Source organism: Microtus oregoni, unplaced genomic scaffold (genome assembly GCF_018167655.1).
Source record: "Microtus oregoni isolate MIOR12 unplaced genomic scaffold, Mior012 000020F_ref0000438, whole genome shotgun sequence".
Taxonomy (NCBI): Eukaryota; Metazoa; Chordata; class Mammalia; order Rodentia; family Cricetidae; genus Microtus; species Microtus oregoni.
In genome coordinates, this window is record NW_024543079.1 from 16,927,416 (window position 1) to 16,998,429 (window position 71,014).

At 47.4% G+C, this 71,014-nt stretch overlaps 2 protein-coding genes across 3 annotated transcripts; both read right to left on the bottom strand.

Moving 5' to 3' along the window:
• Positions 1-3,873: 3,873 nt before the first annotated feature.
• Hm13 (histocompatibility minor 13) lies at positions 3,874-39,283 on the bottom strand. Of its 2 annotated transcripts, XM_041670257.1 has the most exons (13): positions 38,972-39,283; positions 30,872-30,970; positions 27,745-27,827; positions 22,080-22,168; positions 19,460-19,545; positions 19,245-19,370; positions 18,503-18,560; positions 16,380-16,463; positions 13,882-13,918; positions 13,028-13,130; positions 7,927-8,012; positions 4,982-5,182; positions 3,874-4,270 (listed from the first exon to the last, which is right to left on the bottom strand). In XM_041670257.1, exons 1-12 carry the CDS (start codon positions 39,152-39,154, stop codon positions 5,032-5,034), a joined length of 1,185 nt encoding a protein of 394 aa, XP_041526191.1. In that variant the 5' UTR covers positions 39,155-39,283; the 3' UTR covers positions 3,874-4,270; positions 4,982-5,031. The 2 variants fall into 2 exon arrangements, with proteins under 2 accessions (XP_041526191.1, XP_041526193.1); XM_041670259.1 differs by lacking the exon at positions 4,982-5,182 and having other exon boundaries at positions 38,972-39,281.
• LOC121460105 (malignant T-cell-amplified sequence 2) lies at positions 20,291-21,240 on the bottom strand. The gene has a single exon (XM_041670260.1). The coding sequence runs from the start codon at positions 20,946-20,948 to the stop codon at positions 20,403-20,405; it is 546 nt and encodes a 181-aa protein (XP_041526194.1). The 5' UTR covers positions 20,949-21,240; the 3' UTR covers positions 20,291-20,402.
• Positions 39,284-71,014: the final 31,731 nt, after the last annotated feature.

A 71,014-nucleotide genomic window follows, 5' to 3' on the forward strand; every position in this document is an offset into this window, starting at 1 on the left:
ATAAATATCAATTAAAAAATATATTAAAAAAAAGAGCTAGTTCCAGGACTGGCTCCAAAGAAACACAGAGAAACCCTGTCTTGAAAAACAACAATAACAAAAAACAAAACAAAAAAAAAAAAAGAAAAAAGTGGCAATTTTTTATTTGCCGGCTGGCTTTAATCCCAGCACTGCGGAGGCAGAGGCAGGCAGATCTCTGTGAGTTTAAGGTCAGCCTGGTCTACATAGAGCTAGCTCCAGGACAGGCTCCAAAGCTACAGAGAAACCCTGTCTCTAAAAACCAAATACAAATAAGAAATTGCATATGTATATTGAGCCTGATACGCACGTGTGCGCGCGCACACACACGCACACACACACACACACACACACACACACACACACACACACAGAGCTAGCCTGGGTTATATAGCAAGACCCTAACTCTAAACTCAACAATCCACTCACTTTAAAGACCACTAGCCTCCAAAAAGTAAAAGGAAATCTTCCAAGTGGAATTTTATGTATTTTTCATCTCACCTCCCAATTTATCTAGTATTTGTTTTTAGACAACAGGGCCTTATGTAGCCCAAACCCACCTCAAACTCTCTCAGCAGCAAGGCTAGCTCCAACCCCTCCCCCTCCTTCCTCGGTGTCCGCTCCCCAGCCCCCTAGCATTACCGGGCTGTGTCACCACGCTTAGTTTTCACTTACTATTGTTTTTTCACCTCTTAAGTATCTTTTATTGAGGACATACTAGGTGGCTAGGCTTCCAAGGACTGTTTAATCCTCAGCCACTCTTGAAGTAGAGGAAAATGCAGCTCAGAGATTAAGCAAAAGGATGCTTCATCTGAGGGAAGTACTGCCCAAGACTGTTCTAGACCTTTGCATCCATCCACTTAACAGTGACTGCAGGAGTCCGCACTAGATCAGGTGTTGGGTGTACAATTGTTCCCTCATTTTCTGGTTAAGAACACCAAAGTACAGGGTTGGAGATACAGCCTAATGATAAAGCCCTAGCCTAGCGCGTGCAAGGTTACAGACTCAGTCCCCTGGGACTGGGATGAAAGAAAACAAAAGCAGAGACGGCAAAGCCAGGCGAAATTCCAAGGCTTGTCCTTGGCTCAGTGACCCCGCCCTCCTGGGTGGGACCAACCCCAACCACGCCCCCAAGGCGAATGGCTTCCGGCCTCAAGGCTGCCAGCCCAGCTGGCGGCAGCCGCAGTGCGTAGGGAGGCGGCCCAGACTTGCTGGAGCCGGGCGCTGGCCCGGCCCTACCGCCTGTGGAGCCCAGGTGTGGCCTTGGCGGGGGCGGAGAGGTGGCGCTTTCCTTCCCGCTTGCACGGCCCTTCCTGGTGCAGCCTGCAGGATGCTGTTCCTCCCGTGGCCGGCAGTCACGCGGGGAGTCCATGTGGGAGAGCAGGAAGGAGGCGCGTTATGTCACTGAGAACCCAGCCAACCTGTCCGTCGTCGTCGTGGTGTCCCCCCCGCCCCCCCGGCGTGGTGGCAGTGGCACTTAGTTTTGCAAGGACAGCTGGATAGCACAGTAGCACAGGCCGTTGCTTTGCCCACCAGGCCCCTCTCCTGTGGCGTCATCCTGACATATCCACTCAGTCATCTGTTTAAGGCAGTCTCCCCAGAGGAATGCCATCTTGCAGGATGTCAGCTCTTGAGAGCCACATTTGTGATCCTTGCTAAATCCTCAGTGCCTTGGCTAGTGTCTGACACACTGCATGGAAACAGCAGGGCTCCGGACTTCCCATAAGTGGGACTGGCCCTGGGAGGAAGCTCTCACCCTTTAGCTGAGGATAGGGGCCAGATATCAGGACACTGCCAGCCCATCTTGGAAACCAGATTTGGGAAGCCTGTGACGTCGTCCTCTCCCTGTCCCCATGGAAAAGAATCAGGAATCTAAGGCTGTGGTTGAACACGAGCTTAGAAGCCAGACACCAAGGTTCAGATGTCCCCCAGGCACCTACTCATGGCCTCACTGCCTCTGTAAAGATGATGGTAGGTGCCAATAGGATTGCTAGTAATCATCCCCTCAGCTCCATGAGACAGGGTCTCACGCAGAGGCCTTGAACTCTCTGTAGCCATGGGGACTTTGAACTGACCACCCTGCCTTAGGATCAGCATGATCGCATGCTTTTTTCGTTTTTTGCATCATGTAGACCAGGCTGATCTCAGCTTGCTGCCTCTACAATGCTGACAGGCATGCCCTACATAGTGATATAAGCAAGTATTTCTACAACACTAGCACCATGCTGGCCACATGCTTCCCTCTTAAGTATGGGGTACTGGGGTCTCTTGCAGGGATGGTCTTAAGAAGCCCTTACAGACTCCTCCTGCTGCAACCAGGAGAAGCCAAGGCACAGAGAGGATGCCACAAGTCAGGGGAGATCTGTTTAAAAGCAGCCTCCCAAGAATCCACCCCCACCCCAGGGTGAGCCTGGCACCAGGCCCACTGGAGGCCCTGCCCAGCCACCCACCCCGCCTCCTAGTGTGCAGGACCAATGCGTGCCCGGCCTGGTGCCATTTTTTCCATGGGGCTCAGGCGGTGGCGGTTCACATCTGGAGTCTAGACTCAGAGGCTCTGCCGGCCGGGCCTACCGCCCAGGCTGGGCCCCGCTGCCCGCTGTTTGCTCAGCTGAAGCTGGTTAATTGGAACTGGAGTGGCCTCTGTGGCTGGCTGGCCAGGCAGGCCCTGGTCAGTGCTACAAGGTCTGTGGAACATCTGGCCCGGCCAGGATGGTCATTAGGTGGCAGGCGCCCGGCGCCACTGCCACCTCAGCCTCTGCTGGGGGTCGGCAGTGACTCAATGAGGCCTTTGTGGGTTGTGGGCTGTAGAAGCCAACCATGCTGTGTGCCTGGGCTGCCTGCCCCATCTGCCACCCTCAGAGGGGCTTTGTTCCAGGACCACACGGCCTCCCCCTGAAGGCAATACGAGCCTGCAGAGATCCGAGAAGCCCCTAAAGAGACCCCCTGGCTGGAGGAGCCTTTTGAGGTTTTTCTCTCCATAGAATTTTAGACCCAGAGAAGTTGGGTGGCTGACTCAGAGGGGCCCAGCATACCAGCCACAGTGACTGGGTCCTAGAAGGTCTGCAGAACAGCATAGTGCTTTTAGTATGCAGAGCTGCAATCAGCTGCTTGAGGTCACATCCATGTCTGAGGGCGAGCTGCCCTGTTTCCTCATCTGTACAGTGACACTAGCAATAACACACATATCTTAGGACCATAAGTACAAGGTAGAATCTTGTACCAACACATATTGGTCCACATCTGAACCCATGGAAGACAACCCCCGTATTCTCAATCCCAGGCTCTGTTAATGGTAGCCACTAAACCCAAACCCTGGACAGAGCAGGTCATGGCCATTCTCGGGTCTCAGTTTCCCTACCTGGGAAGGTGGTCAGGGCTGAGCTGCCCTCCCCTTGTCCTCTGGACTCTCCTGAAGGTCAGAGGTAAAGGAAAGCTCTGACTTTGGGATCCCTAGCTCCTGACCCTGGATGGCTTCCTCCGGTCACTTGGGCTATTCCCTTCCCAACCCATGCTCTCTGAAGATCTGGGTCTTATGTTGGGAAGCCCAGGAGTGGGCAGAATGGGAAAGATGGAGCTCTGCTCTCCAGGCATCTGGACAGCAAGCCCAGGGAGAGCTGTCTGAGTCAGGCTGCCCTCTGCGACTCTCTTCATCTTCTCATTCCAGGGCCAGGGACACAGAGAGCACCTGCCTACCACCTTCACCCTCCCCAAGTCTGGAAGAGCGTGGTAAGGAACACCCTCTTCTGGCGTGACAACAGGGTGGGCACCCAAGAGGGGCTTGCAGAGACCTAGTGAGCTAGCACAAGCCACTAGGTGAAGTTGCCGACAACCCTCCAGGAGCATAGTATCCCGACAGCCATGGGATGAGTTTTTAATGTGAGGCAAAGTCAGTCCACAATACAAAAATCTAAAAACCACACGGGGTTCCCACCTGGCTCCTGGGGAAAGAAGCAGCAGAGGGTTTCCTTTGCCTGCAGGGGATGAGGAGCAGCAGAGGAAGCCAGAGAAAGGGGAGAGGGAAACAGGCAGCAGAGGCCCGCTCCCCAACCTGGAGCCACCTTCACCTCCTGCACGTGTCCTCTGTCTGTGTCGCCTACAGGTCGTCCCCCACCTGTCTGATCTGGCCCTCAAGGGTCAGGCAGAGCGGCCTCATTTCTCCTTCTTCTCTAGCTTCTTGGATGCTGATGCCTCTGTTGTCTCCTCTTTGGATTCAGTTCCAGTTGCTGCATCTTTAGGGTTTGACTCCTCATAACTGACCAGAAAACAAAGGAACACATTTAGAGGATGCTGAGGGCAGAGTCTTCATTGTCCCCTCTCTTTGCAATCTCACATCGCCTCTGCCAGTACCTGGCCCCATCCCTGTGTGTCCTCATGGGCACCCTGCTTGGCTTTCTCTGTGCCCTGTGCTGCCAAAGAGTAGCAAATGGGAAAGGCTGGGCCTGGACTTGTGTGGATCAACATTAAACTTCTTGAACCTTCTGCTGGAGAGCAGCAGAGGGTAGTGGGGATGAGACTCTGGGAGACCAGCTGCCTCCTGGGGCACATGGTGGAGTTAAGAGCTCAGCCCTGTTCTGCAAATAGCACAGCGCTACTCATCAGGATGGACATACTAACTCTTGTGGGGGCTCTGCTTACCGAGCAACTGTGCCCGTTCAAGCACAATGCACATTTCCTGGCTGGTTTAGGTGGGCAGCAGGTGCTTAATTGATAAAGAGCATAGAGGAGAAAGTGGTGTGTTCAGGGTCAAACACACAAGCAAGCAGTCACAGTGTCTACTTCAGTCTCACAGGGCCGCTCATGCCCATCTCATGGGATTTCCCACTGTGGGTGAGCACCCCAAGGCTCTGGGCTACCTGCCTGCCTTGGGGCTGGGCGGCAAATGCTGGTGGCTATAAGGGCTGCCTCCTGCCACCAGCTCCAGTGACACTCTGACTTCACACCAGGGCCGGAACATCTGCCCTACCTTAGGCCCAGGACAGTGGGGGGAGCGGGCAGGTGGGCACCCGCTGGACATTACATGGCGCTGGGATTCTGCGGGCGCCGGCGACGAGGGCCAGCTAGCTTCTGCTGCATGGAGTCGGCCAGGCTGGCAGGGGAGCCCGAGACAGTGGGGAAGTGAGTGAGCCTCGGCGTATGAGGCAGGATTACGGCCGAGGACTCGTAGCTGTGTAAGAGACAGACAGAGAAGACAGAACAAGTAGATGGAGAGGGAAGAGGAGCACAGAGCACTGCTGTCTCGGATACCTGGCTTGCACTTCTTTTTTGCTGTGTGTCGAACACCTGTACTGTATTGGGGGAAGATGCACCCCTGCAAAGTGCACTATGCGGACAAGAGTGAAGGAGGGCTTAGTGTTGTGTTGGTTGTGAGCCGCCATGTGGGTGCTGGGAACCAAAACCACGTTCTTTCTAAGGGCAAGAAGTGCTCTTAAAACTTCTAAGCGATCTCCCCAGCTCCCTTGTATAAATTTTTATAACTTTTATTAAATTTTTATTTGTTAATTTAGAGATAGGATCTAACTATGTAGCCCTGGCTGGACTAGAACTCACAGAGATGTGCCGGCCTGTATTCCAAATTCTAGGATCAAGGGTGTGCACCACCATGCCAGGCTTTTGTTTTGTTTTGTTTTTCGAGACCAGGTTTCTCTGTGTAACAGCTCTGGATGTCTTGGAATTCTCTTTGTAGACCAGGCTGGCCTTGAACTCACAGAGATCCACCTGCCTCTGCCTCCCAAGTGTTGGGATTAAAGGTGTGCGCCACCACCACCTGGCTTTGCTTTGTTTTGAAACAAGATTTTGACTTGCTTCATTTCCAGTCTTGGCTGGTTCACCCATCCTTAGGCAGCCTGGTGGTCTCTGCTCCAAGGAGGACACAATATTGATGCTGAACTCAGTGCAGACACTAGACTGGCACAGTGCACCACAGTCCAGAACTCCTGGACTCAGGTGATCCTCCTGTCTCAGCCTCCTCAATAGCTGGGACCACAGGCATGTGTGCTCAACTGAAATAAGGTTTCACTCTGCCACCCGGGTGGCTGACCTGGAGCTTGAAATCACAGGGATTAAGCCATGCAGCACCATAAGGCACAGGCTCAGTTGTGACTACTTAAAAAAAAGAAAACAACAACCCATCATTTTTACACCCAGATGGGCACTGAGTATCCAAACCTAGTCTTAATTCATACACAGCAGTCACTTCTGACTGAGCTCTCCCTAGTCTGTTTTAAAAAAAGACTGTGGTGGTTTGAATAAGAATGGTCCCCATAAGCTCATGTATCTGAACGTGTAGTCATCAGGGAGTGGCGCTATCTGAGAAGAATTGGGAGGTGTGTCACTGAGGGTGGGCTTTGAGGTTTCCAAAGTCCATGCTAGTCCAGTGTCACTCTCTTAGCCTACAGACCAGGATGTAGGTAGCTCTTAGTTCCGGCTCTAGCATCATACACGCCATTGTGCTCCCTGCCATGATGACAGTCTCTGGAACTGTAGGCAAGCCCCAGCTAAATGCTTTCTTCTCTAAGAGTTGTCTCGGTTATGGTGTCTCTTCACAGCAACAGAACAGTGATTGAGACAAATACATTAACTGTGTGTGTGTCACGGTACTTGTGAAGTCAGAGGACAACTTATGGGAACTGGCATATGCGTGTGTGTGTGAACACTTGTGCACATGAGTATAAAGCACTGAGCACAGGTTCTCACGGAGGCTTCAAGTCCCCCTGGAGGGATGGTTGTCCGCTGCCCAATGTGGGTGCTGGGTCCTTTGGGAGAACCGCAGGTACTCCCAACTGCTGAGTCATCCCTCTAGCACCAGCAAGGGAACTCAGAACCAGGTAAACGCAGTCATTCAAGAATGAATCAGTGAGCCAGTCTTTCAATAGGGGAGTGGCAGTGAAAGACAAAAAGGCAAAGAACAGGTTGAGAATGGGGTAGAGGACAGGCGAGAGAAAGACCACCTGCTGCCTTGCTTTTCCCTATGGGCCTTCCGGGTAGGGTGGGGCTCACACAGAAGCATACTTAGGTAAACTGGGCCTCAGTGTGAGGAAGGAGATACCTTCTGCCCTGGCTGGGTGCTGAGAGTTCAGGCTGCCGAGGACACAGGGGACTGGTTCAGAAGTCTCTCCAAGCACAGATGCGCAGGGGGGAGGGATGCTAAGTGCTGACCTCAAGGATCAGCTGCCACACCAGGAGATGGGGGTGGGCCGCTTCCAGCGGGCTGGGGATTCCTGGCAGGGCAGGCATGGGGCAGGCGTGAGTCATCTGCTGCCCCAAGGCATCCAGGTGCACAGGAGGCCCTGGTAGGCACTTGGAGGACAACTTAAGGCCAAGCAGGTGGGGCTGGGTGAAGGCCCCCAAGTGGGCAGTTTTTATAGTAGCTGGCAGCTATTTCTAGGTCTTTGGCAGGCAGGGTTGGTGGTGCCTGGGAGCAGACACCTGCTGGGAGTCATGCGGGCCTTGGGGTAGGGGCGGGGCCGTGCACAAGGTGTGGCAGATATGGCAGGGGTCACAAGGAAAGGGGCCTGTATATCAGAAAACAAGCTGTGGGTTATGGCTCCAGAGGCACCTGGACAGGGACGGACACATGGCTTCTTGGAGATGGTACAACCTTGTCCTATTACATGCAAACCGACGCTGGGGCAAAGACATGCCTCAAGTCACCTTGGCAGAGCTAGCTTGTGATCCAAGGCCCCAGACAGTAGGCAGCCATTCCTCTAAGACACTGTAGGTGTGTGGTATGGCCTGCCCTAGACTACACTTCCCCTGGCTCCTAGGCAAGGTCCCACTGGTGACCAGAGGCCAGGCAGGTAGTCACTGCAGAAAGGAACAGGTGGTAGGAACACTCCCTTGGAGACGATGCTCATGTGATCCGGCAGGTGCACTAGGGCTTGTCTGCATGTCTGCTCCATCCCGCCTTACCTGAACATCTCTGCCACTTCTCCCTTGACCAGTGCCACCAGGACAGGAAAGCCGATGCAGGCAGGGACCAGGTACAGGAGAGCCGGCTAGAAGACAAGAGACTTATGAGGCAAGGCACCCAACCCTCTTCGGGACTTGACTGAGGGATAGCTCAGATCCAGGTTTGCGGGGTGAGTCAATGGCTAAGCCCAGACACAGGGCTGGAGGTCCAGACAGGGGTGCTCCTGCCTGGGAGGGAAAGCATGCACTGTAGGAAATCGGGTGCAGGGCTGGAAGGCCCCTCAGGAACCTGCCTGGCAGTGTCTGAATCACAAACGCAGCTCAATGCTACCTCTCAGGCTGCTTTTCTCCCTAGAAGGCTGCAGTCTCGGCTCAGACCTTGCATTTCGGTAATGCAGGAGACATTATAATTGGCTCTCACTTTCAGGTTCTTTCCTTCACTTCTGCCACTCCCAAGTCTGTGCTAACACTCCTCTGCAGGCCGGCTGGGAGAAAAGGAAGACTGTCCCCAGTGTTTGAGGCTTTTCCTGGAGGTTCCAGGTTACCTCCATGGCTGTGTCTACCCTCTTTGGGCAGAGAAGGGCGAATGTTCTAGAGGGAGAAGGCAGTCTAGGTCTCCGTTTTAAGGCTTAAGCTGAGAATGGAAGCCGCACGTATTTGGCCTGGTCATTCCTTGCTTATTTCCTCTGAAAGGTGAACGCCAAACACCTCTGTTGGACACTTTAAAGCCATCAATGCTGCCAGTGGCCTAAAGTGACCCTTCCCTTGTCATCATCTCCTCCAACCTCCCATCTGACCTATACCTGACTTTGGTCACAGCCCCAGTACCTTGGCATGTGCAGTTTCAGCTTCCTAGGCTGTCTTTCCTCCTTCTGCCCAGTTCCTCCTCCCCAGCCCTTGGCTCTGTGGAGAAGCCCTACTTGCGTGCATCAGGTCCCTGGCAGTGTGGAAGTGAGCATCCTAGGCAGAATGGAGTCCCTATCCCCTGCAGGGCTGTGGAACCGGATAGAGCAAGTGTCCCTGGTCCTATTCAGTCTGTTCGCCTGGTATCCCAGAGGGCCCGGGAGTGTGGGGGTTGGGGGATACTGGTGACTATTTGCCAAGCTCACGAACTTGAGAGAGGTCTTGGAGACAGTGGGATAGAGTAAAGAGACACCATTCTCAGTACAAAGCACAAAACCAGCCTGGGGCCCAAGAACAACACGGTCTTTCACCTGCATCTGAGGATGTTTCAGGAGACCATCTCTTGGCACTGGTCTGGGTGGGCGGTCAGCCACATTACTTTATAGAGATTACCCTAGAATCTAGTCATAGTACCCAGACCCATGTTCTAAAGATGATGTTCTAAGACTCAGAAGGGGACTGACTTGCCCAAGGTCACAGGTGTGTGAGGCCAAGCTGAGAAGGGAAGTGAGAGGCCGGGCATTCATTCTTTCACTGGTACTGGGTCCTTGCTGTGGCTCAGCCAGAGGGCACTCTGACCCCTAAGCTAACTCAAGGGAAACAAGACCCGTGAAATGGTTTAAAAGCTTTCAGGTCTCCAGGTGGTGCTGGCACTTGCCTTTAATTCCAGCATTGGGGGCAGAGGCAGGCAGACTCTGTGACTTCAAGGCCGGCCTGGTCTACAAAGTGAATTCCAGGACAGCCAGGGCGGTTACACAGAACAACCCTGTCTTAAAACAGAACCAAAAACAAAAGTTTTCAGGTCACAAAATGGGCAGGGGTCTAGCTCAGCGGGAGAGTGCTCACAGAACACTTTGCAACACTAGGGTTGGATTCCTAGCACTGCCACAGGTGTGAATGGGGCAGATAGAGAAAGAATAAAATACCCTGAAAGTAGAAAGAAAACATCGGGCATTGTGCTGCACCCTTGTAATTCTAGTACTATGAAGACAGAGGCCAGAAAAATTACTGGGAGTTTGAGGCTAGCCCAGCTACACAGGGAAAACTTGCCTCAAAACTAAACAAACAAAAAAACCACCACCAACTAACCAACCAAACAAACACACACCCAAAACCAGGCTGGGTGTGGTGGTACACACCTTTAATCCTAGCCTTTGGGAGACAGAGGCAGTGACCTCTAAGAATGACAAGTTACCCTGTCTACGGTGAGTTCCAGGCCAACCAGGATACTCAATGAGACCCTGCCTCAAACAACAACTAACCAAACTCGACCAACCAACACAGGCCCCTAAAAACAGGAAGAAAACCATGTGAGGAGAAACAGGAATGGAAGGTCAAACTTAATATTAAAATTTAATTTGTGGGGCATGGAGGGATGGTTCAGTGGCAAAGAATGCATACTGCTCTTGAAGAAGGCCCAAGTTTGGTTCTGTTGGCTCCCAACTGTCTATAGCTCCAGCTCCAGGGAATCTGACACCCTTTGCTGGCTTCTGCAGGCACCCACTCCCACATATACAAACCCAACACTCTTCTACATAATGGTAAGTTAACAGACAGATGAGCAAACCGGGAATCTGAGGATGGAGAAGAGTGGGTCAGGATTTGGAGCTAGGGTCCTCCTGTGTAGCCCTGTGCATTCTCTTGCCCAAGACAGTCTTAGCAGAATATAGGATTTTCAGGGGAGCTGGTGGCCTCAGGCTCATAGGAAGGGCTCCTTTAAGAGCCAGCAAGTTTGCTATTATCAGAGGGACACAGCCTGCCTTCTTTCCTCTCACTGCACCTGGGAAGATCTTCAATGAGAGGGTGATGGAGAAAGAGCCCTACAGCTCAGGGTAGTGAGTTTTCTGAGACAGCTTCTCACATACGTAACCCAGGCTCATCTGAATTGTCTGTGTAGCCGAGGATGACGCTGACCTTCTGTTCCACCTCCTCAGGCCTGTGATCACCGGCATGTGCCACTATGTCTGGCTAGGAAGGTTTTTTTTTTTTAAAGGCTAAGCAAGTTAAAGGCCACATAGCATGGGGACTGCCTTTGTCTTCTCGAAGACAGCAACCTCACTTAACAGATTCTTCCTATGTCCTGGATCCCCTCTTTGAGGACCTTCAGGGAGATGGCCATCTGCATGAATCAGGGCCAGGAGTAGGAGAGGCCCAGATACAGCTTGGGTAGGTGGAGTACCTGGGAAATCTGTCCTTCTAGGCCTGCAGTCTCTCCACAATGGGGAGGGACAGCACCTTGCAGGAGACTCTCTTCTGCCTCCAGCTGGGGAGGCAAGCCTGCCACCTGGTGGCTGCCCAGGAAATGGCTCCAGCCTACTCTAACACAGGGCTGGAGCTGTAATACAGGCCTTGAAAAGGCCTCTAAGCCAGTTTGCGATCTGGCACTCTGAAATCCGCTCACCGAGCACACATCATGCTCCACAGGCACTGCCAAACATAACCCAACAAACGAGAAGGCTCCGTGGACACTCTGGGTGTCTCTGCTTATGAGCCACGCCCTCGGATCTTTGTGGAAGGTTAGCACAGGCCCAGTGATAACAATCTGATCTTGTTTGGAATTCAAAGGCAGCTCCCACGTGACAGGGCTTTGGGGGAGGGGAGGAGCAAAGAACAACAATACAGTATCCCCCCCACCCCCATCCTTGGAGCCCCTCACAACCGTACACTGTGGCACGCTTGCACGAACGCTTCTCTAATGGTAAGAAGGGTGATATGCTGGATCAAGGAATGGCTTACGTGGGTAGTAAGAATTAAATCTTGGTATGCAGAATGCATGGCATTTAAAACTGCAGCTTCTGATTCAATTTTTGAGCTGCGGGTAATCAAACTCACAGAAAGCAAAGCTGTCCGGTAGTGGGGGCGGGGTCTTACCTAGGTGTAGCTCTGAGTACTTACACTGACCTGCCCCATCCCTAGGCCATTCCTTTTTGCTTTTATTAATGAATGAATGGAGTACGTGCGTACCTCCTGGGGCCTGGCCTGGGTCCCAGGGAGGAATCTACTGGATTCCCACAGGGGCTTCCTTGGCTTCTGCACCACACAGTTCCTGCAGCCTGGGCTGGACTTTCACACTGTCCCAGGCCAAATCCTGGCTCTGCTACCCACTCACTGGGTGGCGCCTCAGCTCCTGCTTTCTCATGTGTGCTCTAAGAGCCTGCCATGTGCCTTATGTCCTTAGACAAGAGGAGACAGTCCTGACTGCCAAGTCCCTGCCGGCCTCCCCTCTCCAGGCCACTGGGACCCCGGCCTTCACACACGTGCGCTGCTCGCTGTGGCAGACCATTACTTTAACTGTGCAAAGGTGTGCTGCATTTGTTTAGGCGGCGCTCACGAGGTAAGGATGAGCTTGCTGCATTTATTTCACCTTGCTTGCCTGGGGCACCTGAACCGAGTAGTAAAGAGCTGAATGGCCTATAGCTAGGCAGGAGAAGGATAGGTGGGGCTGGCAGGCAAGAGAGAATAAATGGGAGAAATCGAGGCTCAAGAGGAGAGAAGGAAAGAACGAGAGACACACCGAGGGGCAAGAAGCCAGGCAGGTGCCAGTCAATACAGACAGAGAAGCAGTGAAAATAAGATATACAGAAGGAAGAAGGTAATAAACCTTGGAACAAAAGGTAAACAAAGAGAAACAGGATAATTTAAGTTAAAAGAGCCTAAGCTAAGCTGAGCATTCAAAAGTGATAAGTCTCTGTCCATGATTTGGGACCTGGTTGGTGGCCCAAAAGAACACTGTACAGTTCACTGTGGTGAACTGGAGTAACTGGAGCCTGCCTCGGTGGGAAGCGGCAGCAGAACCTTGGCTTTCCTGGGGTGGGTGTAGCTAGCTTTCACTTGGCTGAAGCACTTAAGTCTCACCCAATCCATGCTAGCTTGCCTGGGAAGTCATTTTCTCCTCCCCAGCCTCCTCTTCTGTAGCTGGAATGACATTATCTGGCTTATGGGACATAGGCAGAAATCAGGTAGAGAGTGCTGGGAAAATGTCTGCTTTTCTAACGAAGACAGTGGTGTGCTGAAAAACCTTTTACCTAGAGGAGCAGCTGCCACGTCCCTACAAGTCAAAAACAACCACAAACATGACTGTTTTCCTACCACTTCAGATGCCCAGGTCTGAGCTGCCTGTGCAGGTGACAGAGCAGCTTTCTGTGAGTTGTTACTGTCAGGGACGCATTGTGGCCACGCCAAGGGCTGTTCTGCTCACCTGTGCATGCTTGAAGATGTGCATGATGAAGATGGTGAGGCCCAGGCCGAAGATGTAGGCGGCGAAGCTGGTGTAGAAGTAGGTATGGGTGTTCTTCTTCAAGCTTCAAGGAAGGCAGAAGGAAGAGGTTAGAGCAGTAGCATCTTTTCTGGGGAACCCTGTAGTTGCATGCGTGTGTGGGAGAGCTCTGGGCTGGGAGTCTGGAGGGCCATGTACCCTGAGTTAAGTCTCTTTAGACAGGTTACCTTTCTTTGTTCATGCTCAGTTTAAATCTTTGCAAAATGAGAAAGCCATAAGCCCATTTGTAAACAACAAATATTATCTAAAACCACCTGTAAGGTTTTTAGCAAGCATAAAATCTCTTGGGGGAAAAATCTGGGTTCTAGGTTACCCCCACAGAATGTAAATTTGGGGTGAAGGCCTGCTGGGGACTGAGTCTGGCCGTGCATGGCCGGCAAGTGCTCCTCTGAGCTCCAGTTCAGCCTTAGGTTCAGTTTCTACAACAGCCTGAGGAAAGGCTGGAGAGCGCATGGGGCCCACTAGACTGCAGCTCGCTGTCCCCAAAGCCACCGAGGTCAGGCTGTGCTCAGTGCTCTCCTGACTCTGGTTTACCACCATGGATGTGAGGTTGAGTCTCCTGAGGTCAGACTGGCCACCAAGGGCACAGAGCTACAAGCACCAATCTCAACTAAAAGGACTTAGAACAAAAACAAACCAAAAAACACTTAACACTTCAGAATGCAGGTGAAATGAGAATTTCTCTGGATGTGTGGGTGGAGGTACCTTCTCTGGGCTCCTGAAAACTGGACAATGCTGGGAGAACCCCAGGCCAGGCCGCGCCCTCCCTTGCTTACCTGATGTCAAAACGAAGGAGCAAAGCAATGAAGATCCCTGAAGGGGAAAAGGAGGGTTAGAAGGTCAGGGATGGGGAGAGGGAGCAGGACAGCTACCTGATAGAAGACTGGTTCCCCCATCGCTAGAACCATATTGTGTCACAACGGGCCATCTCTGTTACCCACTGACCAGGCACAGTGTAGGATCAAGGGAAGCACAGTTCTAAGAGCTCAGCCAAGGGTCAAGGCGGCTGGGAGGATGACAGCAGTTGTGACAGACAACTCCAACAGGAAACCTAGGCCTCCTCTAACTGAAAAATGGACTTCTTATGACCTCAAAGGTAGACTGGGGTGGGATCTGGTCTGAAGAGGGTTTCTTCAAAGTGACACTGGCCAGGGAGAGTGAAAAGCGTGTTCTGTGGAGCTGCAGGAGGGAGACACATGGCACAGACCGCCATGCAGCAGGCTCGGGGTTCTGGGCAGGAGGACAGCTTAAACAGGTCCAGAGTGACCCCTGTGGCTGCTGCCCGGTGAGAGAAGCCGCAGACCACTGGGAGGTACCCCAGGAGCTCAGGAATGCTAGCTGTCCCTTAACACCTGGCTTGCACTTCAAATCCAAGTCCAGATGCCCCAGAATTCTGAGTCTCTGAGATAGGGCCAGCCAGTCCAACCTCTGCATGCTGTGCACACTCCACATATTTACAGAGCTTTCCCATTCACTGGCCTTTGGACTCACACAGAACAGAGACTAATTCTCATTTAGCTGAGGACAGCCGCTCAAGAGCAGAAGCACATGTCCATCAGAAGCGTCAGCTAGCAAGCATGATGAACGGGTATTTTTGCAGTGCTGTGTCTGGAGCCCAGGCCCACAACTGTGCAAGCTAGGAAAGGATTCTACCACCGAGCACACTCCCCACCCTATAAAGCTAAGCTTGATGAGGGAAATGAGTCATTCTCAGTGAGGGCTGTGAGAGGAGAGTTGGATGGAAAAAACCGGCCAGAGCTGCCTTTTCTACAGTGTTTGGAGCTCAGTGCCCCCTGGTGTCTGACACTCGTAACAGCTCTAAGCTAAACCATGGGCGGGGGCTCGGCTACTGTACTAACTCCTGGCAGCTGAGGCGTTTCAACATGCTGCTTTCTGGGCTGGACATGTGACTGCTGGACGATTTGGACCCACATACAGGTCCCGCAGAGACTAATAGGGAGAGAATAAGTGTGCTCCTAAAGCCCAGAACCATGCTCCAAGGAGACTGGCAAAGCTAGATATTGGGTCTCTGCAAGGCAGCAAGTCTTTTCACAGGGGTTGCCCGAGACTACTGGAAAACACAGATATTCACATTATGATCCACAGCAGTAGCAAGATTAGTTATGAAGTAGCAGTGACAAAAGTATAATGGTTGGGGGTCCCCACGACGTGAGGAACTCTACTAAAGGGTCACAGCATTAGGAAGGCTGAGAGCCACCGCTGTAAGGCAAAATTTTGTGGAATTCCATTATTTTCTTTAAAAATAGCGCTGGCCACCAAGCCAGGCATCAAGCTAGGATGAACACAGGACCACAATCTAGTGTCCCTGATCACCACCAATGAGGTGTCTGTCCATTGCCAGAGGGCTGGAATTATTTTTTTTCCCCTTTAAGACATGTTGACCAACTAAGCAGACTATTCTTGAACTCAGGACCCCCTGTCTGTGTCTGGGGTCAGAGGTGCGTGCTAGCACCTCTACCACAGGACTTGGCTCTCTCCTGTGTTGTTATCTGGGAAGTAAGCCTGCTGATGGTAGTGCTGCGTGCCATGGGGATACTCGGGGGTGGGTAGGGGTGGGGTATGCTAAGCCCAATCTCTCAGACAAGTTGGCCTGTTCCTTTAACCTGAATACAGAAATTCCCCCTATTCCCCGGAGCTGTTGGGAGTAGCAGAATGATCCAAGGAAGCTCCCACCACAGTGCCCGGTGAGTAGTAGGAGCTGTCGCCATCATTTCCCTGTCATTACTGTCCTTGACCAGTTCTGACAGGGTGAGCTTTTAAGCTAAGCTTTATCCTGCTACTGAGCCACATTCCTGTCCTCTCTGCAGGACACCCTTTCCACAGTCAGGGAGCCCACTGCTAAGGATGATGTGGGTCTCTATATCAGTCCTTAAAAAAACTGGGAGCTAGACAGATCCCTGATAGGCAGACAGACAAAGATACAAAACTTGCAGCTTCTTTACCCTCAGGAACTGAGAGAAAGGCCAGGCAGGCTTTTTCTCCCACCAGCAGGGCACCCCCTTAGGCCAAGCAGTCCAGGATGGCAAGAAGACATGTTCAGGTCATTCTGAACATGTTTACCTGAAGCTCAGGGCTTTTGGGCTCCTCTTTAAGTCCAAAATGGAGGGGAAAAGAGCTGCCCTATGCCCATCAAAACCACATGTGCCAAGCGCTCACCCGATCGCCCCCACTCCCAATAGTAAGGCTACCCACCCATCCACCTCATGGTAAAATCCACGGCACTCCTCCCCACAGTCCTCTCCCCAGCAATCACCTGGAATGACGATATCTCCAAGTCCCAGCATGGCAAAGTTGTCCGCTTCAAGGCCCTTCTCCAGCAGATCCTGGGGGAACACCACTGCGGGGAGAGGCAGGGATGAGATGGAGGTCAGGGAGCCGTTTACTCAGGCTGCCGACCTCCAGCCCTCTGAGTAGGACTCACACAGGAGATGGCAGCTCTTACAGTGAGGAAGGATCTGGGATCTTCTAACCAAAGGTTTCCTTCATCTTCATTTCTCCTTCTATGCTGCTAAGGGACCCATGAGGAAGAAGCCCTAAGCTGACTTCACCCCAACTGCTTGCTGCCACAATCCTACAGAGGCCTGCGCATCCTCTCAAGGTCATTTCTCCCTCTTCCCAGTTATCATCTCTGGTCCAATCCTGGAGCCTTAGCCTTGTGGTCCTAGGTGATTTGGAACTCAGCCAGGGCTGAGAGTCTAAGTTAATCTGCTTTCTCATCTGACTTGCTGAGGCAGGGAAGTTGTTTGCTTGGACTGTTTCTGAGATGGTCTAGCTGTGTAGCCTTGGCGGGTCTTGAATTTTCACTCAAGTACCAGGATTAACACTGAGTGGTACCAAGCTCAGCTAAAGAACCCAAGCCCTCATGCACCGTAGGAAAACACAGTACAGTACTGGCTATGCCTGTAGCTCTGTAATATGACTTGGGCAATGAAACACGAAAGGAGCTTCCCCAGGTTTTTGCTGTTGTTTTTTTCTTGGGGTGGGGGACACACCAAAAACACTCTTCCCAAGGGAAGACAAAAAGTGGTTCCCTCTGTGCCGCATCTGGGTGAGGAGTTAATGCTAGAAGTGTGGTCCCCTCCACAGACCATGGAAAGGTGAGCTAAGGGATCAGTAACATGCATGCTGAGAATGGTGGAGTGGGAGGATGGAAATAACCTTGGTGCTGGTGATTCCACTTAAGGGCATTAACCCATTGATGAGCTGCTCTACCCAGGTTTACAGAAGTCTGATAAAATTTCCCCTTGCTTAGTCAGACCCAGTGATCCCTGCACTTTGGTGATGGAAGCAGAAGGTGCACAGGTTCAAAGCCACCGTTAGCCACACAGTGAGTTCCAGGATGGTTTCAGCTACCTGACATTTATTTCCATAAACATCCAGAAACTCTCCTTGTTTAAAGACATTGGTACCCAAGGTTTGTTTTTGTTTTTTGAGACAGGGTTTTCTCTGTGCAGCTCTGGCTGTCTTGGAACTCTCTCTGTAGACCAGGCTGGCTTCAAACTCAAGAGATCCACCTGCCTCTGCCTGCTGAGAGTTAGGATTAAAGGTGCGTACTACCGATTTGCTTGGGTCCCCCCCCCCCCAAAACCTTTACATTTCTTTACTTTTGTATGTGTGTGAGTACATGTACAACCATGTCCATGTAGAAGTCAGAGGACAACTGTGGGAACTGGTTCTCGCCTTCCAGCATGTGGTCCTACGGATCGAACTCGGGTTGTCAGGTCAGGCAGCAAGAACTGTGGAACTGTGTCAGCTGAGCCATCATGCTGGTTTTTTTTTTTTTTTTTTTGACAGTTGTTATGTAGACTAGGATAGTCTTAAATTTGCAATCCTCCTGCCTCAGCTTCTGGAGTACTGGGATAACAGGAATGTGCCCAATGCCTGTGTTATGGATCTTATTTTTCCTTCTTTCTTTCAGAGGTGCAAGGGATGGAACCCCAGGGCTCACACATGCTAGACTGAGCTATTACACCCTTAGCCCCTACAGGTGGGTTTTCTAATACTTGTGTAAACAATGGTTATTCTAAAAATACAAAACCAAGGTATGGTCAGAGTTGGTAGACCAGAGAGCACCAGGTACTCAGGTAACAAGGGGGACCCAGTGAGTGTGATAGTGTGAAGGTCTCGACTTCTGGAAAACCACAGCAAGCCTTGATAGGTTGCCAAGCACCTTTCCTCTACGCTTATTCCCATTCCTAGATATTTCATGCCACATGGTATCACGACCAAGTGACCCAAGGGGATGGAGAGACAGATCAAGAACACAGTGAGATGAATCAATGGTGAGGAAATAAAGAGTGGTTCTGACATTAACGGGGATGATGAGCCAACGGGGGTAGAGAGGACGATGCCTGGTGGTGGCAGGCGGTCACTTACATTTGATTGGTGCCTCAAAGGACTTGGCCACAGTCACCATCACGTTGGTGCCGAATACCTAGAAGGAAAAGACAGGAGTCTAAAGGGAGGTGGGTGGGCAAGAAAGGCTGTCCTTAGGCTTCTAGATGTGGTGTTGAGGTGTGAGAGTCGAGTAGGGAACTGGGAGAGCTCAGAGCAGACTGACACCAAGTTGAGGTAACCATTCATGTAGTTCTGGGCAAGAGAAAATCTAAAGGAGTCAGAGAAAGGCCCTAACTGGCTGGCCCAAGCCAGGCAGCCTGCTTGTTCAGGCTCCTCTCCCTCTTAAGAGACAAAGACCCTAGGCAGCATTCAAAGACAAAAGGTCTTCCAGGGAAAGGACGCTACGGTCAGGTAGATCCCAGACCCCTCAGCAGTGCCTCGGAAAGTGAACAGACATCCCGAGCACAGCTGACCTCTGTCCTCCTTGCCAGGCATCCACCAGCATCCACCACCCCTATCCAAACGGCCCCGAGTCTCGACTCATTTGCCCTAGAGACACAAGACTCAGTGGTCCCCTGTAAAGACCATCGAGAGTGTATGGAGGCACTGGGTAGGAGACACAATCCCTTTGCTCCAGATTTACAGATGGACCAGAAACAGACCTGCTCTGGGGTACAAACTCCATCAGACTGCCATGCGGACAGAGATGGTAGAGACGCAGGGAAGCCGGGAGGCAGAGGAGGGACTTCAGAGCTGGACATCACGTCCCTGCCTGACTCACCCAGAAGATGTCATAGATGAAGAGTCCACCAAGCAGGATGCAGCCAGTGCTCACGTTGTTCAGGTGCAGGAGCTCTACCCCATTAAGGGAGAAGGCCAGGCCAAAGAGGTTGTTGGCAATCCAGTGCTGGGGAAAGGTGGGAGTGAGACCAGCTCACTGTGCCCCATCCTACCATCTCCCCAACCTCCCCTTCTGCTCAGGCCCTGACTGCTTACCTTCCTCAGCAGGTACCAGACACCAACAATGCTGCTTAGGCCCAGGCACACCAGGTCCTTGGTGTCAAACTCATAGTTGATGATCTCTGGGCAGAGAGGCCAGGTAAGTCCACTCCTCAGAGTGAGGCTATCCCCCCCTCCCCCCCAGCCCCAACCCGTCAGCCCCTGGAAGGTGGAGGACATGGCTGCCCGCGTGGCCAGACAGGCCCATGTGCTTGGCCGTGGCTGCCTCAGCCTGGCAGGGGTTTTAGGCTGGGGAAAGCTCACTGGGCCCACCCCCAACCCCTTAGTTTTCTATAGGGGGAATGTAGGCCCAGATCAAATGAGGGTGTTAGGATATATAAGCTCTGCCACCTGAAGCTGGGTGACCCTGGGGGAGGAAGTGTCCTCTTTATAGAGTTTGTTTCCTTATCTGTAAAAAAGTCAACAGCACCTTCCTCAGGGGGCCATTGTGAGGAGTGAGGAAGGTTATTCTTCAATGCCCTCAGCACAGTGCCTGGAATGGAACACAGTGGGTTCCCAAGGAATGCTACTCCTGCCAAGTCCAGAATTTCAGGAAACCAAGAGGATGGCTGGTAACCCTTCCCAAGCAGAGAAGGAGAGAGAGAGAGAGAGAGGAAGTAGTCAAGAGGGAATCTCGAAGGCAGCTCTTGTTGGGAGCACCTAAGTAGAGACCCCGATGCCAGACCTCTCTGGATGCTACCAAATCTCCTAATAACATAGTACGACCACTTCTGTGATCCCAAAGTGCAGCAAACTGTTACTTGTCCCCCAATTCCTGCTCTCTCCTGTGGTTACAACACCCCGTTTTCATTTTTTAAAGGTATCTGTTGAATTTATTCAGCATAACCACAGAGGCATTGTCTTCGTGATGTCATATACAGACACAAACACAGATACAACACAATATTTATATTTAGCTCAAGTGCATTGCGTCTAAGGCTCACTTATACGTCTTCATGTGCCACAGCCCGTCATTTAGATAATGGATATTCTCAATGCCGATCCCCTTGTTGATTTTCTCAATGTCTGCTGCAGCCATCTTCATGACTCCGACACACAGGGCGTGCTCTTTGCCTTCTGCCATGACCGCCACGATGGTATCTACTGCAGCAGCATAGAGCTTCGCTCCGGGAGACGTTAAACCCGGACACATGATATTTGCACCACTGAGCACAAATTTGATGGCTCCTTTGTCGACCTGCTGGTGTGGCAAGATAAACGGGTATTTGTGAAGTAATCTCAGCGTTGGATAAAAAGGTCCTTTTCTCTGCCTGAAAAACAGTAATTCTCCATTGACTGTAAGGATTTCCATGTGTTCATGGCATCGCACTATTTTGACGGGGTCTTTCTTAGGCATGATTTGATTAAGCCATGGTTCAATACCTGGAAACTGCTCAGTCAGTTGGCTTTTAATACCCTTAATAACGGAAGTTTTCAGCTGGATGCAGTTGGACACACTCTCCTTCTCGTCAAATTTCTTGAACATGATCTTGGTGAAGGGGCGCCGAAAGGGAAAAGCTGAGGTGAAGCGTTATTTGCCGAAGGTCTCACCGAGTTGCGGTCTACAGGAAGGATAGCACCGGCGTCCGAGCCGGCCGTTGTCGCTAACCGGAAAATGGTTCGACCGACCGCGCTTTACGGCTGCGTAAGATCGTATTACTTCCGTTCCACTGACCCCCACGTGGTCACCCCACACCTCTTCTCCCGACTTCCGGTCCTTCTACGGACATCCGATTGCAGAAAGGGCGGGGCCCGGACCGGAAGATACGTCAGAGCATCCACGTCTACGGATGGACCGCCACTTCGGGATCGGACTGGCCGTGCGTCGAACCGCGCCACCTCTTACGGGCACACTAACCAGCCAATAAGGATGCTTCTATCTTTCTTACGGTTGCGCAGTGATCGCCATTCTAGACTCCCCCCAGAGGGGTTCGAGTAATGGAGCCGGCGTAGATGGGGGGGCGGAGGGGGGTTCGGAACCCGGAAGGCTCCGTGGTCGTTAAGAAAAACAGGCTTAGCCTTTAAAAAAAAATCCAATAATCATTTATTTGGCACAGACGTATTTGACGCAGAGACGAACCATCTCATCACCGTTCGGAGGGAAAAGGTAGAATCCGCTTGGCAACCAGGAGAGAATAGAATACATTCCACAGGCTTCTCATGTGTGAGAATTATCTTGCATTTGGTCAAGCCATCATTACTCTTGGCACCATTTTTGAATCCATACGGTAACTAACGCATCTTCAGTTTTATTTTTCAAAGCTTAGGTGAAGCCATCACTAGGGACAGACATGTCAGGAGCTGTCTGGTACAGCTCCTACCGAGTGCATTTATGAGCCAGGCACTGTGCTGAAAGCTTTCTACTTATTGTTTACTTCCTAACGGAAGACGGGTTAGATGATCACTTTTGTTTTACAGATGGAGGAAACAAACTTCCAGTAAAAACACCCAGTGCTCAGAAATAATGGGTTCACCCAGATTCCCCAGTTTGGGTAGTGGCAAAGCGGGGATATGAACCAGGGCCGTTAAGATTTGAGCTTCTCCTTTTTTATTGTTTCTTGGAGAACCCAGTATTACAGAAACAAAAAGGGGACAGAGGGAAGTGAGTACCACTGACCTTCCTTGTTTTCCCCAGAGCCCTGTGTGAAGAGCAGCTGATACTGGCGATTTGGGAAGTTGGCTGGAAAAAACTTATTCATGAAGGGGCTGGAAAGAAAGACAAAGCAGGTCGGCAAACAGAGCCCCCATGGGCAATCACAACCCTTAACAGTCCCCGCTAATATCCATTTATGGCTGTTCTCCCCAGTCACCTTTTCTAAGAGCCCTGGCAGGTACACATTATTGTTCCCACTCTGTAGATGTGGAGTCTCTTAGAGGATGGCCTGACCAGGGTCACACAGGGAGCCACAATCTCAGCTGCGATTCAAACTGAGGTTTCTAAACTCTTAGTGATTTGCTTTGCTTAATGACAAAGTGGACATAGGCACACTTGGTATGTAAAATTTGGGGAAGAGTTAGAAATCCCAAGTCTGGCCCATGTGCCTTCTATATCAGTTTCTTGTCAAGAAATGTACTTCTAGACTTCCATGTACTGATTGACAAAGAACTGGGCTTTTACAAATGTAAAATCCAGCTGCCTAATGAACCATAGCCCCCAGGGTAGGAACATCCTCATTTTCATGCCTACTATGAGGTCTGTTGCTTAGGACCAGCCTAGCTTTAAAAGCATTGTTACCCAGATGCTCCACCTCCTGGCCAGGCAGGGAATTTATGTTCTTTCCCAGACTACACTAGCATGAGTTCAGCAAACCAAGGCCTTAGTGTTGTAGAGTGGTTACTAGTTCTCACAGCCCTGTGGGGTTATCTTAGTGATAGCCTCCCCAGGCTTGGGCCACCTTACCTGTGTGTGAGGATGAGCATATGGCCTATCTCAAAGAGGCATGTGAGGATCAGATAAGGCAGGGAAGATGCTGAGCTCAGTGCTGGCCTGAAGCAGGGATGTTTAAGAACTGTGAACAAAGGTCACAAAAGACATCCCAGATGTTTCCCAACTAAGAAGTAAAGCAAGGTAGGCCTGAAAACATACAGGTCACAATGGATGAGTTTTTCTTTTTTTTAAAAATATACTCTGGTGGCTTGGAGAATATGAATTTAAGAACTATCTCTGGTCCTCAGTTCCCCACTTGTCAAACAGCTGCTCCCTTGCAGCCTTGGGTTGTGATATGATTGATGATGAATGGCACCATAGGTAAGAAGTGGCAGGCACAGGGCTGGAATCTGGAGTAGGCATTCATGGGAGCGCTCTGAAGAGATGCAAGGCAGAAGCAGCCAGGATGCCGGAGGCTGGAAGCTCAGTTTGCGGAATCTCTTTTGGGGAAGGTGAAGCCACAGTGCATGTGCAGACAGAGGCAGAGAGCAGTTTGCGGAGCTGAAGCATCCTAGCCTCTCAGGAGCCCGATGCCTGCATCAGCATGACAGACGACACATGTGTCCTAAGTTCAAGTTCCACCTCTGCCACTTCTGAGAGGTGTGATCTTGGGGAAGTTACTTAGCTGCTCCTTGCAACCCTTTCTGTATCTGAACATTATAATACATTTCTCAGAGGATTATTTATTCAAAGATAGAATCTCACTCTGTAACTCAAGTTGGCCTTAAATGTGTAATGAACGATCTTCCTGTTTCTGTCTCCCAAGTGCTGGACTTATAGACTAACCAAGTCTGATACTCTCACAGGATTAAGGGGTTAAGCTGATGCTTGATATCCTACGAGTTCAACACAGCTTCCACTTTGAGTGTTAAATGTCTGGACTGATCTCTGCATGTGATCTACATCACTGAGCTACACATCCAGCCATTATTTTGAGATAAAGAGTCTTACTATGTTGCCTAGGCTGGCCTCCAATTTTTGATGCTCCTGTCTCACCCCTCCAAACAGTTGGGGTTACCGACAAGCACTGGGAAAAGGGGCTTGCTGTCTAACACAACAAAGGATGACCTATGTCATGCAACTGGTGTGAGTCTGACTTGAGGGTGCGGCCTTGACTCTTCGTCGTCGTCTCCCACGTCAGACAAAGTGGTATATGTTTGCTAGCCAACTCTGAATACACTTTTACTGTGGTCAGAGTGTTTTTATGAACTCCATGGCTCAAACAGACATAAAGTTCATTGCTTTGCACTGAGAAATATCCTGGTACCCTTGTCTTCTGGGGTTAGATGGTGAGGGTTAATGAAACTGATGATGTACCCTTGTTCTTCTGAGATAGAAGACTGGGACTTTCTGTCTGTGGGCCACTTGAGTAGGGCAGGAGCTTGGTCACGGGTAATAAAAATAGGCCAAGGCTGCCTAGGCAGAGCGTGTGGAATCGAGCTGGGTTATATAGTCTTGGTGACTGTATTAGGAGAAGGCAGGATGTGACCCCTGCCTGCCCCAGTACTGGGAGCTGCGTTCTGTGCTGAGCAGTCTGAGGTGGGCAGTGGGATGGCAGCAGGGGTGAGGGACTCAGAACTGCAGCTGAGGCCAGCATGGCCTGGGATATGGCTACTACTGCCTTTAGCCGTCATTTTAGAGATCTTTGGAGAGGACAGTCTCCAAGTTCTCCCTTCTCTTTAACTTCTGCTGGAGCAATAAAGAATTCTAGCACTGGAGTTGAACGGACCTGGGATCAAAACCCTCATCTGTAAATCCTGGTTGCTACAATAACTATTTGAACCTCAACTTCCTTGTCTCATACCTCCAGACCTTATGGTATAAATCCAGAGGCAAGCCTGGCTTGTGGATATAAACAGAATGTGGAAACTCTACACTGCAGCTTTAACTAACTAAAAGACTCAAGAAAACACAACTCCAGTGAGTGAGAGTCAGTTTAATTTTTGGATCAACACTATGATTAAATTATATTCCCCTTTGTAATGAAATTGCCTTTGTTGGGTTTTGTTCTTTCTCACGATACCCCTATAACTTCATTCATTTGGCAGTTTTTATAGCCCAGGCTGGTCATGAGGTCATGATCCTCCTGCCTGAGCCTGCCAAGTTCCTGGAACCTTTACATGAGTGCCAGAGCACATTATTATTGCTCTGAATTTTATTACGAACATGATTCATGGGTGTGGATGTGGCTTAATGCTAGAACACCTGACTAGTATATGGGAGGCCCTGAGTTCAATTCCTAAAATCAGAAGAGAAAAAACAAAAAAACAAAATTCAGGGGTGGGCTGAAGTCTGGGAGAAGAGACTGCCTAGGGAAGGAAGTACAAGGAACTAAGGCTAACAACAACATGAAAGCAAACAAACAAAAAACCAAAACCAGTCTCTAGCTGACAAATTTTACCATGGACCATTTATTTGTTATTTTGAGATACTATTTCATATAACTCAAACTGGTCTTGAAGTAGCTGTGGATGACTTTGAACATGTGCTTTTCCTGCCTCTACCTCCTAAGTGCTAGGATTAGAGGCACGAGTCACCAAATTAAACCCTGTCTGCCTTTTCTTTTAAGACAGGGTTTCATAGTTGAGACAGCCCTGGTTGGTGTGGAACTGTGTAGACGAGGCTGAACTTGAACTCAGAGATTTGCCAGTCTCCTGAGTGCTGGGATTAAAGGTGTGTAGTACCACCTGATTTCCCATGAGGTTAACAGCTGACTTTTTTGCTTATTTGTTGTTTTAAGTTCAAACATAGGGCCTTACCCTTATTAGGTAAGTGTTCTCCCCCTAAGCTATATTCCCAGGCTCTGAGGAATATTCCTTTATACTGTGTGAATATATGTCACTGTAACTGGTTTAATAAGCTGAGTGGCCAATAGCTGTACAGGATAAAGTTAGGTGGGAAAGCCAAAGAGAATGATAGAATGAAGGAGGGTGGAGTCAGGAGTCCTAGGCCTGATGCAGAAGAACAGAAGAAGAACATGCCATGCTAATAAAAGTACCACCACGTGGCAAAACATAAATAAGGAAGATGGGTTAACTTAAAATGTAAGATCCAGTTAGTAATAAGCCTGAGCTACTGGCCAATCATTTACAATATAAGTCTCTGTGTGGTAATTTGTAAGTGGCTCCCAGGACGAGGAACACTGCCTTCCCCCAGGCAATTGCTGGTTTTCTTCTCTGTTGCTAAGATCTATCACAAAAATTTATGAATTGTTTAGAAGTAGAGAGACAACTGGTTAATCTGAGACATTAGGAACACAAGTTTGTGGGGAGTTGGATGCAAGGCAGCTGAGATACTGTGAATTAATCACTTTCCAAGCATATGGCCCAAAGGTTTCTTTGAAAGTGTATGTTCTGTGTAGTGAAGCTAGGCTATGGATGAACTGGGAGATCTCAAACCTCTTGTAGACACTGTGTGGGACTGGCTAGACTTGAAGAAGTCATTAGCATAGAAAAGGAGACCCAGAATTTCAAAGTGATGGCTCCTGTCCTTGCCTTAGGTCTGCGGAGTGCTGGACCTTCTATTATTTTTGCTAGTCATCCAGGTTCTGAGATGGTCAAAGTATTTACAACTCAGCTAGAATAAGATTTTGCAGGTGAAGATGGTGCTGGGTTTAGTACAAAGCCCACTGCCAAAGTCCCAGCTATGTAACACTGAACCAGTCCGGGATGGCTCACAGTGTGCTGGAGACAGCAGCCCATCTGCTGCTCTCTGTCTGTCAGAAGGTTCTGTATGTTGCCCATAGGGGGAAAACGGTATGATACTTAGGCTGAAGCTACCTTTTGAGACTACACTCTGACTGCCTAGAGGAATAAGCCACACTGTCCTTGGTGTTCACTGCCTTTGGGGCAGATTCTGCTGTCTCGCTCTGAATACTTTGGTGGGGCACCTCTCTCCTTACACCTCTCCCACGCTTCCTACCTTCTATTCCTGAGTGCAGCCGAGTTCCTTCCTTTGAGCAACCTTTCCTGGCCACTCCTCAGTCTTACCTGTGGGCTGCTGCAGAGAGGCAGACAGAAATGTGCCGGGCTAGCGCTGTTATCCACACTGGGGATAAGGCTCTCACTTGGCGAATGTGAACGGATTGCCCTGCAGAGTGAAGGGAGCCAGCAGCCCTTGTTCCAGTGACACTGTCCTAAATCATTTCTGCCTGATGCAAGCGAATGGGTCCAAGCAGAATGACCTGTGCCCACAGACCTGGACTTTGATCCTGAGTTTGCTATTTGCCAACCATTTGATTCTATCAAATGGTTGATATCAAATCACATATCTTATTCTCACTAACTTCAGCTTCTCTAATTGTAACCCAGGATCAACAGCAAGAGCTAGCTGGCCAAGGTGTCTAGCAAATTGACACAGGCGATCACAGCAGTTCTAGCAAGGGTGACAGTTGTACCTATTGACTGCGAGACGGGTTCTACATGAAACGCATTACTTAGTCAGAGAGGTTAACTTGGAGTGTAAGGCCAGGTGGTCAAGTTCAGAGGCTGCATTCTCAACCCTCTACTGTTAGGAGTGTATGCCACGAGGAACTGAGCCTAGTGCTTGGCAAGTGCCACTAGGGTGACACACTTCAGCACTGTTAGGACTCTTTTGACACTCCCGACTGGGTCTTATAGTGTAGCCCAGATTAGCCTGGAACTTGCCTCAGCATCTTGAGTGCTGAGAGCCACCATAATTGGCTAGCCTTTCTAAGTCCCTATAAGGAGACTGGCCCAGAGGGGTTCTAGTGTCCAACCTAGGTCATGTACAATGTGACACAAAGGGAAGAATCCCTTGGACATGTTCCCATCCAAGACCCTGTACTGGCTCCTGAGAAAGTGGCTTCAAAGGCTGCCGGGAGATGCCTTCTGACCTGATGGTGTGTGACAGGGCCAGGATCCCCAGCACGAAGAAATACATGGACAGCAAGAGGTTGATGTACTCCTGGGAGAAGATCTGAGGAAGAAATACAAAAAGAAACAAGTTAGGGTTGCTAGAAGCCATGAGGAGTCTCCTGGAGCTTGGTCTCATTCTGCCCTTTGGGAGTTAGGTCAGGCAGGAAGAATCTCAGATTCTAGTGCTTCTATTTTCACAGCTGGGGGGAAGGGCAGCACCTCAGGTCCCACCCAGATGGACTCTACCCACAAAGGAGTCTAGATGCTCACATGTGATCCCAACATTTGGAGAAGGGCAATTACTATGTGTGCCCAGGGTCTTACATGAAAGTCCTAAAGGTATAGGGGAGGAGTCTGAAATCAAACCCAAGAGCAGTTTCAGAAGCAAGAATTTGCTCTTCAGTGTTTCCTTCTCCCTGCTCAAAAATCCGGGAGCCCTAAAGCGTGCTAGTTATAAGATCTCTGGGTACCCTGCACTCCACTTCTCAACTCAGCTCTTGCCTCCCCATGCCTGTGATGGCAGCTGGAGTCGGGACACCAGGTCGCCATTTCATCATTGTCAGTCTTGATGCTCCAAAGCTAGCTGTCACATGCTCATTCACTCTGGACCCTGGGAAGGCTGTGCGGAATCTGTGCCCGCTGCAGCCTGTGCTCCATTGGTCACTGTGCTGTTCTCTTAACTGGGAGGCAGGGCTGTGCTTTTCTCCGGGGTACAGGACCCACACTGCTTGAGTAAGACTCTTATAGTTATCGCTTAAATGAGAGTCTGATCATGTCACTCTCCCACTCCAAGTCTCTCCACTGTGTCCCTTTGCTGCATGCTGTTCCTTGAGTGGGAAGGCCTTGCCGTCTCTCCTGATGGAGGCTGTAGAGCCCTCTGCCCTGTTCACACACTGCCCTGTCTGTGTTTCACAGGCTGCAGCCTCAGTCCCATTCCTAGGCAGCCTGGGTGTGTGCTCTTGGGCTGCCGAGATGTCTCTTCCCCCCTTACCTAGGCCACCCCAACTCTTCCTTCATCAGCTCTCAGCCCTGAGAAGCTTTACTCAGGTACCTGTCTGACCCTTGCCCAGCAATTTGGCTACATTTCCTGAGTGCCTGCTATGTGCAGGGCACTGAGCCAAATACTAGCCATACAATGGCTAGTTCAGAGTTCATATGCTGATGAGAGAGAATCTCAAAGAATGTTGGGAGCCAAGGGAGTGCCAGGCTTTGCAGCACCATGACAGACTTCAGACTCATCAAGCAAGATGAGTGACGAATGACGGAGGGCTGCAGGCAGGGTTGTGGGCAGCAAGCTCTGAGGGCCTGAGAGGCCTCCTGCTGTGGGAGCTAGCCGAGGGAACAGAGTCAAGTGTGGTCTGTCTGCCTACGGGGTATTCAAGATTTAAGAATGAAAGAACAATCAACACAGGGGGCTAGAGAGATGGCTCAGTTTAAGAGCAATGATGGCTCTTCCAAAGAAAGTTTCTGAGCTCAAATCCCAGCAACCACATGATGGCTCACAAACCATCTATAATGAAATCTGGTGCCCTCTTCTGGCAGAACACTGTATATAATAAATAAATAAATCTTAAAAAAAAGAAAAAGAACAATCAACACAGGCTATTGAAATGGCTCAGTGAATCAAGGTGCTCACTGCCAAGCCTGGAGACCTGAGTTGGATCTGAAGCCCACAGAGTGGAAAGACCCAACTCCTGTAAGTGTTCTTCAGACCTCAGCACACATGCCATAGCATGTACGACCCCAAAATAAATTAATACAAAAGACTAAAAACAGAATGATCAATGCACTAGGAAACAGGCATCAAAATTTGGGCTTTTAGTTGACTCTTGATGCTATCTGGGGTGAGGGTACAGCTCAATGGTACAAAAATGTGCTCGGTAAGAATAAGGCCTTGGGTTTGGTTCTCAGCAATACCATTCCCGCCATCACTACCATTTCTACAAAAGAATTTGGCATTGTCTGTTCAATTGCAAATGGAGACCCCGTTTTACTGCATATACTGTATACCAAAGCCTTTTGTGCTTCACTGTGGAATGAACGTATTCGTAGCGGCATTGTCATGATACCCCAACACCGGGCACACCTAAAACACCCTCAGGGTACATGAAACTACCACGCAGATTAACACAAATCTAGGTCTATCATTAACAGATTCTCAAGAAACTACAGGAGCGGGTCCAGCTTGTTTGTACCTTTCCTTAGGTTGAAGTACACACGTACACATATGCACGCATGTATTTTGTTACTGTGTTAATAATGGAATCCAGAGCTTTGTACATGCTAGGGAAGCATTCAATGACTGAGCTACACTCCTGAAAAAAATTAATCATTTAAATGTACTTTGCAATCGCAAATTGAAGCTATTCTTGACTAAGTTTCAACAAACAGGAAATGAGTGCCTGTGATAAACTGGTAAAAATACCAAGAGTTTCACACTTTCCTTCTGATGCTGAGGCACACTGACCAAAAGCCTGAAGGGAGCCACACAAATGGTAACACTGATGGCCCGTTGTGGCATCTAACGTTAACCGTCTGGTATATATTACTTTCTCGCTTAGAAAGCAGTGCACATTGGAGAACATGTGCACGGAGAAGAATGGCTTAAGGAGCATTTAGCTACATGAGAAAATGCTCATGACAGTTTCAATGAGAAGTGGAAGCTATGGATAGGCTACAATGTGGGGCCACAGCTATGGAGAGGGCACACACCTCTGAAGGGGAACTGCCAGTGTTTCTCTGGAAGTTGAATTTTGGATGGCTGCTATCTTTTCCTTTTTCCTTTTCTATGTTTTCCAAGTTTTCAACAATGACCCTGTTTAACTTCGACTGGGAAAATAAATCTCAATAAATTAAAAACAAAACAAAACAAATGGTGGCCAGCGTGGCAGAGGTATGTCTGCAACAAAACCACACTCCAGACCAGCACAAACAACACGAGGAAACAGAGCTGGAGCCATGTGGAGAAAAGGGCTGGCTGGTGGGGAAGAGGAGTAAACCCCAACAGGCTCTGGCTGGGACCAATGCTGAAATACTCGTTCTCCCTGCTGTTCTCTGTAAATGATCACGCATAGGATAAAGTTACCTGGGCAGCAAAGGACTTACTTTGAAAAAGAGGTAGAGCCCCAAGAGAGTGCAGCTGGCGATGATGGGAAAGCGGGCAGCATCTCGGCTGGTGATGGTTTCCGGCATGTCCGAAGAGCTCTGCAGAAAGAAGAAAGGTACAGCTGAGCCACCACGGCTGCGTGCTGTGCTGCTGGAACAAGAGGCTTCAGCAGCCATCTCCTCCCTCCATGCTGGTCCACAGTGGTGTCTCATTGTTTGTCTCAAGGCTTTGGCTAATGTTATGCTCTCTACCACACAGGTTTATAATGACAGATGTTGTAATTAGCAAAAATATGGCACAGGTAAGGAGCTGACAATGGATAAATATTTACACAAAAAGGAACAGAACACTGTAACCCAAAGCATTTCAGCACTGTAACTATGGGAAGTAACCGAAGATGGAGGGACAGTGGAGCACAAGGATTAAGTTAGCTCTATAGAATTGAGTCCACCTCTTTAACAAAACTTCATTAGCATTAGTACAATCCTGGTTTAAATTTGTACTAAAAAACTTTTAACATGGAGGTGGTGGTGCACCTTTAATCCCAGCACTCAGGAGGCAGAGGTAGGTGATTCTCTGCAAATTTAAGGCCAGCTGGTCTACATAATGAGAACCCTAATCTCAAAAACCTTAAAACCCTCATTGTCTTTAGGGACCCAGTTAGCACCCCTGCTGGGAAGTCCTTCCAATCTCTCCTAGAGTTAGGCCCACTCCTCATCCCTTTCTCCTCTAGAGATGGATGCCCATGAACCCTGCTATTCAGCCTCCTGAGTAGTCACCCAAAGTCCTAGCAGTGCCATAGTAGGCACAGTCGCAACACAGTACCTGGAACTTCACTATCACAATATCCACCTTGTGATGAGGCAGCTGCCATCGTGGGAGAAAGACAAGCAGCTGTGGGGGCTCACCAGTAATCTGACTCACCAAATTTGTTAGGAAAAAGCACGCTAAGAGGGCAGCTATCTGGAGAGGAAGAGTTTGAATCTGAGAAGTTCTTGTGCCCCAGAGTACAAGGATGCAAAGGGCAAAGCGACAGGAGCTAGGCAGCAAGCCTGTGCAACCATCACTTACATGTGTACAAGCCTGGGCAGCCTTTGGATGGCAATGTAATGGGATGCGTGCAGTTTACATATGCCCTGTGACCCAAAGAACACACACCTATGGGTGCATGTGTGTACCCCTTTCATATGGAGACAGGGGCTCTCACTCGAACCCATAGTACTTCAATTTGTCCATTCTGTCTAGATAGCTTGATCGAAGGGTCCTGTCCCTGTCTCCTAAGTGCTGGGATTACAGGTGGATCGCCACACCCACCCAGCGTTTACCTGTAGTCGGGCCTGAACTCTAGTCCTCACTCTTGTGGGACAAGTGCTTCACCCTCTGACTTATTTCCTCAGCTCCAAATCTCATTCTTTTTAAAATTCTTTGTGTGGTACTGGGGATTGGATCCAGGGCACCACACACAGCCAGGCAATAACTCTATTTCTAAGATTTGTCTGTCATTCTACAGATTAAATTAAAGTACATCAGGATTCCACTTCTCATCTACCAGAATGGCAAGAATCCATGCTTGGTAAGATACCAAGCTGATGAGCCATGGGGCAAATGAAGGCCAACAGGTCTTCCCATAGAGTTAATTGTGATATATGTCAAAACCTCTGGCCAAATAATCCAAAGTCAGGGCTGGAGAGATGGCTCAGAAGTTAAGAGCATTGACTGCTCTTCCAAAGGTCCTTGAGTTCAATTCCCAGCTCACAACCGTCTGTAATGGGGTCTGGTGCCCTCTTCTGGCCTGTAGGCATACACACAGACAGACTAGTGCATACATAATATTTGTTTAAAAAAGAAAATCTTAAATCTCAAATAATCCCAAATCTGGGGATCGTCCCTACAGATATTCATTGCCAAGTCTCGGGTTACTCTTCTCTCAAACAACCTGTAGCTCGACTTTCTTCAAAGCAGGGGAGGGGCGCTAGAGGTTGAATGGAGACCAGGATAAATATGGGGTATTAAAAAAAAGGCAAACCGTGACCCTGTGAGGAGAATGGAAAGGTCTTTTACGCGCCCCCACCCACAGGGCTGAGGGGCTATCTCAAGCTGCAAGGCAGGCCACCCCTAAGAAGCTCTCCAGTTTGCAGGAAGGAGGAGAAGATGGGCAGTTCTGACAGGGAGGCCCGGTTTCCTTCCTTCTCTCCTTTGCCAGCCCCTGGCTTCTGCTTTTGGCAGCAGTGCGGCCACACTTGGACAGCACCTTGCCTCTGTGCACCTCCATATGTTGAACACATTTCCTGTGTAACAGTAGTGCGGTTACAAAATCAACCGGACAGCTCCATCTCAGCGGGGCCGCAGGCAAGTGGGCTGCAATCCCGGTGGCTTAAATAACTGGTACAACAACGAGGCAGCGTGGCATGCACGCTGACACACGCTCCGAAGGCCCACGTCTACCAGCTGCATCTGGGAGAGTGATTTTGTTCCTCTCAGAGCCCTCACTTCTGTGACTACAAGACCAGGGCTCCAGCTTTCTGCAGAGGAAACATTAGCATGGCGCCTTGAATCATTACTCAAGTCTACGAGCTATTCCTATCACTCTGTGCGGGAACCACGGGTAAGCCGACACTGTTTCTGAAGGGAAGTGTCACAGGTGGCTAGAGCAGATGCCATTTAAAGCCTTGACAGCCAGACACAGGGTCTGGAATGCAGCAGAGGCCCAATTAAGGCCAACTGTGTGGAGGCGTCTGCTCTGTGTACACAGCGCAGTTCCCAGGCAGACCGCACAGGGGCTTGGGGCTCGAAAGCACATTCAGGACTTTGTGGCTTCCCTACAAACCAGTGCTGTGGCTCATTTCCACAAATTCCTTTCAGTTCAGCCCAATCCCAGGGCAGGAAGAGGCTTCATGTTATTCGATGACAAACCAAGATTGGCCAGATGCTTCAAACAGAGGGATCTGGTCTCCTCTGTGGGTGACGGTTATAAATATCTCACGCTGCAGTGTTGAGTCAGAGAGGGCGCCTTGCGATCTGACAGGTAACGACAGAGGGAGAATATTTACTGAGCCCTTTCTATGTGCCGGGCAGTGTCTCGGAGCTTTGTGCACAGCCCCTGCTCCCAGCAGGTACTTTTAACACATGAGGAAACGAGGCTCAGAGACGTGAAGTATCTTGCTTGGTGTAACCCATATGGTAAGTGGGGTTGAGCCCAGGCGGCCTCGCTACTACTTACTAGCTGCCCTCCACCTCCCTCTCTGGAGCTCTGTTGGAACTCATGATGCTGAGGCCCTGGTCTTCCCAAGACACAAATCCTGAATATGAAAAATAGCCCCCCTCCCCCCCCCGACAGGGCTTCTCTGTGCAGCTCCGGCTGTCCTGGAACTCACTCTGTAGACCAGGTTGGTCTCAAACTCAAGATCTACCTGCCTCTGCCTCCTGAGGGCTGGGATTAAAGGTGTGCACCACCACCACCTGGCTGAACAGTTCATTTTTGTAGTTACAAAAAAAAAAAAATACTACAACTTATTAGGATTCACTACCAATCTGATTTGGGTGTTTAAGAGAATTAGAGAATGGGGGAAAGGTTTCACAAGTGGCCGAAATATATTTAGCTTTTAGTATCCTGGGTATTCAGGGTGGAAGCCAAAGCAACCGAGGGAGCCAAATGCCCAGCTTCAAGCCACTGGTACAGCCAGAGTCCTGGAAGGACTGCTTCCTGACCACACCCCAGAGATATCCTGGAATTCCTGGGCCATTTTATTGCTGTCTCCCCAGATTGAGACCCTGGGATCTCCTGTACTCACCCCACACACCCTCTTTGCCACTGTTCTGCCTCCTGGTCATGCCCTGAACTTACCTTTCTCCATCAAGCTCGCTTTGCCCAACTGTACCAGACCCTCTCTCTCTCCTCCCAACTGACAGACCACTTTCTCTAAAGCCTACACCTGCCTGGAGATGCTTCAAGAGCTCCAGAGCAGACTATGTGGCCCTTCAATAGCAAGGACGCAACCCATGGAAGAGGGAATTGCTACAACCTTTATAGCAGATTATTCTGTAAAACCTAAGGATAGGGGTTCAGGTTATTGACTCAATAAGTCAATTTCAAGAAACTTGCCCTACCAGTTATAAAATAATAAATGTGTAAAAATATTGACTCCAACATGGTTTGTAGCAGCTAAGGACTAAAATAAATTGTGGAGGCCTCTAAATTAGTGGCTCTCAAATTTTGAGTGTGCACTACAATCACCAGGAGGGCTTGTAAAACACTCTTTCAGGCCCACCTTGAATTTTGATTGTGAATCTGCACTGAGAGTTCGAGTTTTGCCTTTTCTGAACTGGTGCCCTGAACAAACTGTGGGTCCATTAACATGGTGCTCACACCTACAGTTCTGGCACCTGGGAAGTCGAGGCAGCAAGAGAGGCCATGCCGAGCTACCTCGTCAGTACCAGGCCAGTCTCATAAAAACAGAAACTAGCAGTGTTCAGCCTCATAAAAACAGAAACAAAATGCAACTCCCTTCCCATTTCCCTGAAAAGGACCATTCTAGACGCTCTGACACACTTGGATGTCCAAAGGAACACAATTTCTATGGATTGGTAAATGAGACCCAGGCGCAGGGGCTGCTGGCAGAGGCACTTGAGTGGGAGGGAGCCTTCCATTATGTACCTGTGGGCCTTTGCATTGTGGACCCAGGACCTATTTCATTACAGAAATGCTGAGGCAGCTGTAACACAGAAAATGACTAATTCCCACTGCTAAGTAAAACCAAGCTGCATAACAAGGGCTTTTCTAACAGTCCTGCCTGCATGCGCACACAAAAGCAGGTGCGTATTTGTATACACACAGAAAAGGCAGGCAGGCTGGGGATATAGCTTGGTGGTAGAATATATGATGTGCTTAGACATGTGAGGCTCTGGGTTAGATTAGGAGTGCCACAAAAATGAAAAAGTTCTGGAAGGTTCCACAAGCAGCTGGGCATGTCTGTCACTTCCAAGTGGTTTTGAAATGGCCTCGCTCTACACTCTGCAATGGCTTCAATTTTACACACAAACAGCCTTGCTGTTAGGTGCCCATTTTAAGTGTTACATTACCTTCAGGATTCTCTTCCTCAGAAAGGTTGCAGGTTCCCCATGCATCTTGCCACAGCACTCAAGTCCCTCTCCTGGGCTCCTGTTAGACTTCTCACGGCTCCCTCTCCTCAGCCTGCTGAATTCCCACTCATGTGTGCAAAGACACCTGTTGTCTCTTCCAGAAGACACAGCAGAATTCACTTGTTGGCTGATCATATTTTGTGTCTTAGACCAGCATGCCTGGCACCTAGCCCAGGATCTGACAACAGATGCCCAGTGCTGTTGGCTAAGAGATCCCTCTGTGCTAGGTGAAAGCTCAAAGAACCTATCTAGAGACAGCTCCTGCTTGGCTGGAATTTACTCCCTCTCGGGGATGCAGGTTTCTAACACCCCCGCACACTTCACCTCCTTTTCCTCAGGATTTTATAATACGTTCTGCCTTTTAGGGACACTGTGACCCCAGGGGAACTGTCCTCGAATGCCCTCTCTCAGTAGGCCTTGGTGTTGAATATCAGTTGGGAGTGCCAAGCTCCTGGGTCCTCACTCTAATTCTTCTCTACTGTCAAACGAGCACGGCAGACAAAGGAGTCATTTGGCTCATCACATCTCAGGCTACTTGTGTATCGTCAGAGGCACCTGTAGTGAGGATGGCACCCTGGTCCTCTAGAACTAGGCGCACCTGGCTCACTCTTGAATGGCAGAAAGATCTTCATTCTTTGACCCTCAGTTCTTTTTTCAAAAGATGTGATAAACTGGCTTTGCCTGTCGCCTAGCACTGTGAGCGTCAAGGCAGGTAAAGGTTCTGTGAGCTTAGAGCACCCTGGTTACTGGGGCTGGGAAGCCACTAACGAATGGGCAAGCCTTGCTTTAGTTTTAATCTTCTAAGAAGGCCTCTCTCTGGGCGAGGCTTGGGACAGATTATGGCCCCCTGTCTTCTACCCACACCCTCTGTTCTGCTACACTAAGCCACCTGCTGTTTCCTGAAGTGCCTTTCTCCTTTCTTCCTGCTCTGGTACCTTTCTTGCTTTCTCCAGCTTAGAATGCCCTCTCCTGGCTGGAACTGTATATCTCACCCAGTCAGGATGCCCAGCTGCTCTGCCTTCCTGCATAGTCCAATCACAGACCTAGTTATCCTTGCTGTGCCCATCTTCCTCGACTCCTTGGTAAAAGGGCATCCCTCATCCTTGATAACGGCTCACATTCAAGAAACATTGGTGCAGAAGGCGACAAAGAGACGCACTTAGTCTAGTGGCCGCTCGGCCTCATGCCATGCTGCCCTCCATCTCTCCTGTCCTGCTCTGTGCTTCAGAACTTGCCTTGGCACCAAGCATCTGCCTGGCCAGAACCTGAAATTTGCCTAGAAGAGGCAGAAGAGCAAGGAAAATGGGTCAGCCCGGGTGCTCTCTGCATCTGCCCATAGAGAGCCAACAGTGGGTTTCCTGGTCTCGGGAAGTAAGGGTATGCCCTCAGCCACCGCTCACACCGGGCGGTGTTCTGAGAATCTGAACTGAAGCAGTTTCAAAAGCGCCAGCTGCCTTGTGGGCCTGCCCTCTCTGGGTAGGGCAGCTTCCTCTCCAGGCCACCTTCAGGTTCGATGGGGGAGGAACAGTGGGGAACTGTGCACTCTGAAGATGTTGAAGAGAGGATGCCAGGAAGGGAGAAATTGTTGGTTTCAATGGGCTGCAGGGGCTGAATATAAGGCAGGGGGATTTGGGAGGGAGAAAGGTGGAAGACTCTGGAGTCCTCCTACATATCCATGCAGACAGATGTCATAGAAGACCAAAGACAGGGTCTGCCCCAGTCTCATAAACAGTTCAACAGTGGCTATTAGTCAGAAGGTAGACTCAATTTGCAAAGGGATTTTGTCTTAATGGGGCCTGGGGAGAAAGGCTACTCTGGAAAAAAAGCGTCTGGGCTTTAGTCTGAATAGATTCAAGGCCGGGTGTTAAGTAGGGAGAAGAAACCAACCAAAGAAGAAATGGAAACCGGGGGAGAACCAAGGTGCCGCATTCCCAAGAGCTGAATGGCTGGAACTGGGTCCAGACAGTGAACAAAAGAAGCTGAGCTGGTGCTCTATTCTCCCCCCCCCATCCCCCCCTTTTTTTCTCTGGGCAACTGGGTCTCCTTCTGTAGCCTAGCTACCCTGGAATTTGTGATTTCCTGCCTCAGCTCCTGAGTGCCAGGCTTACAAAGGTGACACCTCTATTTAATTTCAATTTTTTTGTTTTTTTAAATATTTGCTTATTTACTGTGAGTGTGACAAGGTCAGAAAATATGGAGGGGATCGGTTTTCTCCTTCTACATTTGCGCCCCAGGGATTTAACTCAAGCCTTCAGGCTTGGCGGCAAGCGCCTTTAACCGCTGCGCCACCGGGGTCCCCGCCCCTGGGCTTTGTTTTTAAGGCAGGGAGAAGGGTCTGCTCTAGGGGTTCCTGGCAGGCACACATGCAGCTGTGATTCCAGAGCGACAGAAATCAGGGCCTAGGGATGAATCTGGATGCTACAATTAACTGTGGGTGTGGCCAGGCATGGCTCCTAGCAGAAGGATGACAAAAGATGGTGCCTTTCAGAGCCATACCTGTGGGGAACACACTGGGGCTCACCCAAGCCACCGAACGAGGGATCGCTCTGGTGAGGGGCAAACTCCAGGCTGCTGATTAGCTAGCTATAGCATCAGGTGGGGGGCAGTCTGGCTGGGGCCAGCAGGCTCCGAGGAGTCAGTGCCTGCCTTTGTTTCTGAGGTCGGGCGGACAGCATTCCCAGCTGTGGCTCGAAGCAAAGGGTCTGGGGGAGGGGATGTGGCAGGGTCTGTCTGCGGGCTGCGGAGGACAATGCTAATCCCCGCTTTTAGGAGTGGCCAGATTCTGGTACACCGAAGGCCAGCTACAGATGTGGACGCAAGGGGAGGGAATGGTGATCAATGCCCCGGTGGGTGCGTGACGCGGGAGAGAGGGGGGCCAGGTATCGGGTGTGCAGGGACAGGCTCGTGGGGGCCGTGGCCGGGATGGGGGTGGAAGGCTTCGGCTCTCGCCCTGACCCTACCTTGCCGCGGGCGCAGCGCACTGAGCGCAGGGCGCCGAAGAAGATGGGCAGCAGCGCCATGAGCAGGAGGCTGCCGTAGGCCAGCGCGATGCCCTCGGGCGTGGACGGCGGCCGTGTCGTGCCGTTGGCCGGGTTGCTGGCCTCGGTGCTGCCGTTGTGCTGGTCGCTGAGGGCCGAATCCATGGCGAGGCTGCGCTTGGGTTCCGACTCCAGCTCCAGCCGTCGCTGCACGAACGCAGATGGAAGGCGAGGTACTGCGGGGAAAAGCCACGTTCCCCTAAAGAAACAGGAAGTGACGTGCCTCCTCGCCTTTCCGCGCCGCTCAGTGAACGCGCGCGCGTTCCCGCTACCACCTCCCCGCCGCCCGATCGCCCTCTAGTGGCGGCGGGGGAGGGACGGCTTGTTGCTAAGCAACTTGGGGGCCGATCCGTACAAGCGATCTGGACCATTGGGGCTGTAATCCATCCAGAGACTCGAGGACCCATTCTTTAGTCTCAGGGGATTTCTTCAGTACTAGGCTGTCCTGCTCTCCACAAATCCTCAGCCTTCAGCCAAGAAGGATGCACACATTCATTCGATACTCAATTGATCATTTGTACCTTAAATATTTATTGGGATGACTAGTTACCAGGACACGGAAGGAAACGAGCAAAAGCTTGTCCTTGTGCTCACGAAGCTTGCATTTTAGTAGGCAGGAGTTGGGAGAGGAAGGCGGAAAGAGGGTAAAATGAACAAATAAATTATGAATCTAAAATGTATCTTTTAGATTAGCTTTGAAATGTAAAGATGTCGGCATGTAGGTATGAATTCTAAGGCATATTGATGCAGATAAATTAGAGAAAAATAAAGCAAAATAGGGAAGCTGTATAAAAGGTTTGCAAATGAATTAATTGCTTATTATGTGCCAGACAATAGTAATCCTACCACTCCATAACCCCATACAGTTTATAAACACTGCGGCTCGCATCATAATTGGAAGGATGTAAGTCTGGGCAGATGAGTTTGTTCAGCTGGCTTGTTGACTAAGCACTTAATTAAAGAAAATTAGGCTAAAATTTAGTATTTTCCTTTTCTTTCTTTTCTTTCTTTCTTTCTTTCTTTCTTTTGAGACAGGGTTTCTCTGTCGCTTTGGAGCCTGCCTGGAACTCCATCTTTAGACCAAGTTGGTCTCAAACTCACAGAGATCTACCTGTCTCTGCCTCTCAAGTGCTGGGATTAAAAGTGTGTGCCCCTACCACCAGGCTAAAATTTAGTATTTTCAAAAGCAACTGGTTATAAACCTGGAGAGTTTGTAAAATTATGTTACATACTTTAATACTCAATTCAGCTAATATGTTGCTTCTCTTACCCACTGCTAGTCTTCTAGTTCTTGCTAAAATCATATCATCACATCATGTTCTAATTATTCATCCTTGAGATTTAATTCCATCATTGTACGGATGCCGTTTCTGTGGGCATTTGATGACTAGAATGGTGCCACGTTGTCATTCCTTGTGTGCCCTAAAAAGCAGTTAGTTACTGCATGTTAAATAGCCCCATCTTGGAAGCCAGGCTTGGTGGTCCATGCCTTGAATCCTAGCACTCAGGGACAGGGGCAGGTGGGTAGATCTGTGAGTTTGAGACCAGCCAAGGCAACATAGTGAGACCTTGTCTCAACAAACGAATAAAACCAGAACAACAACAACCATCCCCCTCTTTAAAAAATTCAGTCTTGTGGCTGGTATGATGGCTCGGAGGTTAAGAGCATTTGCTCTCGGAGGGCAGGAGTTGGTTCTCAGGACCCACATAGTGTCTTCTCAGCGTATGTAACCCTAGTTCCAGGAACTCTAACGTCCACTTCTAACCTCCTCGGGCCCCAAGCCTGCACATGGTGTAATATATTCATGCAGGCAAGACAGTCACACACGTAAAATAAAAAAAAAAAATCTAAAAAAAAAATCAATCTTAGCTTGGTTTGGTGGCGCATGCCTTTAATCCCAGCATTCCAGGGACAAAGGCAGCCAAATCTTTCTAAGTCTGAGACCAGCCTGGTCTACATAGAGAGTTCCAGGCTAGCAAGGGCTACATAAGTGAGACTCAAACAAGCAAACACAAGATTCAGTCTTATTAAATTTAATCTCTTTTATCTTTTAGAAAATAGTGTGTCTTAGTTAGGGTTTTATCGCTGTGAAGAGACACCATGACCATGCAATTCTTTTTTTTTTCATTTTTTTAAAAATATTTATTTGTTATGTTTACAATATTCCATCTGTGTGTATGCCTGCAGGCCAGAAGAGGGCACCAGACCCCATTACAGATGGTTGTGAGACACCATGTGGTTGCTGGGAATTGAACTCAGGACCTTTGGAAGAGCAGGCAATGCTCTTAACCTCTGAGCCATCTCTCCAGCCTTTTTTTTTTCATTTTTGAAGATTTATTTATTATGTATACTGTGTGCTGCCTGCATGTATATCCACACACCAGAAGAAGGCATCATATCTCATTACAGATGGTTATGAACCATCATGTAGTTGCTGGGAATTGAACTCAGGACCTCTGGAAGAGCAGCCTGGATGTCTGTAAAGTCCTACACAAACGCTTGATGCTCTGTCTGCTAAGTCCATGAACAAATATTTGTGTACAAATGAATTTATTGTTCCTTCTATCTGCTTGTTTTTCATGCTATAGCCTTGCATGCCCTTCTAGCATTGTGGAGCCAGCAGTGTCCCTGGAACGACATAAAAGAAACAGTAAAACTGTCTCTGAAACTGGGAGTGGTGGCCCACACCTTTAATCCTAGCACTTGAGAGGCAGAGGCAGTCAGTTCTCTGTGAGTTCGAGGCACCCTGCCTATAGTGAGCTTCAGGACAGCCAGGGCTACATAGTGAGATCTTGCCCTAAATGAAACAACACAACACAGCACAACTGTCTGTGTCCCTCAGAATATCTTGTAACTGTTTCTAGTTTGTATGCTGTACAGATATACCCACAATCTAATGTCTCTTGGGCTGAGGATGACTCTTAGCTTCTGATCCCCTGCTTCCACTTTGGAGGGCTTAGTTACAGGCACAGGCAACCAGATCCGGTTTCAGTCAGTGCTGGACACTGAGCTCAGGACTTTGTGCGTGTTAGATAAATAAACACTTTTGTAATTGAGCTATATTCCTAGCCCCAAGATTTTTTTTTTAAAGATTTATTTATTCATTATGTATACAGTGTTCTGCAGGCCAGAAGAGGGCACCAGATCTTACTATAGATGGTTGTGAGCCACCATGTGGTTGCTGGAAATTGAACTCAGGACCTCTGGAACAGCAGGCAGTGTTCTTAACCTCTGAGCCATCTCTCCAGCCCTAGCCCCAAGATTTTTAAAAATATGATATTGTGATTAATTCTTCAATAGTTTCTCATATGTGCATTCAGTGTAGAGACTGGGTGAAGTCCTGAGTGAATGTGTATTATTTGCCCCATGGGAGTGGCACGGCCTTTCCCAGGGAGAAAGATGACAGAGAGATGACGAAGCCTTCCATGGGTCTGAATGTGAGTGTTGACAATTTGTGCAGAAAATGTTCACTATCGCTTTCTTCTCCCGCTGTTTATGTCCTGCAGACTCCTCTCTACAGGGACTGCTCCTACTGAGATTAGCTAAACCTGTCCCTTTGTTCAACTGTACCTAATAACTCTACTCAACTTCATATGGAAAAGCAAAAAATCCAGGATAGCCAAAGCAATCCAGTACAATAAAAAATTTCTGGAGGACTATTTTTTTTCTACATGTTCATATTCAGTTATGCCAGCACCACTTGTTAAATATGCTCTCTTTTTTTCCATTTGATATTTTTTCTTTTTTTTTTTTTTATCAAAAATCAGGTGTTCGAAGATGTATGGATTGCTATCCGGGTCTTCTATTCAGTTCCATTGGTCCTCCTGTCTGTTCTTATGCCAATACCAGGCTGTTTTTAGTACTGTAACTCTGTAGTAGAGTTTGAAGTCAGGGATTGTTTTTCTCCTTCTTCTATACCTATTATTCTAAGATTTGGCCTTTTCATGGTGTCCCATATTTTTCTGGATATTTTGGGTTAAGCTTGTGTTAGATTTAATGTTTTCTTTAACTGATGAGTCTATTTCCTCTATTATATCATCAGCACTTGAGATTCTTTCTTCCATCTCTTGCATTCTGCTGTTCATGCTTGTATTTGTGGTTCCTAATCATTTTCTCATGATTTCTATTTCTATAATTCTCTCAGTTTGTGTTTTCTTTATTGCATCGATTTCAGTTTTCAAGTCCTGAATAGTTTCTTTCATATGTTGGATTTCTTTTTCTTGGTTTTCTTTAAGTGATTTGCTGATGTCATCCAATTTTTTTGTTTGTCTTTTCCTCCATTTCTTATTTTTTTTAATAAAGATTTATTTATTTATTATGTACACAGTGTTCAGCCTCCATGTATGCCTGAAGGCCAGAAGAGGGCACCAGATCTCATTACAGATGGTTGTTAGCCACCATGTGGTTGCTGGAAATTGAACTCAGGACCTCTGGAAGTGCTCTTAACCTCTGAGCCATCTCTCCAGCCCTTTTCCTCCATTTCTTTAAGGGAATTTCTCAATTCCTCTTTCAGAGTTTCAAACATTCTCTTGAAGCTATTTTTTAGGCCATTTTCTTCTTGTTCATCCATATTTGGTTGTTCAGGTCTTGCTGTTGTAGGGTCTTTAGGTTTTATTGGTGTTGTGTTGCTCTTTGCGGTGTTACATGTGATCTTACCTTTTCTACTCATCTTTTCCTCTAATAGGTGTGGTTGGGGCTGTCTGAGATTCTGTTGAATAATCTTCTAGGTGCCAGAGAATCCAAAGCTCAGATGGTTGTTCCTCGTGGTACAGTCAGTGTCACAGTTCTAGTTACCCTGTTGGTTACTCTGTGTTCCTGGAGATAGCTCAGCGCTCCTGTGCGTTGCTCTGCGCCCGTGGAGTTTGCTGTCTCAGGCTTACTTTAGCTTAGGTTGCCAGCTTTGCCCTGTTTCTGTAATCCTGGTCTGGAACCCCTTCTGCAGAAGTCCCTGGGTTGGAGTTGGACCTGGAAAGGTTTCTGGCTCCAGTCTACTGCCTCGGAGGTCCCAGGCTCGGGTGCGCTTGGACCTACAGAGAACCTGCTTACTCCCTCAGAAGTCCCAGACTCACGCTTGGACCCGCAGAGGTTCCAGGTTCCTGTCTATTCCCTTTGATGTCCCAGACCAATGTCCAGATCCACAGAGGTCCTGGTTCAGGCCTACTCCCTCTGAGGACCCAGACTCATTCCTGGCCCCATTGAGATATCTGGTTCCTGTCTATTCCCTCGGAGGTCCCAGGTTCAGTCACACCCAGATTGGCAGAGGTCCTGTCTCAGGTCTAGTTCCTGGGAGGTCCTAGGCTCATGCCCAGACCCACCAGGGTCCTGGCTTAGGTCTATTCCCTTGAAGGTCCCAGATTCACGTCTGGACCCTCAGTGGTCTCTGGCTCTGGCTCACTTGCTCAGCGGTTATTCCCCTGTACCTGTTCCAGTGGAGATCGCTGCTCAATCCTGATCCACCAGTGTCCTGGGACTGGGTTGGCTCCCGGGACTGGATTTGCTCCTGGTTTCTGCTCCTGGTGGAGCTTGTTCGCTCTCTGTCCTAGGTAGCTGGTTCTGTCCCACTCCAGTTCCGGTGGAGATCACTGACTCTGAGTCAGAAAGCTGCCTCAGTCCTGGTCCACCAGTGTCCCTTGACTGGGTTGGCTCTTCCGGGACTGGATTTGCTCCTGGCTTCTGCTCCCAGTAGAGCTTGTTTCCACAGTAACTGGTGGTCTTATCTTGGCCCTCCCTGGGTAGTGTCAGCTTCTGGCATTTCCTGAAACCCGGTGCTGCCTTCCATGGCTGCTGTGTGGCCTGGGCCCCATGTGTGGCCAGGCTGCCCTGGGCCTCCACACTGCACCTCCTAACAGTGTCACTCTCTTCGGGGGCCATTTTCTTTCAAACTGCCACAGTGTGTCACTGAAGAATATGGAATGCTGGTGCAGGATGCCGAGAAGCAACCAGAAGCCCTGAACCCAGGCCATTCTCATTAGGGTGACCAGCATTTTAATCGGTTACAGCAGTTGTTCATATCTAGTTACTAATAGATTGCCTTTGATTTTCAACAGTACATGAGTTTGGATGCTAAGTTACAGCTACTAGGTCAGGTTCCCTAAAATCAGAGCGTAAGTGATTGTGGGGGAAGGGAATCTTTTTAGGAAGAAGGGAATGATGGTAGCAAGAGACAAAAGTGAACAAGAAGTGGTGGTACGGGCCTACAACCCTAGTATTCAGTGTGGGGGCCGGAGGGTCAGAAGCCCAAGGTCATCCTTAGCTACACAGACTGGTTGAGGTTAGCCTGAGCTAAGTAGCCTGAGCTCAGGCCAGTCTCAGCCATGGAGGGAGACACTGCTTCAAAAAACAAGATAAACTACCAAACAAACCAGACCCTGAAGGGTGTTGTAAGCTACACGTTGGGGTTCAGACACAATGGGTTCGTATATTCCTGAGTAGGGGCATGTGGATTAGAAATGTTGGACAGAATAGACAGAGACACCAAAGGAACACAGAGACATAGGATAGTACTGGGAGGGCAACTCTGTGAGTACTGAATACTGAATCCACCTGCATTGATTTCCCGAATGCTTATATACCTCAAACGACTGCTTTAACATGCCACAAAGGACAAGAACAGTTATTGTTTCAATACTTGAGACAGCAAGTCTCAATTTCCTGAGTTAAACATTTGATGTTTTGGGTAGGATATGTAGCAAAAACACCCTAGACCAAGTATCCTGTAGGCAGTTACTGCCTGTGTTAAACCTCCCATTTTAAAATGAAGGAGCAGGAATAGGCTTGCATTCTCTGACCTCTGGTCAGAGATCCACACTCCATGGGCCATCTTAATGTCCCAAACCCCAAGTCACCACACCCTAGGTCAGGATATCTTGTTTGTAGCTACACCTTGGTGTAAGAGGTCCTTCTCTGTATATGTTGCTTTTATTGGTTAATGAATAAAGAAGCTGGCTTGGCATGTGATAGGACAGAGTAGAGCTATGTGGGGAGGGGAACTAAACTGAATGCTGGGAGGAAGAAGGTGGAATCAATGAGATGCCAAGGAGCTGCCAGAGGGAAAAGACGCGAGCTGTCAGTTGGAACCTTGCTGGTAGACCACGAGCCTTGTGGTAAATATAAAATAATGGAAATGGGTTAATTCTAGATGTAAGGGCTAGCTAGCAATATGTTCAAGCTATTGACCAAGCAGTGATTTAAATAATATAGTTTCTGTGTGATTATTTTCGGGAGTCAGTGCAGCCGGGAAACGAACAAGCAGCCTTCCCCAACAACACCTGCTGCCAACAACTTTGAAAGAGTAAAAATAAGCTCAATCTCTTTGATCTTCAGTCAAGGTGGAACAGGACTCACATCTTTGGCTCTCCCAGAAGGGCTCTCTAACAGGTCCAATCGTGGCAAAAATGGCTGGTGGGTTTGCCCCTTTCCCTTTCTTTTTCCTTGCCAAACCCTTAGATTATATGCATAAAGTTACCATAAAGTCTATTGCCTTATTTGGCCACTGACTCATTCCTAAGACTAAGTCCCAAGGTGCAGCAATCAAAATTCATTATTTGACTACACTGGCTAACCTGTCCAATCAGGATTTAACAACTCACCCTAGCACAGGCTTCCTCTTTTCTTCTTAAAAACCCATTCCTGTAAAACAAACAACCAAACAAATAAACACTCCACCTCCTGCCTTTGTCTGATCCAGAGGCAGCCTGCTCCCCCCTTCCTCCCACACTTTTCCCTCTGGGGTAATTAATCTTTGTGCTGAGAACTTGGTGTCTGGTGTGTCCTGTACACATTCCAAGGGGTCCCCTTATAAATCCAAACCAAAAATTTTCCAGAATTTGAACAGAAATAAAATATAGTGGGGCTTTATGGAAAATGGTGACAAGACTCCACAACTTAGAAATGAGTTGAGTGTGGTGATATGGTAAGTGTGGTGCATGCTTTGGCTTCTCTGAGTTTGAGGCTGGCCTGGTCTACATAGTAAGTTTCCGGCCAGCCAAGGCTACACAGTGAGACCCTGTCTCCAAAAGAAAAGAATCATGAACTCTTCTCTCTGCTCCTGACTATTCAGAAAAGGAAATAAAAGACATTTGAAGACTGTAAAGAGAAAGTTGTCATTTTGGAGTTCCCTTTTATATTACCTTCCTTCCTTCCTTCCTTCCTTCCTTCTTTCCTTCCTTCCTTCCTTCTTTCCTTCCTTCCTTTCTTTTATGTTTTGACAAAATACCTGACAGGAAGCAATTTAGGGACGGGTGTGTCTGTTTCTTCTCACAGTCACAGGTAAGACATCATGCTGGGGAAAGGCAGGACAGCAGGAGTGGAGACTGCTGGCCACATTTTGTCCTTAGTCAGGAGTCAAGAGAGATGCAGGCCCACTTCTTCCCTTTAGTTACCCTGGGTCCGACCATGAAGAGGCGCCACTCACATTCAGGGTGGGTCTTCCCTTCTCAGCGGAACCTCTGGAAATGACCTCACAAACTTTTCCAGAAGGGTGTGCAGTTGAATTTTTTGGAGGTCTGCCAGCTCAAAATTAACAACATGGAGATTTATTATTAATTATAAAATATCAGCCTTAGCTTAGGCTTGTCCCACTAACTCTTTTTTTTTTTTTTGATTTTTCGAGACAGGGTTTCTCTGTAGCTTTTGGTTCCTGTCCTGGAACTAGCTCTTGTAGACCAGGCTGGCCTCGAACTCACAGAGATCCACCTGCCTCTGCCTCCCGAGTGCTGGGATTAAAGGCGTGCGCCACCACCGCCCGGCCCCACTAACTCTTATAAATTAAATTAACCCATTTTTTTAATCTATGTTTTGTCGTGTGGCTTGTTACCTCATCTCTGTGTACTGCCCATGTTGCTGGTGACTCTGCCTTCTTCTTCCTAGAGCTTGCTCTGTCAGGAAGTCTCATCTATACCTCCTGCCTAACTATTGGCTATTCAGGTTTTTATTTCATCAATCACAATATTACATTTTGACACAGTACAAATATCCCACGACAACGTTTTTCCCTTTTTGTCTAAATAAAAAGGAAAAATTTTAACTCTAATATAGTAAAACTATATAAAATAAGAACAACTGTCAGGTAACAATGATATTTACAATATCCAGTCTACTTATATGTGGCATATTTGGCAAAAAAAATTCTATTATCTATCATATTGTGATGAATTTAAAGCCTTTTATTTGAGACAGGGCTTCTCTGTAACTTTGAAGCCTGTCCTGGAACTTGCTCTGTAGACCAAGCTGGCCTTGAACTGGCTGAAATTCGCCTGCCTCTGTCTCTCAAATGCTGAGATAGAAGGTGTGTGCCAGCCAAACCGTCATTTCTATACTATGTCCCCCCTTTTTCCCCTTAGAAAGAGATTCCTGAATCTGATTTCCTTTGTTTAGCTTTTTTCTGACCATGAACAATAACAACTTGTAACCAGCCCCTGTAAATGATGACAAACATCCACAAGCCGCTGAATGACTGAAAGCCCACCCACCCCATCTCTTCAGAATTTGGTGTCATGTTCTCTAGACTTCTTCCTATTGTCTGCCGGTGATGTCATCTTTAGGGGATCCTGAGAAAACTGGAATAACAGTCAAGTCCTGGGAGAACTATTGCATTATTTTTGTTTAGTCTCTGTGTGATGGGAAAGTGTAGCGCTTATCTTCAGTCTTGGCTGGGTAACCTGTGAGGCTGAACCATCGCAACTAGAAGCTTTGAAGTTGTTTTAGATGCAGAATTTTGAGGACACTATAACAGGCATTCTGAGAGTCTGGATCACTTGTCTTTGTTGGTGTCTGGTCCTTTTGTTCTGAAAACACATAAACTTTTTAATAACATTTTTCTATATTAATACAAGAATGGAATGTGCAGTTTGTACAAGTAGTTAAATATGATAAAAGGCATCTATCAACTTTATAAGTTCATTTGAACTGCATAACCAAACTGTAACATAAATCTCTTTTCATGCCATATGAAGGGATGGTATGTAATAGTAAACCACGGGGACTCTGTAGTCAACAAGACTTATCATGTCTCATTCTGTCTCAGAGCTGTTCCCAAGTTGCGGGATCGGCATGTACGTCACCGGTCCTGTAGTCTTTCTTGGTTTCTTTCTTCATATCTGTAGCCAAGATTTTCAAGAGGTCTCCTTTAATCAAATCTGATCTTCATTAATTTTGAAGAGAAGCACAAGTTTTTATTTTCTGTGGAAACAAAGGCATAAACTTTCCCCCAAAACAACATAATTTTTTTACTTGTATTTTGAAGTTAAGACATTCTTAAAGTATATTGACTGGTTTAATTTAGCAGTTTTCATAGTCTTATGTCTCTTAGCAGTTATTGTTTTTTTACATTAGCATTTAAAAATTTAAAATTAAAATTAACAAAGCACTATACAGGATCCAGATGTCCTATGCATTTCACATATTTGTGTGCCTTATTTTTTTTCTTTAAATACTTTATTACTTTTAAACTTTTTTTTTTGCTTTTTTTTCTAGACAGGGCTTCTCTGTGGCTTTGGAGAGCCTGGAACTAGCTCTTGTAAGCCAGGCTAGCCTTGAATTCAACAGAGATCGGCCTGCCTCTGCCTCCTGAGTGCTGGGATTAAAGGTGTGTGCCACCACCACCCAGCTATTACTGTACCTTTTTAGAGGTTTTCTGTGTCTGGATTTGGCTTTACCAAGCAACTGCAGCATTCTCTGATTACGTGAGACAAGCCTTAAATTGCATGTCAGCTGCTGTACAACTCAGCCACGTGGTGCTGGTGACTGGCACCAGCCTGCAGACAGCAGTAGCTGAGCATCTGTATGTCGAGTCCTGGCTTGCCTGAGAGACTGTAGGACTAGGAAGCCACATCTGGCTCCTGTCCAGAACTTTTCCTGGCTTTCTCAGGCCCTACATTTAAATATTTGAGCCTCCATGTTGGATGCAATATGAAGACGAATTTTTCTTTGGGCTGCCAGGTTACAAGAAAATGACACAGAGACTTATTAATTATAAATAGCTAGGCTTGTTTTTAACCAGCTCTTACAAGTTAAATTAACCCATTTATATTAATCTACATTATATCACGTGGTGTCACCTCTCTTCTGTCTTGCACATCCTGTTTCCTCTACCTGTCTTCTGAGGTTTCTGCCCTTCCTCTTCTCAGAGTCCTCTCTGTCCCCAGAAGTCCAGCCTAACATCTTTCTAGCTATTGGCTGTTCAGATTTTTATTACACCAATCACAGTTGCTGTGGGATGATCTTTCTGCATGCTATGAATATGTATTTCTATCATTGGTTAATAATAAAAACTGTTTGACCAATAGCCAGGCAGGATAAGGTTAGGTTGAACAATCAAACTGAGAACTCAGAAGAGGAAGAGCAGAGTGGAGAGAGATGCCAGCCAGCTGCCTAACAAAACAGGACATGTTGAAAATGAGGTAAAAAGCCTTGAGCCCCATGGCAAAACATAGATAGAAACATGGGTTGATTTAAATATAAGAGTTAGTAATAAATCTGAGCTATTGGTCTGTAGTAGGAGGCCACTTGTTTGTTCCCAACTGCCCAGACCACGAAATAACCACTTAGAGACTATATTATTTAAATCACTGCTCGGCCAATCACTTAAGTGTATTGCTAGCTAGCTCTTATATCTTTGGTTAACCCATTTCTATTATTTTATATTTTACAACAAGGGTCATGGCCTACTGGCAAGGTTCCAGCTGGAAGCTTGCTTCTTTCTCCTCTGGCGGCTCCATGGGATCTCCCTGACTCTGCCTACTTTCTGTACGTATCTTTTCCAGCTTGGCTATATTCTGTTAAGCCATTGGCCAAAAGCAACTTCTTTATTTATTAACCAATAAAAGCAACACATATACAGAAGGACTTCCCACACCATTGGTCAAGGGTTAATAATATTAGCCTCTGAGTGATTATTTGGAAGCAGCTACAGGGCAGAGTGGGATAGAGAAACCTCCATTTACACACAACAATTCATTTTTATACCATGTACAAATATCCAACAACAGGGATATTGTCATGGTGATTTTAAATCCAATCAAATCCATAGAGAAAACTAACCAACACACCTTGTTCTCTGAGAGGTTAGGAATGGCCAGTGTGGAGCAGGGACTTTGGTTTTTCAAGGGCTAGAAGCTGAGAGTGAAACATTTTATCTGAGGAGGGCGCACATTTACACTTAAATTTGTTTTTTTTTTTGGCCTTTAAAAATTTTATTATATGATTATATTTTAAATATTTCCTTATAACTTAAAATATCCAGACATCTACAAAGACATATTCTATGTGTGTTACACTTGAGTTCTCTCTGAGACTGGTAACAGAACAGGCAGCCATTTTAATAGTCACATTTGAAGACGGGCATAAATACTAATTGTACATAACATCTGATTATGAGATAAGTTTCATAAAGAATTCTAAAATCAAAGCAAACAAAAATATCTACAAATACAAACATCAGGACTTTTAAATCCTAAAATTGTAATACCTTAATTTAAAAGTCACTGGATTGGCTCCCAAGGCCGTGGACAAAGAATAAATTTATAACAAATATCTGTTTTTGTCTGCCTATTTAACTAAACATTTTTAAGTGTTTGACAGGAAAAGATAAAGATTTCTAGTGGTTTTAGAATTAACTTTTGGAAATACTTGATTAACTTCCTAAAATTCAGATATTAAGACACCTATCTTTTTTTTAAATTGTTAGTAATGTTCTCAGCACATTCTCCAGTTTTTAGTCCTGTCCCATGAGTTACAATACAGTCCTCTTCATGGTAGCTCTGAAATGGACCGCCTGGGAGAGCTTCCAGGTGGCACTGAGACAGCCATTCACGTCCTGGTTCATCGGCTCTTGTGGGCTCTTGCACCGGCTGCAGCCTTTCCCCCCAAAACCAACTAGGAGATGGAGTAGCATATGGAAAAGCAAGAGCCTTTATTCTAACTCAAGTTCAAACTTGGACTCTCCATGTATCCAGTGCATTGGTGTGATTGGAGAGCCCTGCGCTCAGTTGGAATGGGGTTTTTATAATAGCAAAGGTTAGGGTGAGGGATTTCTAAGGTTTAGGACCCCTGATTGGCTGACATTTGTCTAGGGGTGTGCAGGGAGCCGGACAGAATCGCCATTACAAGATGGCGCTGACATCCTGTCCCGTTGGAAATAAACAACTCCATATATGGCTATGCCTTTGGGAGCTGTGTGTCCCCTGCTTCCCATGCGTGGTGGATAAGGGCCCTTGGGCCTATCCCGATGCAGTCTGGTGTCAGCTGATGGTGGCAACCAATCACAGGGCGACCCGTGTGCCTACTCCCTATATAAGCAGCTGCTTTAGTGTTCTGGGGCCCCTGGCTTCCTGCTCTCCCTCAACCAAGAGGCACTCCATTAAAGCGTGATCTGAGAAGAATCCTCGTGTGGTGGTTGTTCTTCCTCGCTGGTCGAGAAGTTCACCGCAGGGGTGTCCTGAAAAGCAATGGGTGTGTGCTGGCAAATGAGCCTATCTACAACGGTTGGAACATGAGGAATTTCCTTTGGGTGGTCTCTTCCTGGGTAGTCTCAGTTTGTGGTCTTTCTTGGACCCAAGTATTTCCTTAGGGTAAACTACTGAGACTCAGGCCTCTATTGAGCTTGTCAAGACTGGGTCCTACAGCCAGCCTTCCCAGAAAATGTCAATTGCTTGAGAACTCTAGCTTCTCGGCGCCACCAGCCTTTGGAGTGACGGACTATTTTCCTTTATTAATGTTTTTTTTTTTAAATACCATCTTTCTATCCTGCCTCAGAATGACAGCATGTGAGTCATAGACTGTTAGCCTCACACACAGCAGGTTGGAAACGTTCTCCTGGCACTGGTGTTTTTCCTAGGGAGGGAATTGTGTATGGGATGATTCCTTGGTAACTTGCTGTGGGGAGGGGAGACCCTGAGGGCTTTGTCTTGCAGGGCTGAAATGGCAACAGAAATTTGTAGGAAAGAGGAAACAGAGGGTCAGAAAATACCAAGGGTGCTGGAGCAGAGCGGAACCAGTGAGAAGCCCTGAGGCAGGAACTCCACCAAGAGAGGGGCATTTCGTTGTGTGTGTGTGTGTGTGTGTGTGTGTGTGTGTGTGTGTAGAGGGGTGGGAAGACACCTTTTCGTGACATCCTGATTGTTGTTTTCTTACAGCTTCCCCCACACCTCCAGTGCCCTGGTGGGAGGCGCCTGAACATCAGAGAGCTTTCTCTCTCCAACACTGAGTGGTGTGAGGAGCTAGCACAGAGAAGGGATTTTGGAATGAGAGGGGACCATGTGTGTTCTGCCCAGTAGGAAATGCATTGGCTGGGACCAGAGTGAATGTGAAAGAATAAATGAAAGAAAGAAAGCTGTGGTGGCAGGACCAGAATAAAACAGAATGAACACAAGATACAGGCAGGAAAAAAAAAAGATGTAGGTGACATTTTCTGTTAGAATTCTACTTAGAAAGTAGGACGAGAGATGGCTCAACAGTTAAGAGCATTACTGCTTACGCACGGTTGGTGCCGAGTACTCACATGGTGGTTCACAGCTGCCTGTAACTCTAGTTCTAGGTTTTCTGATGTCCTCTTCTGGTATCTGCAGTCACTTCACACATGCGATACACATAAACTCATGCCGGCACACATACATACATGTAAATAAAAAAATGTTGGAGCTGGAGAGATGGCTCAGCAGTAGGGTACTGGCTGCTCTTGCAGGGGACCTGGGTTCAATTTCTTGCACTCACATGAAAGCTCACAACTTTCTTCAACTCCAGTTCTAGAGATCTGACTTCTTCTGGGTCTTTAGCACTGGCCATCCATGTAGAACACATTCATACGTGTAGGCAAAGCATTTGTACATAAAATAAAATAAATAAATCTTTTTAAAAAGTATAAAGAAAAAAAATGGAATGAAAAGAGTTCCCTAAGGGGGTGTCAGGGAGAATGGAATACGTTGGCAGTCTCCCTCCCCAGTTTCTAGGTCTTGCTATGTTAGCTCCAGCTAGCCCTGAACCTTTTGCTTCAGCCTCTTGAGTGTTGGAACTGAGGTGCATGCCATCACACCTGGCTGGGCTTCGGGCTACTAAAGTGATGTATTGGACAATTAACTAGGTAAGACTGAGGTGGGGACTCCTTCTCAAGGTCTGTCTGCTGTTCTTTCTCTTGGAGGCAGTCTCCCTTTGTTTAGTGTCCTCTCCTGCCAGCAGAGGGCAGTCTAGGCCAGTTAACAGATTTGCCCCTATCCCCCTAGGGGAAGCTGTTTGCAACAGAGACCCTAGGGAAGGCCACACTTGGCTATGAAGCAGCCACAGGCCAGCTCTAAGACTGAGGTTCAGCCTTTTGACTCTAGGCTGAATCTAGCCAGAGAAATCTGGACCCCATCAAGTCCAATGCTCCTGGCAAACCCAAGCCACACAATCTCTCTTAGAGTATTTCAACAGCTTCCTAATTCCTCTCCCATCGTGCCTGATATGCCGTGAGAAACCCTTTGGAGATCCTGAATCCTGTATTTGGAGATCAAGATGGTTTTCTCTGTCTCACCATCGCCTTCAGGTGTTGATTTGCTTGTCCAGCAGGACCAGGGTGCAAATGTGAACATTTAACTTCTCTTGAGCTTTTCAAAGACCTAGCAATCTGGGCTCAGCCTTTTGGGCTGTGTCTAATAGTTTGTTTTTGTTCATTTGTTTAAAAAGATTTATTTGATTTTATGTGTTTGCCTGCATGGATGTGTGTGCACCATGTTCATGTCAGGTGTCTGAGGAGATCAGAAGAGGGCATCAAATCCCCTAGACCTGTGAATGCCTGTTGTGTGGGTGCTGGGAACTGAATGTAGGTCCTCTGCAAGAGCACCCCCTGTTCTTAACCCCTGAAATATCTTTCTATCTCCAAATAATTATTAAATAAAATGATGAATTATGAATTGCCAGGAGTGTACTGTGGTCTCTGTATCCCACCTCCCACTCATGCTACATGGCTGTGTTTCAGGGTACAGAATCACACAGGCTAGAGGTGGTAAGAGTCTTTTGGTGAGTCTCTGAGGTTCACAGGACAATGTCCTCATCTTTTGGACTGGTAATTGATCCTTTTATGTGATGTGGGAGTGTCATATATCAATCTGTTGATTTTATTGGCTAAGTAATAAACAAACTGCTTGGGCTCATAGCTTAGAACATAGGTGGGTGGAGTAAACAGAACAGAATGCTGGGAGGAAGAGGAAGTGAGCTCAGAGACTCCACAGCTCTCCTCTCGGGAGCAGACGCCTCAGAGAGACGCCATGCCCCGCTCCCAGGCAGACGCATGCTATGAAGCTCCGACCCAGGATGGACATAGGCTAGAATCTTCCTGGTAAGACCGGTGCTACAGTTTATTAGAAATGGGTTGATCGGGATATCAGAATTAGCCAGTAAGGGCTAGATAGAAATGGGCCAAGCAGTGATTAAATGAATACAGTTTGTGTGTTGTTATTTCGGGCATAAGCTAGCCAGGCAGCCGGGGTGCTGGGGACGCAGCCCTGCCGCCCCTATTTACTACATTTATGTAACTTCTGGCTGCTCCCTGTAGCCTGGTCTCTCTTATCTCCAGAATTTAAGTTTGCAAAAACTACACACAGGTTCCCTAGTTAATTAAATTTATTTATTTATTCATTTATTTGTGTATGTGGGTCATGTATATCGTGGTGCATCTGTGGAGGCCACAGGAAAACTCTGTAGAGTTGTTTTCTACGTGTGGTGATGCCTACTCTTGGCTGCCAACCTGCCTACATCTGGAATTAACTGTAACCCAAGTGGCTGGGTACATATGTGAGAGATTTTTTTCTTAATTAAAGCATTTGGAGTGGGAAGACCCATTTTTAATCCAGACCTTTTGAGGTGGTAAGAGCCACCTTTAATCTCATCCCCACCTTCTGCCAGCCGCTCTCGTTTGCAAGTTCATTCCTTCATTGGCATTAGAACTTACTTCTTCAGGATTCTGGCACATACTGAGGACCGTGGGAGATATCTAGCTTTGTGGACTGAGTAACTACTAGACCGTTGGTTTTTATTGGTAGACAATCATTGTTGGATTCACTTGGCTGTACTGGAACTCGCTCTGTAGACCAGGCTGGCCTCAAACTCAGAGATTCACCTGCCTCTGCCTCCTGAGTGCTGGGATTAAAGGTGTGTGCCATCACCACCTGGCAAAATTTTCTTTCTATATATACATTCATTCTGTAAATGCTGGTCCTCTAGAGAACCTTGGCTAATGTACATGGGTTCTGGATTGAACATAGGTGTCTATACCTACATGGTGAGGACCTTCAGCTGTTGAATAATGTACATGGGTTCTAGACTGAACATAGGCGTCTATACCTACATGGCGAGGACCTTTAGATGTTGAGCCATCTCGCCACATCATCACCCATGGTTTTTAAAGATTTACTTATTTTTTAAAATATTTAATATTATTTTAAAGATTGATTTTATTTTATGTATATGAGTGTTTTGCCTGCAAATATGTTTGCGCATCACATGTGTGCCTGGTGCCTGTGGATGTCAGAAGAGGGCATCATGTGTCCTGGGGCTGGACATAAGCCTGGAGTTACAGATAGCTGCGATCCATCATGTGGGCCCTGGGAACAGAACCTGGATCTTCTAGAAGAGCAGACAGTGCTCTTAACTGCTAAGCCACCTCTCCAGTTTTACACAGGAGCACTAATTTTTTTCCTGTTGTTTATTTTTGATGAAGAATCTATTTATGTAGGCCTGGTTGTCCTGGAACTCGATATATAGACCAGGCTGGCCTCAAAGCCACAAAGATCCCCTTGTCTCTGCCTCAAGAGGTCTGGGATCAGATGGGTGTGCCACTATGCCTGGCAAGATTTTTTTTATTAACCTATGTGTGCCCACATGTATTCTTTCGCACCATGTATATGCAGGTGCCTGTAAAAGCCAGAGGAGGGTATCGGACCTCCTGGAGCTAGCGTTACAGGTAAGCTGTGTGATGTTGGTACTAGGAAACAAACTCAGGTCCTCTGAAAGAGCAGTATGTGCTCATAATGGCTGAGTTATCTCTCCAGTACCATTTACTTACTATTTTTAATTTTAAAGATAGGAGTTTGCTATGTAGCCCAGGCTGGCCTTAAACTCATGATCCTTCTGCATCCACAGTGCTGAGATTACCGGCATACACCAGACAGTAGGAGTAGTTTCATTATTCTAAAAGAGCCCAGGATGGCAGGTCAGCTCTTTAAACCATTCCCAGTTCTTGTTTAATAGTACTGACGTGGGTGAGATTGCACCCGGTCCTCTGTGGCCCTCTCCTCTAGCTTTCTGGTGGGGAGATGGAGTACCAGAGAGAAGGGACTTGGTAAAAGCCAAACAAGAGATCAGGTTCAGAGAAGGGTAGACTCTCAGCCTTTGGCCTTCCAGCACACAGTTCTTCCCATAACCATCCAGAGGTTCTGCCAGGCACAGACTACAGTATACAGGGCCTGACCACCCCGAATAGCTTCCTGGTTCTGAGCACTTGGAGGTCTAGCACTGGAAGCTGTTCCCTTTGGAGGGCAAGGGGAATTGAAGGCCTCTTGGTCTTCAGGGAGCCCCAGCTCATGTTGAAAACTCCTGTGATGAGTCCTCTGATGAGCTCACGTCAGCCCGTTCCCAGGAGGATGAGCTGGCTGACCAGCAGCCAAGGGCGAGATGCCGAAATGCCGTGGGAAGGAGATCCTGCCTGACTGGGGGCCTGAGGAATGTGGGAAGCACCAGGCAGGCGAAAGAACGACTGGGAGGGGGGGGTGTGTTAGTCTCACAAGGTCAGGCAGCTGTGAGAGCCTGGGCTTGAGGAGGATGTAGGAAGCCTGACTTTCCCCCCAACTGACTCTAGGTCAATGCTACAGTGCTGACTTGCTTTTGGGTTTAGCTAGAGGATTTTGCACGCCAGGAAGTTGCCATCCTGGGTGGTGGTTACCATGGCAACCACCATGGTGCGCTATAGCAACCAAGGAGACTGTTGCCATGACTATGGCTACCAGGTACAAGAGACAAGTGATTGGCTATCAGTTCTGCCTGGAGACTGCTCCTTCCTCCCTTCCTCCTCCTTCTGCCACCAACTGCTAAAATTCAGTGTGTGTGTTGTGTGCGTGTGTGTGTGTGTGTGGCAGATATGATGATGTTCAATGGTGGCGTCAGGCACCAGAGACCTAGTGTACTGCCACCTGTGCATAGGCTGACGTTCCGTGTAATGGGATAAATTTCTGCTTTTGTCTGTGTTTTAGTTTCTCTCTCGGGATAATTCAAAGACTGTACAAGGTCTCTTTGGTTTTAAATTGAGGTTGCCATTAATTGGGAAACAAATTGGAAACCAAAGGGTTGTTTCAAAAGTAACAGGTGTCGCCGGGCGGTGGTGGCGCACGCCTTTAATCCCAGCACTCGGGAGGCAGAGGCAGGCGGATCTCTGTGAGTTCGAGGCCAGCCTGGTCTACAAGAGCTAGTTCCAGGACAAAAAGCTACGGAGAAACCCTGTCTCGAAAAATAAAAAAAAAAAAAAAAAAAAAAAGTAACAGGTGTCAACAACTGTCCTAAGGACCATTACTGATAGTCCTTACTGCTCGATGGCGCTGATGTATCAGGTATTGTCCTGTTGGCGGCTGTGAGGAGGCCTGCAGGCTGCTTTCAAAGAGTCTGTGTTTCAGGGGGGAGTGGTACTAGGTACTCTATATGGAGCCATTAAAACTTATCAGGACTACATATAATTTTTCTTTTGGATAGCCTCTAATTATAATAGACACGGCGGGCCTCTAACTCACGATCCTTCTGCTTTGGCTTCCCCGGTATAGGTGTATGTCACCACACCCCGTTTATGTGGTTCTAGGACTTGAACCAGGACTCTACCAACTAAGCCACATACGCTTGCATCTGAGCACCGGGTTAACAATAGCCCTGCTTGTGGTCTGCTGTGGTGGAGTGTACAGGCACTGCCCTTCCTGATATCAGAGAGATCAGGCTGCATCTGACATAGCTGGTGCTTCTCAAGGCCAGCCTTGGTACAGATGCCAGTGTAAGCACATCTGTCTCTCTGGTCCCTGCCTCCCTGGGTTTGCCAGCCTGGGTTCCAAGAATGGCTGATAGCTTGAGAAACAAGCGGGAATTGCATGAAATGACAGGGCCCAGGAACTCAAGGAGGAAGCAAGATCTGTAGCCTCCAGGATCTGCCCTTCCCCCTGCAAGCCCGCCAGTCCCGCCCCTTGTCTTTCATAGCAGGACTCTGCAAACAGTCTCTCCGGATGGACACTGGACACGGCTGCGCCTCCTCCCTGCACACTTTCCATTCCCAGACTGAGCCTCAGCCAGGGCTCCTCAGGAAAATTGGCTGAAAGAGACATTTTCCATGCTCTTGACTCCTCCGGTTGTGCCGGCGCTCTCCAGCCTCTTCTCCCCCTAGTGACCCACACCCAGAAAGCTGCTGTCATTCAGTCACCACTCAGTTTGAAGTCACTTTGTCTCTCTGAGCCGCAGGGCTCTAGTCTCTGAAACAAGCTCCTCAGGCTGCATGTGGTGTTGCAGGCTCTGTGAATCCAGTACGGGAGAGAAGGCAGGAGAAGAGCAAGTTGAGGCTAGCCCGGGTGTGTGGTGAGACTTTGCTTCAAAATCAAAGCCAGGAGGCTGAGATGATGTCTCCATTGGAAAAGAGCTTGCTGTGCAGATATGGGGACCAGGCTTGGACCTCCATCACTGACAGGTCACCATGACAACACACCAGGATCCCAGCACTCAAGGATGTGGAGACAGGATCCCTGGGGTAAGCTGGTGAGCTGCACTAGGCTAATTGGTGAGTTCTGGGTTCAAGTAAGAGACCCTGTCTCAACAAATAAGGTGGAGAGAGATTTCAGAAGACAGCTGCTGTCAACCTCTGGCCTTTACAAGCTTCACGCATCTGTACCCATGTATGTGAAGACGTGTACAAGCAGGTACAACACATGAACGGACACATGAAAAAAAGAACCCATCAAATCCAACCAAACAACAATAAAATACCACACACACACACACACACACACACACACGCACACACACGTGGGCACACACACACAGGGAAAAGGGGGCTGGGAGACAGCTTAGTTGATAGAGTATCTGCCATATAGGTGAAAGGGACTGAGTTCAGATCTTCAAAATCCACATAAAAACCTAGGGACAAAGAAACAGGCCTTTAAGCCCTAGCCTTGGGGATAAGAGGCGGAGACAAAGAGATCCCTGAAGCTCATTGACTGACCAACTTAGCCAAACCAATAAACTGCAGGTCCAGTGAGAGACCCTGTCTCAAAGAATAAAGGTGAAACCAGGTGTGGTGGCACAGACCTTTAATCCCAGCACTCTGGAGGCAGAGGCAGGTGGATCTCTGTGAGTTTGAAGCCAGCCTGGTCTACAAAGTGAATTCAAGATAGTCAGGTAGAGATACCCTGTCTCAAACAAACACACACTAAAGGTAGAGAGCGACCGCGGAAGGACACCTGATAGAGACTTTGGGCCAGTACATGCCTGTGCACCCATGTTCATGTTCACACCCACAGACAGGTTTCTCAGTGTAACAGTTCTGATTGTCTTTAAACTCCCTTTGGATACCAGGCTGGCCTCAAGCTCACAGTGATCTACTTGTCTCTGCTTCCTGAGTGCTAGAATTAAAGGTGTGTGCCACCGCTACCTGGCTGGCTTTTTTTCTTTTGTCTCTCGTATCGTATATTGCCTGTGACTTTGCACAAGGTTTGAGTCTCTACTCTCCTCTTCGGTTGTAGCACGTTCGGGGCTCAGTGACATCTACTTCAACCTGGTGTTGTGGGACAGGGTCTTATTATACAACCAAGCCAGACTTTGAACTTGGGATCTTCCTGCCTTCTGGGTACTGGGCTACAGGGATGCCTTCCTGCACACTTCATTGACCTGAACTAGATTCCCTTTAGATCAGTCTCTCGCTCAATGTAATCAGGATTTCTTCTTGATCCCACAAAGAAGAACAACATTGCATTTTTGGTAATGTGGAAGAAATGGAGGAAAATGCCAGATATTTTCTACAGGATATATGGAGGTGGGATGAAAGGATAAGCATCACTTTTAGTGATGGACACCTCCAGGGGGATGTGGGGCCTAGGGAGGAGTTCTATGGCAGATACTGTAGCTTTGCCCAATGGCCCTCACTTCATTACAGAAACTATCTTGTTTGGAAAAGTGAGGGAATGAAGCAGGATTGGCCCAAAGCAGGTGTGGTAACCTCGTTCTCATTCCCTTCTGCCCTATAGTGGCTTTCCAGCTTCCCTTGCAATCAGAGGGAGTAAGATTCATTGTGGCCAGTGAGCTATAAAGAAAAGTCTCTTGGCAAACAATTTACCCTTTGGTTGAAAGAAAGAAGAGAGAAGAGGGAAGAGAGAGAGAGAGAGTGAGAGAGAGCAAGAGAAAGAGAGAAAAGGGGAGAGGGAGGGAGGGAAAGAGAGAAAGAAGAGAGAGAAAGGAGAGAGAAATTTCTTTCTGGCCTTGTTCTTTCTGACTAGTTGTTTGGGATACCAGTCTGAGGATGGAATGCTGGGAATTGTGGTAGTCATATTACAGACATAAGGAAAAGCCTGACAGAATTACAAAGTTGCAGACCAGGATCCTCATCTTTTAGGGCTGATGAATCAACCTGAAATTGCCCACCTCTAGACATCTTGGTACAAAACGTTCTTAGAGGGATTCCCTTCATGCATAGCTACAGGCAGCATCATAGATAAAGGCATCTTTGAAATTTCACACCACACATTCGCCATTGTTTTGATTTATCATTTGGATGAGAATGTATTATTGCTGTAATTCTAAGCTCTATTTGAAATATACGGCACCTGGCACTGGGCATCCTTGGTATTCCAAGTGGCAGGGAGCGGCACTGTTGGAAAGAGAAAGAGAGATAGTGAGGAATGAATAAAGGAACACACAGTTCCTTGTAATCAGGTCCTAATGGCGAGGAGTGGCCTTGTAGACTGGGTGTGGGGGTGATAATCCATTTCTCATCTCTGTTCAGGCTTTCATCAGAGGTTGTAAAATGTTAGCCTCTGGATGTACTTTAGATGAGGGATGTGTACAACTGGGGACCAGTAGACAGTCTCGCCTGGTTTTTATTCTTTTTAAATTTTATTTTATGTGTATGAGTGTTTTGCCTGAATATATGTCTGTGCACCATGTGTGTGCCTGGTGCCCTCAGAGGCATGGTGATTGTCTTAGTTAGGGTTCCTATTTCTGTGGAGAGACACCATGACAAAGGCAGCTCTTTAAAGGAAAACATTTAATTGGGTGACTTATAGTTCAGAGGTTTAGTCCATTATCATCATGGTGGGACATGGTGGTGTGCAGGCAGACATGGTGCTGGAGAGGTAGCTGAGAGTTCTGCATCTTGTGCAGTCAACAGGAAGTGGTCTGCCTCACTGGGTGTGGCTTGAGCATATATGAGACCTCAAAGCCTGCCTTTATAGTAACACACTTCCCCCTGTAGACAACACCTATTCCAACAAGGCCACACCTTCTAATAGTCCCATTCCCTTTGAGAGCCATTTTCTTTAAAACCACCATATTCCACTCCCTGGTCCCCAAAGGCTTGTAGCCATATCATAATGCAAAAATGCATTCAGTCCAACTTCAATAGTTCCCATAGTCTATGAGTCTCAAACTTATTTAAAATCTAAAGTTCAAAGTCTCTTTTGAGACTCATGCAGTCACTTAACTGTAATCCCCCATCAAATCAAAATCAAAGGGCAAATCACATACTTCCCACTTATAATGGCACAGCTGATACATTACCATCCCAAAACTTAGGGAGGGAAGCACAGTGAGGGAAAATACTGGACCAAAACAAGACAGAAAACCAGCGGGACAAACCCCAAACCCTGCATCTCCATGTTTGATGTCAAAATGCTCTTCAAATCTCCCGTCGCATTTCAGTTTTGTTGACGGCAACACATTTTTCTCTTGGGATGGTTCCATCCTTGTTAGCAGCTTTCATCGGCAGGTATCCCATGGCTCTGGAACTGCCAATATCTTGGGTTCTCTAAGACAATCCCAGGCTTCAACTTTATAGCTTCATACAATGGCCTCTTTAGGCCTCCATTCAGGGACACTCCCGACACAGGCCTGGCCTCAGTAGCTTTCCTTAATAGCAGAGGCAAATCTCATAGGCTGTAGTAATAAAGGCAGCGGGGCTGCGTCCCCGGCACCCCGGCCGCCTGCTCGGCTAGCTTATGCCCCGAAATAATTACACGGACACTGTATTCATTTAATCACTGCTTGGCCCTTTAGCCCTAGCCCTTACTGGCTAATCCTGTTATCCCGATCAACCCATCTCTAATAATCTGTGAGAACCGGTCTTACCGGGAAGATTCTAGCCTAGTCCATCCTGGGTCGGAGCTTCATAGCGTGCGTCTGCCCAGGAGCCAGGAGCATGGCGTCTCTCTCAGGCGTCTGGAGGAGAGCTGTCGAGACTCTGACCTCACTTCCTCTTCCTCCCAGCATTTTGTTCTGTTTACTCCTCCCACCTATCCTCTAACCAATAAAATGGGCCAGGGCAGTGCCTTTATTAGCCAATGACCTTCCTCCATCATTTCCCCTTTTTCGGTTTAAACAAAAAAAAAGGCTTTGACTTTAACATAGCAAAATTACATATAACAAAACAGTTATCAAGTAAAAGTTACAATAATCTTTATCATAACTAAGGAAAACTATAACTATAACTAACTATTCTTAACTCCATCAAAGACTCCAGAAAGATACAATACTACCTAAGCAAACAAGAAAAAAGGCAACTTTTAAAACTCTAGAAATGACAGAGACATCTTGCTGCCTGGACAGTCACCCAAAGTTCCTCTGTACCGTTGGGGCATCCATCTTCAGCTTTCAGGCCCATGGTATCCAGCAGACATTTCCATAAAGCAGGAAAATTCAAAGTCAATTCAGTCACTATCTGTTGTGTCCTGCAGAATGTCTCACAGACTCTTTCATGAATCAGGAACCCCGAAAGATCATCTCACCTTAGGCAAGTTCAGTAGTCCTCTCTCTGTGGGTTCTCTGTGTCCAGTTTATGCAATAGTCCAGGCAAGAGCAGTTTCTTGCCCAATTGGCTATCAAACTCCATAACGAGCCTCTTCGATGCCCATCTTCCTCTTGAAGTACATTGGTGCTGCCAGGAGCAGAGTGTCTCATTGTCATGAAAAGTCCTCAGTTATTAAAACATTAAATGTCCTATTCTGTAATCTTTGAAAGACATGAAGAATATCTATCTAAAATATATCTCTATATATCTAGAAAATCTAACTAACATGACTACAAGCTTTACTATTATCAATGATTATCCATTAACAATCTATATTTCTTAATTATACAGTACATATTTAAATGAACTACATAATCATAATACCTTAATCAAAATCAGAAATATTTATACATATAACAAAATTGACCTTAAATCTCTATCAATAAAGCAAAATCTATACTAATGTAAATTATTCATATCTATATCATATCCCCTTTAAATGTAAAAGAACATTTATAAACATTTTTTGGGAATATGGGCGCAGTTATTTCTCTCCAAACTGCTTCCTGCTGAATGGGGGCGTCGTTAATTAGGTCTTTCATGGTATAACGTGTGTGCTAGTTTCATCTCAGTTGGCAGTTGAGCGAAGCAATTTTCTGAAGATGTTCACTGCAACCCTTCAGGAGGGTGTGGTCCATCATACCAAATCGGAATAGAAGAAATGAACAGCGTCTCATCCTCTGTGAAAACAAAATAAGAAACTCCTTTCCAAAGTATCATATCCTTAGATACAAATTCAAAATATCTATGTTGGATTAGTTCAGCAGTATTTATAAATAAATATCTTTTAGCAGCTGTTGCTCCTTCCTCAGCATTCAAACGATTCAAAGAGAGCATAATAGCATACAGTATCAAGATTCTCTGTGTATTTTTCATCTTTGTTCATTTTATTTTAACCTCTATTTCGTTTATTTTTACTTTTAACTTTTTGCTTTTTGAGACAGGTTCTCTGTATCTTTGACCTGAAGTTACTCTGTAGACCAGGCTGTCTTTGAACTCTCAAAGATCCGCCTGTCTCTGCCTCCCAGGCATTTGGGATTAAAGGTGTACACTACTACACCTTGAACTCACAGAGATCTGTTCGTCTCTGCCTTCTAGGCACTGGGATTAAAGGCGTGTGCTACCACACACAACAACTCTCTTCCTTTTTTTGTTTTTTATTTTAAGAACTTCAACTTTTAGTCTGCATATATTTTTAACACACTTCAAACCATTTAGAAATTTTCTTTGTCTTTGAATCTCTCTTTACTGTATATCTCTCTTTTTCTGACCACACGAGTCTTTAATTTACCAAGCAATCTCAGTAGGACTAAAGGCGTGGCTTTGCCGGCTGGATCCAGCCCATTCCTTAGCTTTCCAGCCTCAAGACTGAGGTACTGGCTGTAGCCAGCAAGCGAGCTTCAGCAGCCTTTGCTTGCAAACCGCACAAACAGCCTGCGTAAAAGAGTCAGAGTTTGTCCTGGCAGGACAGCCCAGAAAGCCGGCATTTTTAAACGGCGCAGCTTTTTTCCTGCTACGGCTGAAAACCGAAAAGCATGCGTTCAGCTTTTCGTCAACACCGTTTAAGTGTTTCGTGGCAGGACCTCTTAATGAGCTGCAGGCTTTGCAGCTAAAGCTGAGTCAGGAAGCCTCTCTTAGATGAAAGCGCATGCTTGCCTCTAACAAGCAGAGCAGACCCAAGAACACAGCGAGTCTAGTTGCCATCAAACAAATCGTAGTACTTTACTCCAAATGCTCTATTCAAAAGCTCTGTCTCCCGCAGGAGCCAGACAGAGATTGCAAAGGCAGCACAGCCCCAGGAAGTCGCGCTTTAAAATGACACAGCATTTTTTCTGCTACTGTTGCCGAATCAGGAAATCTCTCTACAGCACGCCACCAACAAACAGCAAAATCTGTGTTAAACTCTCGCTCCCTTATTTTTAAGCCTTCTCAGGTTTTTTAAGTGGGTTTAGCTGTCCACGCATCTGGGCGCCAACTGTAGTAATAAAGGCAGCGGGGCTGCGTCCCCAGCACCCCGGCCGCCTGCTCGGCTAGCTTATGCCCCGAAATAATTACACGGACACTGTATTCATTTAATCACTGCTTGGCCCTTTAGCCCTAGCCCTTACTGGCTAATCCTGTTATCCCGATCAACCCATCTCTAATAATCTGTGAGAACCGGTCTTACCGGGAAGATTCTAGCCTAGTCCATCCTGGGTCGGAGCTTCATAGCGTGCGTCTGCCCAGGAGCCAGGAGCATGGCGTCTCTCTCAGGCGTCTGGAGGAGAGCTGTCGAGACTCTGACCTCACTTCCTCTTCCTCCCAGCATTTTGTTCTGTTTACTCCTCCCACCTATCCTCTAACCAATAAAATGGGCCAGGGCAGTGCCTTTATTAGCCAATGACCTTCCTCCATCAATAGGCCCTTTCTTCTATCCTTAACTCCAGAACCAAAGAAGTCAAGCTTTGCAGCTTACTGGGCTGGAACATGTTCCCTCATTCAATTACATCTCCACTAACTCTCTGTTTTCAATGGTTTCCTTCACTGCCTAAGCTTGACTGTCTTGGAACTTGCTCTGTAGACCAGGCAGGCTTGTTGCAAGGAAGAGTCAGGCTGCTTGTTCGACCTGGCCACTCGGCTGGCATAGCCCCGAAATAACCACACAGAAACTGTATTAAGTAAATCACTGCTTAGTACATTAGCTCTAGTTTCTTATTGGCTAATTCTTACATCTTAATTTAACCCATTTCTATTAATCTGTGTATCACCACGTGGCAGTGGCTCACTGGGTAAAATTCCAGCATTTGTCTCTGGCAGATCCATGGCATATCTCTGACTCTGCTCTTCTTTCTCCCAACATTCAGTTCTACCTTCCCTGCCTGCTTAAGTTCTGCCCTATCAACAGGCCCAATGCAGTTTTTTTATTAACCAATGAAAGCAACACAAAGAAGGACCTCATACACCATTTCCCCTTTTCTGTTTAAACAAAAAGGAAGGCTTTAACTTTAACATAGTAAATTTTCATATAACAGAGCACTCTCCTTGAAACAATTGGAGCTCCAACGTGGTCAACTATATCCATATAAAACCTGAGAGGGTTTGAAAAGGAATTCTAGACAAAAAAAAAAAAAGTACAGAGTTTAACATAGCTTCTTGTTATTTGCTGGCTGCTTGCTGCAGCTCCTTTAAGAGAGATTTTCCTGACTCAGCTGCAGCAGAGAAAAAGGAGTGGTTTTGAAATGCTGGCTGTGCTGCCAGTGCAACCTCTGGCTCTGGAGACAGAGCATTTGGATGGAGTTTGTGAGCAAAAGCAAAGTGCTAAGGTTTGCTTGCTGGCAAAGTGGACTGGCTGAGTGCCTGGAAGTGTGGCAGTATGCTGGCAGCTCAGAGGCACAAGTGGCCCCACCATGCTTGGCTGGGTGGAGCAAGAACTGAGCAAGAACTGATTTACTGTATTTGACCTAGTAATAGGGCAGCTTAAGTTTTAGACTGGGCAGGCAAACAGGTGATGCCGTATTACCCCTAACAGTAGCGCAGCTTAAGTTTTAAGAAGTGCTTAGCATTGTAAGAAGTGTTCCTGAACAGTAAACAATTCAGATTCACAACAGGACAGATTCAGACATAAAAGACCTATAAATAGGTCACAGTGTTGGATAAATGTACGTAGGCTAGGAAGAGAAAAGAAAAAGAGTACAGAGAACCATAAAATAAAGTTAATGCTTTTTTTTTTAAAAAAAAGAGGGTAAAGTTTTTAAAGAAAAAGAGTACAGATAGTCATAGAGTAAAGAAAAATAAGCCACATAAAAATGTAAAATTCACAGAGAGTCTGGATTATGTGTATTATTGTGTTTTCTTTGAATTTTTTTGACTGTGAAGGAACTAAGTACATAGAAACATTTCATTGTATGGGCTGCTAAGCTAAACCAGCATATATGTTCTGAAAGTATCTTGATTCCAAAATTTGAGTCTAAGGATATGCTGCTTTGAAAAAGAGGTTTTTCTTTTGTTTTCACAGAAGACGTGAACCTGTGGATTGCTTCTAGACCATTATGGCTTGATAGACCATGCCCCCCTGAAAGATCACCGTGAACACCTTCAAAAAATTATTTCACCCAAATGCTGACTGAGATGAACCTAGCACACAGGATATACTGTGAAAGACCTGATTAACAGCGCCCCCAAACAGCAGGAAGCAGTATGAACAAAACTACACCCATATTCCCAAATAGTGTTTATAAATGTTCTTTTACATTTAAAGGGGGATATGATACAGATATGAATAACTTGGATTGGTATGGCTCTTGGTTTATTGATACAAATTTAAGGTCAATTTTGTTATATATTTCTGTTCTTAATTAAGGTATTGTGATTGTATAGTTCATTAAAAAAATGTAATGTTTGAGGCCAGCCTGGTCTACAAGAGCTAGTTCCAAGATAGGCTCCAAAGCTACAGAGAAATCCTGTCTTGAAAAAAAAAAAACAAAAAAATGTAATGTATAATTAAGAAATATGGGTTAATAAATAATTATCTATAATAGTCAAGCTTATAGTCATGTTAGTGAGATTTTCTGCACGTGAATAAATATATTTCAGATTGATAGGCATTCTTCATATCTTTCAAAGACTACAGAATATGGCATTAAATATTATATCCTTCTGGAGTCTTTGATGGAGTTGAAGAATTTATGGTTATAGTTTTCTTTAGTTATGATAAAAAATAAAGTAAATAGAAATATTGTAACTATAATTCTTGCTTGATACCTGTTTTGTTATATGTAGTTTTGCTATGTTAAAGTTAAAGCCTTCCGAGCCTGGCGGTGGTGGCGCACGCCTTTAATCCCAGCACTCGGGAGGCAGAGGCAGGCGGATCTCTGTGAGTTCGAGACCAGCCTGGTCTACAAGAGCTAGTTCCAGGACAGGCTCCAAAACCACAGAGAAACCCTGTCTCAAAAAACCAAAAAAAAAAAAAGTTAAAGCCTTCCTTTTTGTTTAAACAGAAAAGGGGAAATGAAGCCGGGCGGTGGTGGCGCACGCCTTTAATCCCAGCACTCGGGAGGCAGAGGCAGGTGGATCTCTGTGAGTTCGAGACCAGCCTGGTCTACAAGAGCTAGTTCCAGGACAGGCTCCAAAACCACAGAGAAACCCTGTCGCAAAAAAAAAAAAAAAAAAAAAAAAAAAAACCCAAAAAAGGGGGAAATGGTGTAGGAGGTCCTTCTGTCTTTGTGTTGCTTTCATTGGTTAATAAAGAAACCACGTTGGGCCTGTTGATAGGGCAGAACTTAGGTAGGTGGGGAAAATTAAATGGAACGCTGGGAGGAAGAAGGCAGAGTCAGAGAGAAACGCCATGGATCTGTTGATGCTGTATTTGTTTAATGATGTATAGATGTGTTACCTTGCCTGCCTAAAGCACCTGACTGGTCTAATAAGAAGCTGAATGGCCAATAACTAAGCAGTAGAGGGAGAGGCAGGGCTGGCAGGGAGAGACAATAAAGAGAAGGAGGAATCTAGGCTCAAGGCAAGAGGAGGATGATATCAAGGGGACAACGTTTTCCAGACATCACAGGGCGGATGCACAGATGAGCTCCCAGCCTATGACAACATGTATGAGACCCACACAGGTCAAGTCCCAGAGAAGGGGGAGTGACCCAGAGCCTCACAGCTAGTCAAGAGGCTATTTGCGATCACTTGCCTTTAGAAAAGGAAAAAAAAATCACTTTTCCTCGTGGAGTGACACTGGGCCAACCATACTCCAGGGCATACTCCCTGCTCAGTAGTTAGCCAACACAGACCAGATTCCATCTTTTTATTTTATGTGTATGAGTGTTTTGGCTGCATGTGTGTCTGTACACCACGTGCCTGACTGGAAGAGGGCATTGGATCCCCTGGGACCAGAGTTACTGATGGTTGTGAATCATCTTGTATATGTGGGGAATTGAACTTGAGTCCTCTGTTCGAGCAACAAGTGGTCTTCGCTACTGAGCTAACTCTCCAGTCCCCCTTTTTCCTTTTCAAGAGAGAAAGAACATAAAGATGGGTGGGTAGGGAGGGGGACCTGGGAGGAGGTGGGGTAAGAGAAAGAATATAATCAAAATGTATTGTATGAAATTTTAGAAAAATAAATAAAAACATAAAAACAAAGAAAATACCCCACAGACACACCCATGGGTCAATCTGATGGAGGCAATTCCCCATCTGGGGTCCCCTCTTCCCAAGTGATTATAGTGAAAGACCCCCACAGTATAGACAAACAGCTAAGCAGCAGCAACGCCAGGCTTAAACTTTGGAGCAACACAAGTAACATTAGAGCAGGGAAGTTCGACTTGAGAACAAGGGCGGAGAAGCCAGGCAAGATATCTGCAGTCAGCCGGTCAGCCATCTGGCCCCAAGCGATAAGGAGCCAAACTAGAAACAGGAAAAGTGGAAGGCCCTCTGGATACCCCCTCCCAGAACCCGCAGCTGGCCTGCTCCCATGAGAACATCCCGTTTGCTTAGGGAACCCAGATGCCTATAGTCAGCACATATGCCCAACTTAGAATATCAGCAATTCACAGAAGAGACAACTCCCCCTATGAAAGATCCCAGCTTAGCTGCTGTAACGTCATTTCACAAAGCTTTTGACGAACGACTGTAAGTGCAGAGTAAGGTCAGGGTCCCTGGCTGCAAAACAGGATATCTATATCTATAGATTAGGACATGACATCAATTAACAGGAAATCTGTTGCCATACATCTGTGCTGTAAAAGGAAAGAAAGAACAAAAGGGAAACAGGATATCTGTTCCCATACATCTGTGCTGGGAAAGGAAAAACCACCTGTGCCCCTTGCCCCATTTCAACTGACCACTAACAATGCATTTGCTTCTGTAATCTGCTTCTGCTGCCCTCTTTCCTATAAAAAGACCTTCCCCCAGTCTGCAGGCGCGCTTTGTCTTTCGAGAGACT

Coding starts and splice junctions, on each gene's coding strand:
- LOC121460105 (XM_041670260.1), bottom strand. CDS start 20,948: ATGTTCAAGAAATTTGACGAGAAGGAGAGTGTGTCCAACTGCATCCAG.
- Hm13 (XM_041670257.1), bottom strand. CDS start 39,154: ATGGATTCGGCCCTCAGCGACCAGCACAACGGCAGCACCGAGGCCAGC. Junction 22,169..27,744: donor GCCCTGTCACACACCATCAG/GTCAGAAGGCAT, acceptor CTTTCTTTCCAG/CCCCTTCATGAATAAGTTTT. Junction 19,546..22,079: donor CTCTGGGGAAAACAAGGAAG/GTCAGTGGTACT, acceptor CTCTCTGCCCAG/AGATCATCAACTATGAGTTT.